Genomic DNA, 63250 nt, shown 5'->3' with positions numbered 1-63250 from the left:
ATGACATTTTAAAGTCATTGATGTTAAGAAAGATCCAACTGAAATACGGAAAAATGCAGTAGAATAGCCACACCTTCAGCAACATGCCCGAAAGATGCTTCCTTGCTTTTCAACCATTTATTGCTGTGAATCTACATTCTCCCACCTAAACCAAATCAAGACGCTCTTAAGGTCACAAATGACTGACACCCATCTAGAGGATCAGCTGAAACTGTGAACCTCCATGTTGCAACCAAATATTCAAATGCTTTCCAACAAAAAGCAGACACAACAAAGTCATTAAAATGTCAGTTAACTTGAAAATTAACAAATAGTTCTCATTCTTTGAAATGATTAAGTACATAGTCGTTAGATTTTTACAAAATAATGTATATTTTGAAGTATATCTAATTGAAGTTTCTCGAATAGTTATTTGATTACAGCTAAATTAATGCAGACTTCCAATATGAAAAGGTTCCCCACCACTGGCCTACCATGTCTCCATCCCATGATTTTAGTCTGTTTGACTTCAGCACCTAGGACAGCTCCCGGGCCTGTAGGCGCTCAGCAAATACCTGCTGAATAGGCCAATGCGTATGCTGTGGATACCTCATCTTCTAACAATTCTGCAAAGAAGTGATCATCTTCCTCATTGTACAGGTGAAGAGTTCGAGGCTCAAAGGAGTTAATCTAATAATAATATTAAGAACAATAACAATAGCTAAATTTTTTATTGAAGCCTAACATGCATATGCAGAATTGGGCGTGTCCTAGGTATATAGCTCTCTGACTTTTCATGAGCACCCCTGGGTAACTAACACCCAGATCAAGAAACAAAACGTGTGGAGGGAGGGAAAGGCTGGGATCAGGACCGGCTTCTGGGGTAGCCTTGCAATAACCCACTCAGCTGCTGCATGCTTGTTTTATGTAATTTTCCTTTTTTTAAGTTTTATTTAATTTTTAATTGGCAATAATAATTGCATATATTTATGCAGTACAGTGGGAGGTTTCGAGTCATATATTCACTGTGGAATGATCATATAAGGGTAATTGACATATCCATCACCTCAAATATTTACCATTTCTTCGTCATAGGAACACTTAAAGTCCTGTCTTTTAGAGACTTCAAAATAAACAATAATTATTATTAACTATAGTCACCTTGCTGTGAAGAGATCATATTTATTCTTCCTGTCAAAAAGAAACTCTGTATCCACTGACCGGTATCTCCCCTGTCCCCATTCACTCCCTCACATCCCTATGGGATTTTTCTGTATCTATTTTATTTTACAACAAAAATGGCAAGAGACCCCCTTGAGTCACTAGCACCCCATAATCAATAGCCTGACCTCTAGTGTCACTGATCAGTTTTGCCTGATTTTGTGATACCCATAAACGAAACCAAACACTATGTGTCCTTCTGCATCTGTCTTCTTTCTCTCACATAACGTGGTTGACGTTCACCTGTGTTGTTGCACGTACTCGACTATCACTCACTGCTCTTTTCATAGCAGCTATTTTTCATGAGCATTGATTAATATTATGTGCCCTGTAAGATCATTTAATCCTCCCAGTACTCTAAGATGAAGGCGTTATTGTAAGTGATTTGCCTGGAGACCCGCAGTGAGCAGAGACTCGAACCCAGAACTTTATGGTCCCAAAGTTCCTGCTGCTGTCCGGAATCACCTTCTTGGATGACTCCAGGTGTAAGAATGGCCAACAGCTATGCTGGGCCAGGGGCAAGTAGGGAGCTCTGTGCTCTGACCCTGCATGACCCAGGCCCAGTCTTTGATAACTGCTTTGCTATTTCTCCGTTTCCTGAACCCTCCGTCAGGCCTGCAGCTGCCCCTTCCTGGGGGTGCCAATGTGCCTGCCAACAGCCATGCCAACCACTTTTCATTTACTTTTAACTTCAGAATATTGGGGTTATTAGAATTGTGTGCAAAACAAGAGAAGGTGGCTATGAGCAAGGGCTCGACGGTGCACGCAATTGTAGACAATGAGATTTGGGGAAATCTACTTCTTAAGTCCAGGTAGAAGTTTCTAGATAAGCTCCACTCTAGTGAGGTTTTTCCCTTTTTGACTGGTTTGGGGTCTGAGGGCCTCACTTTTAGAGTATTTCTGTAACTCGTGCTGACGGTCAGTACCTAACAAGCTAGCTGAGGTCTTATTGGCCCTAAAACCCATCAGACAAAGAAGCCAAGAGAAACACACAAGCCCTTTGCTGCTCTCGGTCCTGGGGCAGAAATGCGTGGCGATGTGACACCTGAGAACGCCTGGTGTCGCAGCCCACGGCAGAGCTGGTGTCCGTAACCCTGGGCTTTGGTGGTTGGTTCCAACTCTGCCCTCCTGGGAGGTTCCCTCCCATTCCCTCATGCCCCGAGGTCTGCAGTACGTACCCTATTTGGGACCTATTCAGGGAGCTGGGGACACTCAGTACGTGCAGGACAAGATCTATCCAACTGCACCCCCCTGGCAGCCTCCTGCCCCTCTGCCGAGCAGCCCCCCAGCACAGCCCCGGCCTGGAGACCACGGCCTCACTTGAGCCCCTCCAGCCTGTCCACCCCTCCAACAGGGCACCCACTCACTCCACGGAGCCCTTGTTGGCTCTCAGCATTTTTTAAATAAAAGACTGAATCTTCTCCCCACCCTCCTCGCCCCTGTTGGAAGAAGCCGATTTTGTATCTATTAACCAACTCGTTTCCACATTCCTGCCCCTATATTAACGTCTGCTCTCCGGACTCTGCCCTGAGCCAGTTTTTAACACCTTACTGGTTGCTTCACTAATGAATGAGTTCAACTAATCTTCAGCACATGATTTTAAAAAATGAATGAGCCCGTCCCTTTGCAGCTTTCACCAGGAGCGTGAGCCCTCGGCTTTCCCGGATTTCACACTCCCCTAAACCCAGGGCCTGACGCCAGAGAGAGTGCCTGTCTTTGTGGACAGGGACAGCTATTTGCTTGTTTTCTGACATTTTTCGCAGCAGCCCTGATGGCTGTGTTGTAAAAAGCCACTTCACCCTGGGCCCACAGCTTACATTTGGCAACTGTGTCCCTTTAATGGATGCCCACGTGTCTTTTGTGAGTACAAACATAATGGTCTCCATGGAGACATGGCCACAATGACTAATTAGACAAAAGAGAGTGTTTCTCAGGCCCTGAAAGACATCATGGATGTAATAAACGAACATCATCATATTCAGTTGATGTGTCCCTTCTTATCTCTCCCTAGAAACATCAATAAATGGTCCCTGGCAACATGACTTCATTATGGAGTCAGAATCTTTAGCCACCTGGTCAGAACCTTCCAGATCCTCAACTGCAGGATTCTAGTCCTGGCACGCATTCCCAAGGCAGCCACAGGGGCACTTGTCTGCTGCCGGTGATTCCAGACCGGGCTGCCCCTGTCCAGCCCGCCTGCTCGTTCTCAGGGCACTGCAGAGGAGATGAGAGATGCCCCAGGCCAGGGGTCCTCACCTACTGCCCCATCGCACCTGCCCAGCCATCGGCTGCCCCACGGGACTCACAGCGACACCGCCATGATTCGTTTCAGCATGTTGGGAGGGGGTTTTCCACTTGCAACCCTCCCCAACAAGGCTGGGGCAACACATGAATGTATTGACTACCCCACATTCAATTGTTTTGTTTTTTGTTTTGAAACAGAGTCTCGGTCTGTTGCCCGGGCTAGAGAGCCATGGCATCAGCCTAGCTCACAGCAACCTCAAACTCCTGGGCTCAAGCAATCCTCCTGCCTCATCTCCCTGAATAGCTGGGACTACAGGCATGCACCACCATGCCCGGCTAATTTTTTCTATATATTTTTAGTTGGCCAATTAATTTGTTTCTATTTTTAGTAGAGACGGGGTCTCGCTCTTGCTCAGGCTGGTTTTGAACTCCTGACCTTGAGCGATCTGTCCGCCTCGGCCTCCCAGAGTGCTAGGATTATAGGCGTGAGCCACCGCACCCAGCCTATCCCACAATCTAAAGAGAAGCTGTCCATCTCCACAAGGAAGTGCAACCCTAGCAAAATGTACTGACAAAATCTCAGCAGTGAGAACATCTCTCTTCCAAAGACTGTGCACTGCCCCAGTGAGTTTCCCACTCTCCTACCCCTCATCTCACTACAACCCCAGACTGAAGGGAAAATGTTCACAACACAAAATACTCAGACCTTAAACTACAGTTAAACCTGTCTCAGATACATTGAGAATGAGTCCAAAAGTCACACTATGGAACAGCAAAATGAATAGATGCAAGTGCCAAAGCAAAAGTAAGAAACAGATGGCAACTCTGCAAACACACTCCCACCAAAACCCCAAGAAAAAAATGAACCCCTAAAGACAAAGAATCCAGGCTACAAGAGAATATGACCCCCAAACTGGAAGACAATCTCACACAAGTGCTCTCGGCTGTAAAACAACAGAATAAGAACATGAATTTGGTAAAACGAAGTTTCAAATATGAGATGATTTAACAACAGAACGACACAAAGAGAGAGACCTAAGGAAACAAACTGAGATTAAACAACATTACAGAACTGGCAAATTAAACTAGAAATCTCAAAAACAGAATAGACCCTGCTGAAAATGGAATTGTGGATAGGCAGCTAATGGATATTAAGAAAGACAAAGACGTGAAAGCAAACAGAAACAAGTGAATATACATCGAAGAGTTGAAGATGATCCTACACCAGAAAACTTGGTACAGCACCAAAAAATGATACAGGAAAAGTACTCAAAATTGCAGTATAAGAAAATTCCCTGTATATAAAGGAAAACTGATTCTGCAGACTAGGAAACTTTATATAGCATGCATACCATCAACACATATCCTGATTAAGTCACTGGATTTCATAGATAAAGAGTACATTTTTTAGACATTTGGCCAACTATGATAGATCAACCACAGTATATATCGTCATTCCTCCTGAAATCCCTTAAAAATGGCACTAAAGGAATATTTGGAAAGGATAAACTTTCAAGAACAAATATAACAGAAGAGATGACAGCAAAGAGATGTCATCAAAATTTGGGAGACATAAAGTGAATGGATGAGTGGTCACTGACCCAGAAAAACAGAGCTGAGCCCTACCTGCGCCTGCAGGGTCAAAAGCCTGAAAAGAGAAAACTGATTCAAGCCGCAGAACCCTGCGGTACCCAGGATACCTCCGAAGGCTGGGGTAGGAGAGATGCTGAACACAGACATGGCTGAGCCTCAGTGTGATGAGCGTTTAGAATCCGGGACCCTTTCCTGACCCTGCACAGCCAGCAATGGTGCTGCCCACTCCAAGGACATTTCCTCCCTGGAGATGTGGAAGCCAGAGGCTCAAGGATGAGCATCAGTCCCCACAATGGGACATATAAGACACTGGGATGAAAACATTAGACTTAAGGACAAGTCTTTACACTAAACAGTGGGAGACAGAGGCCCTTTCCCCATTCACCCCCAGAACACTGGCAAATGGGCTGGTGCTCTGAGGCAGGAGAGCAGAGGGTTCCTCTCTGGGGAAACTCACCCAACAGAAGAGACTTGTAGACATGGACCTTTGGGATCTCCCAGTGGCAAACCCTGATCCCTGCCCCATTACCCCAAGTGGGGCCCACCAGCCAACATGCGCTCACCCAAAAGTACTCGGAACATCCAATGAGCCTTGTGGTGCCTCATTCCCCAGAAGAAGCCAGGGATCACCAGACATCTGGAGAAAACTTCAACTATGAGAGATAAAGAACAAAGAAACTAACACAACAGAAGGAGGGAAAGAAAAGGAAAAGTGTGCACGAGGTGCAGTGGCTCACACCTGTAATCCCAGCTATTCATGAGGCTGAGGTGGGAGGCTCACTTGAGCCCAGGAGTTTGAGGCTGCAGTGAGCTGTGATCGCAACACTGCACTCCAGCCTGGGCAACAGAGCAAGACTCCATCTCAAAAAGATAATAATTTAAAAAATTATGATGGAGACGAGGAATGCAACATAAGAGGAAGTGGGAAGAGGCTAATGTTTTCATGACAAGGACTGCTTCCATGAACATTACATGTTCATCTAACATGTAAGCATGTCATTTAAAAACATACAATACTCAGAGAAATGCAAATTAAACCCACAATGAATCACACCTCCGTATTTATTAGAATGACTAAATTTTTTAAAATGACAATGGCAAGTGCCGGCAAGGACACAGAGCAACTGGAGCTCTCCTACACTGCCAGCAGGGAAGCAAAATGTGTTAGAGTGACTTGCAAAAACAGTTTGGCAGTTTCTTATAAAGGTCAAACTACTTACCATACAACCCAGCCATCTCAATCCTAGGTATTTACCCAAGAGAAATAAAAGCCTATGTCCACACCAAACCCCGTATGCAATTGTTAGAGCAGCTTTATTCACTATCGCCCAAAACTGAGCAACAACCCCAAACATCCTTCGACCGGCGAGTGGATAAGCCAACCGTGGCACATCTACACCAGGAACTCAGCAATAAAAAGGCGTGGACTACTGATACCCACAGCATGGATGAATCTCCAGTGCATTATCACACTAAGGGAAAAAAGCCAAACTTAAAGTACTATCTTCTGTATGAATGATACGATTTTCTGGAAAAGGCAGAGTTACAGGTACAGAGAGCAGATCGGTGGTTGCCAAGGCCAAGTTGCAGAAGGAGGGGCCTAAGGGGGTACGGAGAATATGCGGGGATGGTGGAACCCCCCCCCCCACATCTCGATTGACACAGGACTGTGCATTTGTGAAAACTCACGGCACTGACTCCGCAGGGTGTAGATTTGGAGAGGACATGAGTGGAAAAGTTGGCCACAGACGTCACAGACCACGCCTGTCTTCTGACGCAATGACAGACACATTTATGTTCGATTAATTTCAGTATTTTATCCGAGAAGAATGCCATTGTCGATGGTGCTTATAGTAAAACACATAGATTTGGAAAAAATACATGACTCCAATCACAATGTTTTTCCTGCTCTCTTGTTAAATTTGGAGTGATCTTTTCTGATCTAATTCCACTGGTGATGACATAATAATTAAGGTTCAGATTCCTTTGGTTTTACTTGTTTCCTTTTCTTTTGTTTGTATCAAGTAAAATTACCTTTAATAACTTTTACTTTCAAAAGCATCCCGTTTTACAAAAGCATTCCTATCCACCTCCCCTTCTAGAAGCTCCACATGGAAACAAAAGCTTGAACGAAGGGTTTGAAGGAAGGAGGCTTGGGAAGTCCTTGGTTTTATTTATTGTATTTTTCTGCATCTTTTTTTTTTTTTGTATTTTAATGCATCTGTGCTATTTTATGAAAACACTAAGTCTTTCCCTGACCGCACCCTGTAGGAGGCGTAGCTGTCCCTCCTCCGTCTCTGATACCCACGTCACCCTTCTTCCCCCAGGTGGTGCCACGCCCGTCTGTCCTGCTCATCCCTGTAGCCTAAGGAGTGCCACCACGCATGTGTAGGTCCGCAGCACATATAGCTCCGTGACCATGCACCAAGGCGGCCTAGGAGTCTGAAAAGCAAAAGGCATCTTAGAGTTTTCGACCCTGAACTGGGGTGGTGGTTTCCCACCGTCTACTTTCCCACAGCGCGAGAGAGAAATCAAGGGACAGACGGACACCAGACACGGCTAGCTCACTACCAACGCCTGGCGGCGCGTCTGTCCTCCTAGCAAGAGACGAGGCCTTTGATGGAAACCCAGCGGTTGGGAGTCTAGAGCCATGAGCACACAGGAGGAGGACGTCAGCATGTGACAGAGCCACTGAAGCCGGGGACATCAAGGGTGAGCGGGGATTGAACAGATAACCCCAGCAGACTCCTCGGCGGTCATGAAGGCTACCTCGGTCATTCGTAGGCCGTCCTCAAAGACAGTGACACGAGACCACTTGTTACTTTCTTGAGCAGTGAGTTCAAACCGTGCGTTGCCGTGGGCGTAGGTGTTGAAGGCGAGTGCCTTGGGCAACGAGTGAGGAAAACCGCCACCCCGGGTGCCCTCACAGGGTCTGCTGTTCTCTCTGGGCCCTACGTGTCCCCGGCTACTCCCAAGATGTGACAAAACTTTGCTTTGAGTGAGACATGGCCCTGACATAAATCCAACTGCTGGCCGGGCGCGGTGGCTCACGCCTGTAATCCTGGCACTCTTGGAGGCCGAGGCGGGCGGATTGCTCGAGGTCAGGAGTTCGAAACCAACCTGAGCAACAGCGAGATCCCGTCTCTACTATAAATAGAAAGAAATTAATTGGACAACTAATATATAAAGAAAAAATTAGCCGGGCATGGTGGCACATGCCTGTAGTCCCAGCTACTCGGGAGGCCGAGGCGGGAGGATCACTTGAGCCCAGGAGTCTGAGGTTGCTGTGAGCTAGGCTGACGCCACGGCACTCACTCTAGCCTGGACAACAAAGTGAGGTTCTGTCTCAAAAAAAAAATAAAAAAAAACATAAATCCAACCGCTTGTGCCGGTGATTCAACAGAAGAGGAAGTGAAGAAACGTAGACGGCATCCAAGAAGCTGAGGACGAGGAGCTCCGTGCTGCAAAGGACTGTCACAGTGTAGTGGGGCTCAGTGTGGACACCAGGAAATGGGACTCACGAAACTCTCAGTGCCCCCTCCTGCCGTGGGCAAAAATGGTTATCAGTGAAACTCGGTTCGTTTCCGGCGTGTTTGACCCTTCGCGCCACTCAACCAATATCACGGTGCCGGCTGCGGCCCGGGCGCGACCCTCGGCTCTGAGGATGTAGCAGGGACAGAGCAAAGTTGCCGCGGTCATGGAGCTCATATTCTAGTGGGGGAAGAAAACCAAACAACTATATCCTATGTCAGGTGGGGACAGAAAATGAAGAAAAATTAAGCAGGCAGAGGAATAGAGTGAAGGACGCTGATATTTTATTTTAGGAAGCTGATGTTTTAAGAGAGGGTAGTCACAAAGCCTCTCTGAGAAGATAGCACTTGAGCAGAAACCTGAAATGGTGGAGGGAGGGAGCCATGTGGATATCTGGGGGGAAGAACTTTCCAGGCAGAGGGAATAGCAAGTGCAAAGGCCCTGAGGCAGGAATTCGCTTGGAAGAATGGCAAGGAGGCCACAGAAGCTGGAACCAAGTGCGCAAACCAGCACAAGATGAGCCCAGAGAAGGACAAGGAAAGACTCAGGGAGGTGGTGGAGGCTACGGTAAGGCCTTCAGGTTTGTCTACAAGTGGCAGGGAAATCATCGGAGGGTTGTGAGCAGATACCGCGTGATCTGGCTCCAGCTTTACCAGGATCCTTTTGCACAGAGAATGACCTGGAGGAGGAGCAAGTTCAGAGGAAGGAGAGCAGCGAGGAGGCCCTTGGAATAATACAAGCTGGTGGCTTGGACTTATATGGATTTATATGTGTCCAGACGGGACCACAGTGGCCAGATTAAACCACCTGGCCCACAGGGAAAGGGACAAAGGTGATTTAGTGTCAGTGGAGTCTGGTGTGGGGGGCTGAGAGTCGCTGGACTCCAAGGTGGGGGAGTGACATGAACCAACCCTCTTAGGGAACTCTAAAATGCTCAAAAGCAAACTAAAGCCCAAAGAGCAGAAGGTGACATCCAAAATCACACCACCAGGGAACAGGATGGAACAACAAAACTAGAAAAGCCCTTGGAGACCATGTGGTCTTGCCCCTTTAGATGCCAGATGGGGAAACTGAGGCCCAAAGGAGGGAGTTAGAGGAGGCTGTGTGGTCCGCACGTGGCAAAGCCATGCCTTGGACTCAGATCCCGGATGTGGGGTCTGGTGCCCCTTCCCAACACCGGGTCCACGTGGCTCGCCCTTTACAGCCAGGCAGAGCTCTCCCCAGGGCTGCCTTGAGCTGCCCCAAGCTGCTCTAAGGAGCTGATGCAAAACGTTTTGTTTTGTACCATGCCTGTGGTGACAGCTGAGTTAAACTGAACGTTCACAGTCATTGTGCTCAGAAACCACACGCGAGTTCCATCTATCGGGGGTTTCAGAATGAGTCAGGTTTCCAAGCTCTCCTCTCTCCATCTAAGCGCATGTCTGTATATGGTAACCTTTCAAAAATGAGTCTGATAATTAGTCATCTTGGCCTGATTCAAGACAACAGTATGTTCTCCAATTTCACTTTGTTTTCAACAGGAGAGTGATGCCAACGGTAATGTTCGCTGTGGTTGGGACACGCCTCCCAGCTGGGCCCTGCAGTCGACCCAGACAGCTCCGGTCCCCGCACAGATCGTGTCCCCACTCACTCACATCCAGGGTCAGCCCACATGTTGACCCCAGTTGTGTCCTGGGCACTAGACGCCAGACGCTTTGGGCCTGACATTGCACTTAATCCTCTTTGCAAGACAGATCACTGCCTGATTGCCCCGTTTTAAAGATAGGAAACCAGGGGGCACTGGGGCTTCCCTGCTCCCCAAACCCCAGGTCTGGGCACTCTCTCCTTGTCTCCCTGCCCCAGCCATGCTGCCTTCTTGCAGCTCACCGTGGCAGGGGGCTGGTTCCACCTCAGGGCCTTTGCACGTGGGACTCCTCTGCCTCAAACACAGTTCCCTGGACCCTTTGCCTAGTTAACTCCTACTTGACCTTCAGATCTGAATTCAAGAATAATTTCCTGAGGGAAGAACCCCTCACGCCCTCACTCCAGTTCCTACAGCTCTTGCTCACTGACATAGCACCCTGTGTTCCTCCTCCTTAAAAAGCAGCTAGGTAAAATTGTGATTTCATGTTTAAGAGATGATCTGCCACTAGCTGGCTCCTCCACAAAAGCATGTACTCCCAGAGGGCAGAGATGGTGTCTGCCTTGTCCACCACAGTGTCCCCAACCCTAGAAAGGAGGGTTTAGTTACTCACATGTTTATGGATGATGATGGATGGATGGATAGATGGATAGACAGATGGATGAGAAATGCTTAACGAAAGGCTTGCCACCCATCCAAGTAAGAGGTGGACCAAGATGCAAGCCCAGGCCCTCCTACTGGCAACCCCACCTGCCATGTGTGCCAACATTCTGCAAACACACACACACCCCAAACTCTGACCCTGGCAGGCAGGGCCCACCTCCCTCCAGCAGTGCTCTCGGAACTCCCCGGCCCCAACCTTGCTCCACCATACCCTTGGGGTCCAAACCCCCACACCTCCCATCCCCCACACCTGGGGCTTCAGGGATGCTCATTCAGCGGGGGCAGGAGGGCCCCAAAGTCTACACTGTTAACAAGCACCCAGGTACTTTTGAACAGAGGGTGGCCCAAACCTCCGTGCGAGGATCCCTAGACGAGGGGGAGCCCAGGCGACCCCCAAAGCGAGCGTGAGCCGCGCCACGCAGCACCCCTGCGCGCCCGGGCCAGGAGCCGCCCGGGCGTCGGAAGCTGGGGCCGCGCTGCCCTCTGGTGGTGGGTGGCGGCGCTGCAGGTGCCGGGCTCCCCGAAGGACTGGGGCCGGTGAGCCCCTGGTGGCTGGTGTCAGAGCACCTGCATTCGAGTCCCTGACCCTCCAGGGACTTGCCCAACACTGTTTCTCTTCGTGAATGGACCATTATCAGGGTCTCCCAATCTTCAGTTCTTTGGGCAACACCTTCGTCATTTTGCTCATCTCATTCATATGCTATTACTAATTTTTTCTCAATGTATTTAAGTAAAATAATTCATTTTAAAAGAGAAACTTGAATACCTACCTACAGTAAATGGCAGGGGGGACAAGGAGGGGGTGGTGAAATCTCACTCGCCATAAATGGTGGGTGGACAGGGTAGAAGAGGGGACGTGGAGGAGCGACAAAGAAATGAAAACAAAACCACGATTGCCAAGATTTTTATAAATAAAGATTCCCAGCCAGCCTGGTGACTCACGCCTGTAATCCCAGCAGTTTGGGAGGCTGAGATGTGGGAGGATCGCTTGAGGCAGGAATTTAAGACCAGCCTGGGCAACATAGCGAAACCCTTCTCTGCAAAAAATTTAAAAATTAGCTGGGTGTGGCTAATTTTAAATTAAATAAGAAGAGACAATACAGTTGTGCATTAAGGAAACAAAGCAGACAGTTTTGAGCAAGGAGCCCTATAAAGTCAGGGGCTGAGTCTTCACTCTGCCCTTCAATTGCTAAGTAACCTTAGGCAAGTCCTTCCCCTATCTGGGCCTCAGTTTCCCCATCTATTCTGCATCCCCAATCCCCACTCTGCCCATTTTTCTGCCCTGCCTTGGGCCTTGGAATGTTGGTCCCTGTGGACTGCATCACCCACCCATCCTTGCTGGCTGGCTTCACAGTTTTGGAGGGTGGAAGGAAAGAGAGAAGTAGAGGTATTTCTTCCCTGCTGCCTGTCTTCTCTGGGTGTCATTTCTGGTGGTGGCTAAGCCCCTCCACAACCACAGATCCTGCTGGGTGGCCCCACTCTGTCACCAGCTCTCAGTGGACTCCAACAGGACACCCCTCTGTGCTTCCCCGCTCCCTCCCCCGGCTTCCCATTGTGCTAGATTTGCTAGAGCCTGGGAGCCCGGGTGGGGGCCCTTCGCCCTGCCCACTTCCCTAACCGTCCGTGAAATCCAACTGGGTTGGATTTGTTCTTTGCTGGAAGCTCAAGTAATACAGGGAGTTAATCTATGTCGCAAGTATAATATTCCTGAGCACCCACAGTTCACCAGGTGCTGTGCCGGGCCGGGGTACAGTAGTGAGCTGCAAAGGTCAAGGTGCAGGCTTTTGGGGAGCTGATAGTCTACTGGGGAGGCAGGTGCTCACTGGGAGATAGAAAGAAAGAAATGCAAAACGACAGCGTCATAAAGTGCTAGAAGAAAAAGCACCTGAGGCTATGAGGGCAAAGAATAGAGACATGTAAATGAGTCTGAGAGTTCAGGGGGTCGAGCTCTAAGGCCAAGCAGGAGCTTAAGCACACAAAGGAAGAGGAAAAGAGCAAAGCAGGGGTGGCAGAGAGCCAAGACCCGCCAGGGTGGCTGGAGAGCAGAGAGGGGAGGAACACGTGCCAGGCGGGCAGCCCTGTGGGGGCGCAGGGCCTCGTGGGCACCCGAAGTCCCTTGACTATACCTTAACAGAGTAGGAAGCAGAGGGGGACAGTGAGTCTGCATTTCTAGACATTCCCTGGGGTCTAGCTGAGAAAGAGAGGCCAGAGGGCAGTTGGGGACACTGCTTAGTGGGCTAGTCCAGGCAAAGGTAGAGGTCACTAGGACCAGCGCTGTGGGGAGGAGGATAAAGAGAACTGGGTAGAGCCTGAAGTTGCTCAGAAGTCTAGAGTGGCCGGGTTGGTGATGGACTGATCCACAGTTTCCCACGAAGGCCCCAGATGCCCGCCGGGGCAGCCGGCTTAATCACACCCACTTGGACCTTTTGAAGGGCTGTGCTGGTTTCCATCCACGTTTTCCTAAATATAATTTTGGCTTGATTGTTCTTGTTTTGTGAAAATACATCCGTGGGCCGGGCGCAGTGGCTCACACCTGTAATCCTAGCACTCTGGGAGGCCGAGGCGGTCTGATTGCTCGAGGTCAGGAGTTTGAAACCAGCCTGAGCAAGAGCGAGACCCCATCTCTACTACAAATAGAAAGAAATAAATTGGCCAACTAATATATATAGAGAAAAAAAACATTAGCCGGGCATGGTGGCGCATGCCTGCAGTCCCAGCTACTTGGGAGGCTGAGGCAGGAGGACTGCTTGAGCCCAGGAGATTGAGGTTGCTGTGAGCTAGGCTGACGCCACGGCACTCACTCTAGCCTGGACAACAGAGTGAGACTCTGTCTCAAAAAAAAAAAAAAAAAGAAAAGAAAATACATCCATGAAAATTCTAGAAAATAGAATTCCGCAGCGTGGAAGGACAGCAAATCCAACCTGAACCGAGACAGGCACAGCGTCATGCGGAGACCACACGGACAACCCCCACCCCCGAAGAGCAGCAGCTCGGAGCTGGATAGGAAGAGGTCAGACCTGAGGAATGAACGCTGGCAACCCTTAATACATAGTTGTTCCTCAGGAAATAACACAGGGGTGGCTCACGCCTGTAATCCTAGCACTCTGGGAGGCTGAGGCGGGCAGACCGCCTAAGGTCAGGAGTTCGAAACCAGCCTGAGCAAGAGCGAGACACCGTCTCTACTATAAATAGAAAGAAATTAGCCAAACCACTAAAAATAGAAAAAAAATTAGCCCGGCATGGTGGCGCATGCCTGTAGTCCCAGCTACTCGGGAGGCTGAGGCAGGAGGATCGCTTGAGCCCAGGAGTTTGAGGTTGCTGTGAGCTAGGCTGACGCCATGGCACTCTAGCCCAGGCAACAGAGTGAGACTCTGTCTCAGAAAAAAAAAAAAAAGGAAAAAAGAAAAAAAGAAAAGAAATAAGATCGCGCGGGTCCGTACTGATGGGCACTGATGATTCCGCAGGAGAGCGAAGAGTGGCCATTTCCCAGAGCAACGTGTAGGACTCGTGTTCCAAGGAATGCTGGCTTGGAAAAGTAAGCTTCATTTAATACATAGGCACAAACAGGAAAGACGTTTAATTCAAACGTCTGTAAGGAAGTGACTGAAACTAATGACATTCTAGGTCACCACGAGCACCTCGGAGGTGCTAACAAACAGTCGTTTTGCAGGCCACATTATCTACCCACCATGCAATAAAAACAGAAATTAAGAACAAAGGAATAAACGATTAAAAAAAAAAAAAAAGAAAATTCACTTGGAAATTTATTCCTAAATAATAACTCGAATCAAAGGAGGGAACGAAACTGCAATTATGGGCCATTCGGAACATAGCGACGACAGTGGGAACTCCAGAGAGTGAAACTTGGGGAATGTAACCAAAGCACTCCCCATAGCTCTAAATGTTTGTTATTAAACAAGACAGAGTGAGAGTAAATGAAGCATCCCACTCAAGGAGCTAGAAAATAAGCAACAAGATAAGTAGAGATAAAACCTAATGACATAGAAAACATGAAAACCTGTAGAAGTGATAAATCTAGGACTGGGTTTCTCGTTAATAACCGTAAGACACCCACACTTGCAGAAGGCCGATAAAGGGAGGGGCAGGAAGCAAGTGAGGGAGAGAGAACAGCAAAGCACAGCGTCAGCAACGTCAAGGTTTAACCAAAGACGTGGAGGAGAGATTTCAAATCAGAAGAGAACACAAAATGCATGGGGTCTGCCGGTCGGTTTGGAGAGTTCAGTGGAGAATGCATGTGTCTTAGTCAGCTCGGGTTGCATAACAAAACACCCCCCAGACTGGGCGGCTTCAACAGCAGGAATTTATTTCTCACAGTTCTGTTGGCTGGAAGTCCAAGATCAAAGTGCCAGCAGGCTTGGTTTTTGGTGACGTCTGTCCTGCTGGCCTGCAGATGTCAGTCTTCTCACTGTGTGCGTGAAAGGCTTTTCCTCTGTGCACAAGGAGAGAAAGTTCTCTGGTGTCTCTTCCTATTCTTAGAAGGACACTTATCCTATGGGAATAGGGCCCCACGCTTATGACCTCATTTAACCTCCTTCAAGGTCCTAGCTCCAAAAACCGTCACCTTGAGGGCTAGGACTGAAACATGTGAATTTGGGAGGGACACAATTCAGTCGACAACAGCATACTTTATAGAAAAATAGGCATTTCTAAGAGAAGTAGAAACCCATGGAATCTACTTTAAAACTGACATAGGCTGGGCATGGTAGCTCATGCCATACAGTCCCAGCACTTTGGGAGGCTGAGATGGCAGGTTTCAAAATAAAATTCTCAGATCGAAGAGGCTAGAAGTTCAAGACCAGCCTGGGCGACATAGACCCTGTCTCTACAAAGAATAAAAAAATTATCCAAGTGCGGTGGCACATGCCTGGAGTCCCAGCTACTCAGGAGGCTTAAGTCAGGGGGATCTCTAGAACCCAGAAATTTGAGACTGCAGTGAGCTGTGATCATGTCACTGTGCTCCAGCCTGGGCAACAGAGCAAGATCTTATCTGAAAAAATAAATAAATAAATAGAAATGAAACTGACAGAACCAATTCCTAAAAGGGTGTGTGTCAGAGAGTTTAATAGACAAGTTCTTTCAGACTTCAAAAGATTGTTTCTAGGCTGTTTAAATTGTCCAGAAAACAAAAAAAGAGAATATGTATTCTGATTCACTTTACAAATGTACCAAAGTTGTGACATGTCACTGGAAAAGATAACCAGTCTCCACCCAATCTGGCATTTTAACCAGAACCCAAGTGATCTGTGTGCGCTCGATAGTGTGAAAAGTATTACATGACACTACACTGAATGTCCTAACATGGACAAAGGCTTCAATATAAAGTCCTCAAATCATAGAGGACAGCAGGAGCCTGGGTGGCTGAGACCAGGGAGTCCTGAGCAAAGAGTGGCCCAGGAGATGGGCAGTGTCAGGAAGTCCTGGACCCCAACCCAAGGCTCATGGGGGCTACCTATGCTGTCCACACCCATCTCCTGGACATGGCAAGGAGACTCAAGGAGGCAGAAATGAAGTGTTCACCCCACCCTACCCCCTTGTACACACAGCATGAGCTTGGCGTGTGTAGGCTGGCCTTACATCCTGGAGGACACTCTTGGGGCACAGGGCACAGTGTTGACACTAACCGCTACAGGGTATAAAGACAGTCAGCTCAGTGCAAAACCTAACAGTTGAGCTGTCTGGGGAGGTAGTGAGCTCCCCATCACTGTATAACCATCCTCCAGGGATGCTCTGGAGGGGGGGGGGCGCTGGCCCTGGGAAAGAAGCTGGCCTTGATGGCATCACTCTTTTTTGTTTGTTTGTTTTTGTTTTTTTAAGACAGAGTCTTACTCTGTTGCCTGGGCTAGAGTGCTGTGGCATCAGCCTAGCTCACAGCAACCTCAAATTCCCGGGCTCAAGCAATCCTCCTGCCTCAGCTTCCTGAATAGCTGGGACTACAGGCATGCGCCACCATACCTGGCTAATTTTTTCTATATATTTTTAGTTGGCCAATTAATTTCTTTCTACTTTTAGCAGAGACAGGGTCTCGCTTTTGCTCGGGCTGGTCTCGAACTCCTGACCTTGAGCAATCCTCCCACCTCGGCCTCCCAGAGTGCTAGGATTATAGGCATGAGCCACCGCGCCTGGCCAGCATCACTCTTTTGAAGCCTAAAGAATTCAGATTTGTAATGACTCTAACCCTCCAATGGCTCCATCCCACCCCGTAATGATAACTGCTGACTTGGCTAACCAGGACATGCGATTTTTCATTTTCAGAAAACACCGTTTCTGCACGCTCTGTGCCCTTCTCTCCACACCTGCATTACCATCTGTCGGCAGCGTCTCTCAGGATGGAGATGAGCACGGGAGAGGAGCGGGAGGAAAGCGGCTCTGACCTTACTCGCATTATTGGCCACATACATGCAGACAGGCCTCAAAAGTACTAGCACAGACAGGTGCGTGCGCCTCCCTCTCTCCCCGCGGGTTGCCATGGTGAGCAGCATCGCAGGTCCCAGGCTCGGAGCAGATGCCAGGAGAAGGCTGCCGGCTTGAGGACCATTCAAGACGTTATTAGAAGCACAAACAACCCCGGCCACCCCTCCCTCCATAATGGACTGAATCTCCGCCTGCCGCACTCATAGGTGCTTGGCCACAAAGAAACCTGCAACGGCTAATGCCTTCTCCTTATTGTGTGGATTTCAATGACGGATGAAGTGCTTTCACTGTGATCCCCACATGCAGACTTGCAGAGGCCTGAGGACTCCAGCCTGGGCCATCCCTGGTCATGAGCACAAAAAAGGCTGTGGCACTGGGGGCTAAAAAGGCACCGTCAGCACCATCAGCAGACGCGGCGCCAGGTTGCGGGGGCTGAAGCGCTGCTGCTGAGCTCCCTGTGAACTCGAGTGGAGCCAGTGCCACCGTGCCTCTGGTACTGGGCTGAGGGCTTGGAGAAAATGGGCACGCCGCCACCTGCATGGTATGGAAGTTACGATTTACCAAGGACACAGAGCAGAGCAGGAGCCTTCCCTGGGGTGAGTGGGGTGGGGTATGGGAGTGTGACCTCAGTTTCCCATTCCTCACAGGAGACAGCTTGGTTGGAGGTGCTGGGGTTCCACCAGTCCAAATCTCAAGATCCCGAGAAGGCCTGAGCCAGCACACTAACCAAGCCACTGATCCCCTGCTGTGAAGCTGGGACTTTGGTTCCCCCCCCCCAGGAGGAGGGAGTACGTTCCGTATGTGTGGAGGAAAGGGAAAGGACACTGGCAACAGGAAGGGCAGATTGCAGACGCCCTTAGGACTCGACAAATTCCTGGAAACGTGGGAGGACTGTGCCTCCTTGACCCTTGGAGTTAGGTGTGGCCAAAGGCGTAGCTCTGGACGATGGATTGGCAGCGGAAGTAATGTTCATCATTACCAGCTGGAAGCTTTAGGAGCCAGTGCATGATTCGCCACCTCCCCTTCCTCCCTCCGGCAAGTATTGCTATGGAGGCTCCATCAGCCTGGGTCCCACTTGCCATGTGGGCCGATCCCCATCCTCCCCTCCCCACCCCACCCCGGCAACCTGCTTTGGACATGACATGGGAGTGACGCATAAACCTTTGTTGTTTTAAGCCCTGAAGTATTGGTGCTGTATGTTACTGCAGCCTAACCTTGCCTATCCTGACTGGCACACCCAGAATAATTCAATGGCATGGTCATGGAAGCTGCCTTTTCTAGAATGCTCTGTCTAATCTTTCGTCTAAACCTTAGCCCCCCCTACAATCTCTTACTATGACGCCAGTGAGTGTCATGCTGCTATGTTGTCCACATGTCATTTGATAGGAACAACTCACATGCATGATCACATTGCAACTATGTGACAATGTAGACAAAGCTAATCACTTCAAGGCTCAAGAGGAGCCGAACACCATGGCCAGGATGTAGAGAGATGGAAAACATGCCATTTACTATGGCAAAAAAGAAAGAAAAACTGTAAAGCATAAAAGATTAAATTTAACAAAATGTATAAGACCAGCATGAAGAAAACTACAAAATGTACTTGAAAAGACAGTCAGTAAAGTTTAGTAAATACAAGGCACCACACATACACATAAATGCCCCCTGCACAAGGTCACATGGCTGACAAGTGGCAGGAGGGAGGATTTGAATACAGTCTGCTTTCTTTTCTTTTTTTTTTTTTTTTTTTTTTTTTTGAGACAGAGTCTCACTTTGTTGCCCAGGCTAGAGTGAGTGCCATGGCGTCAGCCTAGCTCACAGCAACCTCAATCTCCTGGGCTCAAGCAATCCTTCTGCCTCAGCCTCCTGGGTAGCTGGGACTACAGGCATGCGCCACCATGCCCGGCTAAGTTTTTCTATATATATTAGTCGGCCAATTAATTTCTTTCTATTTATAGTAGAGACAGGGTCTCGCTCTTGTTCAGGCTGGTTTTGAACTCCAGACCTCGAGCAATCCGCCTGCCTCGGCCTCCCAGAGTGCTAGGATTACAGGCGTGAGCCTCTGGGCCTGGTCAACAGTCTGCTTTCTTAACCACCAACAAAATTCATCAAGAATAGGATCAGCAAACTTTCTGTAATGGGGCAGACAGACATCCGAGGCCTTGTGGGCCCCCTGGACTCTGCTGCAACTACTCAAATCTAGCTTGTAAGCAGGCAATAGACAATATATAAGCAAATGGGTATGGCTCTGTTCCAATAAAACTTTATTTACAAAAGCAGACAGCCACCTGGATTGGATTGGCAACTGCAGAATTGGTCACTGCAGAAGACAGAACTAGTGAACTAGGGTGTAGATCAGAAGAAATCATTCAGAATACACATACACACAAATACAGATGGGGTGTGGGGTGCTGTAAGGGTTCAGTGAGGTCTAGCATTGGGGGTCCCAGGAAGGGGGGGAAGGAGGGAAGGAGGGAGGGAGAGAGGGAGGGGGGAGAGAGACAGATTGAGAATACAGAAGTGATATTTTAAAGAGATAATGGCTGAGTATTTTTTAAAACTAATGAAAGATACTAATTCACAGATTCAAGAGGCCTAACAAATATTAATAAAAAGAATAAACAGGCCGGGTGCGGTGGCGCACGCCTGTAATCCTAGCGCTCTGGGAGGCCGAGGCGGGCGGATTGCTCGAGGTCAGGAGTTTGAAACCAGCCTGAGCAAGAGTGAGACCCCGTCTCTACTATAAATAAAAAAAGAAATTAATTGGCCAACAAATATATATAGAAAAAATTAGCCGGGCATGGTGGCACATGCCTGTATGATTTTTTTTCTTTTTAGTAGAGACAGGGTCTAGCTCTTGCTCAGGCTGGTCTTGAACTCCTGAGCTCAAGTGATCCTCCCACCTCAGCCTCCCAGAGTGCTAAGATTACAGGCATGAGCCACCTCGCCGGGCCACCACTAAATGCTTAGAGAGTGTATAAAATAGTGGGAAAAACTGGAAGATAATTAAACTAAAGAATAGGTTAGAGAGCACAACATAAGGTGGTAGGCTTAAACCCAAATATATTAGGAGTTATATTAAACAAATATGGGCAGTTAAAAGACTTAAATGACAACATACATCCACGAGCAACTTTCAGTGGTAGCTTTCCCCAAAGCCACCCGTACCTCTCCCAAGTGGTAGACAAGGTGGCCTTTTCCTGATGACTCAAGCTGCCCATTGTGACCACCGTGGCTGCTCCTTGACATCACACAGTGTACCCGTCAAGGCCAGGGGCCAATGCACACCTTCCTCACCTCCTTGCATGGCTGCTGTGTTTTTTGGCTCTTGTATCTGCTTTACGTGGCTCTTCTGACTCAGGTGCCATTTGCTAACCCTGTGCTCTATGTAGCTGCTTCTGACAGATCTTCTTTCCTCTTCTAATCTTCCACTCAGTGGTCCCAGCAAACGAGGACAAGATAAGATCTTCACCTACAGAGAGTCCCAGGGGCCAACGCTGGGCAGAGACTAGCTCAACCCTTCTTACAAAAGGGCTTTTCCACAAGCGGCGCCTCGTTTAGCCTCTGCGCAGTGAGACACTCTGCCTCGAGAACAACTTCTCATGGAGCCAGAAGCCTTAGAAATCTGCCCGTACAACCCTCACCACCGAGTCCCACTCAGCAGGTTCCAGTACCACCTGGCCTCGTGCAGGAGAAAGAACCCCAAGAAAGCCAAAAAGATGGCCAGCTGCAAATACAATGCCTGCCACGTGGTCCCCATCAAAGAACTGGAGGAGCACGAGGCTGCTTGTGTCAACAGAAGCTCCGTGGAAGAAGAGGACAACCTGAGCCCTCTGAAAGTCGGTCTTCCAAGTTCGGAGCAGAAGGACGACGCCCTGCAGACCTCCCCCTGGCTTCCCAACCCTGATATCTGGAACGTCGATGACGCTAACTGCCACCCTATGTTTGTCCTTAAGACTTTTGTTCCCCAAAAGCTTGTTTGTGAGAGCGACACAAGGGAGTCGGAGAGGGAGGAGACCAGCCCCCAGAAGATCCTCAGACCAGGACAGTAAAGTGCCAGCCGGGGAAGTATCACTCACCTCTTAGGCATGAAAGGATATGCATCGCAATAAAGGGCATGCACAGTAAACTACACTGGGGTGCCTTTTTATTCTCAATTTTAGAAATTTTTTTTCTAAATTTACCAATTTTAGCAGATTGGTAAATATCAAAAGGCTTAAAATATTCTGCTGGCAAAGGTGGGGCGAAACAGGCACTTTCATAACATTGGTGAGAATATAAGCTGGTATAACCTCCACGGAAGGCAATTCGAAAATAGCTACAAAAATTATCAATGTGTGTAGGCTTTATGAAGAATCCTAATTCTGGGACTTCATTCCATGAAAATACTTAAATGTGTGGAAATATATTTAAATATGTGGAAAATGAGGTAAGTACAGGTTATTCATTGAGGTGTTATTTGTAGCAGCAAAAGGTCAGAAATGATCTGGGCGCGGCAGCACGCACCTGTAGTCCCAGGTATTCCGGAGGCTGAGGCAGGAGGATCACTTGAGTTTGAGTTCAGCCTGGGCAGCACAGTGAGATTGCATTCTTTTAAAAAATGGGGGGGCAGAAATGAACTAAATATCTGTTAAGAGGACCTAATTATAGCGTAACCATACAATGGAATAGTATTCTGGCCAGGCATGGTGGCTCACACCTGTAATCCTAGCACTCTGGGAGGCAGAGGCGGGCGGATTGCTTGAGGTCAGGAGTTCGAAACCAGCCTGAGCAAGAGCGAGACCCCCGTCTCTAAATAGAAATTGGCCAACTAATACATATAGAAAAAATTAGCCAGGCATGGTGGCGCATGCCTGTAGTCCCAGCTACTTGGGAAGCTGAGGCAGTAGGATTGCTTGAGCCCAGGAGTTTGAGGTTGCTGTGAGCTAGGCTGATGCCACGGCACTCACTCTAGCCTGGGCAACAAAGCGAGACTCTGTCTCAAAAAAAAAAAAGAAAAAAAAAGGAATAGTATTCTGCCTTCAAAAAAAGCGAGGAAGCTGTTTCTGCACTGATATGGAAAGGCTAAAATGTATTGTTTAACTCAAGAGGTCAGCAAACTTCTGTAAAGAGCCAGATAGTAAGTACTTTAGGCTTTGCCAGGCATGGGGTCTCTGTCACAACCACTCAGTTCTGCCACTGTAACCTGAGAGCAGCCACAGGTAATATGTAAACAAATGGAAGGTGTTCCCTGGACAGCCTGGTGTGAGCCCTGGGAGACAGAGGCAGCCCTGTCCCCATCCTCATAGTGGGGCAGGGGCCCTCGACACTGACAGCCCCCTGGGCAGGTGGCCGTGGCACGCTGGCAGCAGCCAGTTGACAGAGCCTGGGGAAGTCGCGGAGGGGAGGGGTTCTAGGCTGAGAAATTGCAAAGAGCGAGAGGCTGATGTGTTCACCAATGGAACCTACCCAAGCATCCAGCTCCTCCACGTGGGCTGCGGGAAGCAGGGCAGGAAAAGCAGAACCCCGTCCCCTCCTCAGCTCCAGAGCAGGAACTGGAGCACAGCCAGGCCAAAGAGGGCATGACTGGGTGTAGCGCTGGGGGACCCCATGCGTGAGCTCAGCAGGGAGGGGGTGCAAGGCCAGACAGACGTGAACTGCAGCATCCTCACCCACAGTCCTTGCCGCGTTACGGATGTCTGCACCTCCTGTCCCGGGAGAGAGGACCTGCCGGGCCTCCGTTGGGTGTGAGGCTCTGAAGCTAGGTCTGCCCTGCCCTGGGCCCACTCAAACTCAGCCCCCCGGGATGGCCACGTATCCTGTCCCATGAATCCCACTGCGGAAAACACTTCCTGACCTCGACCTTCTCAGGCTTGGCATCACCCCCTCTTCAAGCCCTAGTGACTCCTCCCAACTACAGCCAAGTACCAGGGCAGGCAGCAGCCCAGGCTGCAACTGCTGCCACAACTAAGGGATTTAGGGCCACTTGGGAAGAAGGTCTGGCCTTCCCCAGCCCTGGCCACTGAGGCTCGAAGGTTTTGCCCAGTGCCTGTCACTCCTCCTCCTCCTCATTTACTGTCTGACCCGGGGGCTGGGTTCAGCTTAAGGCAGAGGCTCTTTGGAGACCAGGTGAGCCACCAAGGCAAGGGCCAAGCATGGGCCTACTGCCCCGTCCCACTGACCACCTCTGCCTGCCCGTCTCTGCCCACCTACCTCCACCCATGGTCGAGTCCTCAGAGCTCTGCAGGTGCCCACTGGGCAGAGACAAAAACTGCTCCCAGCTCACTAGGGGAGCAGGGTCCACCGCCCCTAGGGTGTGCACATAAGACTGCACTCAGGATGAGAGCCCAGGTCCCCACATCCCTGAGGACAGTCACCAGTGCCCAAAAGGAAGGTAGAGCCCAGAGCAGCACAAGGAGGGAGGCGATTTTATTCTTTCAAGAAAATGCACCAACAGGGGATGAGGAAAGGAGCAACCCTGCCTCGCCCCCTATCCTGAGCAGGGTCTGAGATGAGGCCAGGCCTGACCCAGGCTTGGGAGTCACTAACTGGGCTCCCTGTGGCACTGGGGAGGGAACCAGGCAGGCCCAGGAGTGGGGCCCTGTTCTGTTAGCACCAGGAACCGCCTGCAGCTGGACTGGGCGGCGGGACAGCCCTCCTGCCCCGACCTGAGCAGACTGGGAGGGGCAGGCAGAGAAGGCTCCCTGCAGGCGGGTGGTCACCTGAGTGAGAATCTCAAATTCAGACCCCTCTGCCCCCTAGCCCCTGTAAACATGAGAACGGGCTCGTGACCGCCCAGCCCCTCAGGACAAGATGAGGGTCCGAGACGTGTGGCTGGGCTTCAAGCGGCCCAGGAGCTGCCGGGCTTTCTCCTGCATGAAGAGTTGGTCCCTGGTCCCCCCGCAGGCCACTGTCTTCCAGGCGCTGGTCATCTGGCAGGAGACAAGAGGGTTACCACCCAGGCAATCCTGGCCAGGGAGGGTCAAGGGCACCTCTAGGAGCCAGCAGCTTCTTGTGCTCTCTCTACCTCCCTGGCTGCCCTGGGGATGTCACTCCCTGGCCGCGGGCTTCCTCACGGTAAAGCAGTAGGCCGGACAAGGAGACACGGCCGTGCCCCCAGTGCAGCACCCGCCACAGGAGAAAGCCACAGAGACGCGAGCAGCCCAGGCCAGCCCCACCCTCGAGCGCAGACACGTGGGAGCAAACCAAACACGGACGTACTGACTTGGTTACAAGTGAGACCCAGGCCATGAAAGTGGGAATGAGCGGAGTCTCTCCAGTACGTGGGGTCAGGGAAGGCTTCCCCGTGGAAGTGGCGTTTGGACTGAGATCAGAAGAGTAAGTCCAGCAAACACGGCCACAGGAGGGCCGCAGGAGGAGCTTCCAGGCAGAGGGAACGGCCCGTGCAAAGGCCCTGAGGTGAGAAGGGCAGTATGGCGGCACTCACCGGGGCAGGTGTCGGGAAGTGGCTTCGGGGCTTCTGGGCCACCACTGCCTTGTCGGGCTTGGCCTGCAGGAAGCCCTGGTTGAGCAGGCTGTTGTCCCCTCTGATCCCTGACAGGGTGAGGCTGGAGGAGCTGGATGAGGCAGTTGTCGGCTGAAATGGAAACCAAGTTAAAGAGTTGCCACTTTGTCACAAGCTCTCAGTGGGAAGAAAAAGTGCCCTGTGGCACACCCCAGTGCCACCCCTCCTGGCTGCTGAGATCTGGAGCGGGAGGCACTCTATGCCTCAGTTTCCTCTTCCAGATGGGGGTTTACACAAACCTTATTTTCTTACTTAGAAGATTAAGCAAGGAACTTAAATCTTTTTCTAAACAACTTTTTAAGTCACAAGACCAAGAAAACGTGTGTGCAGTGCCCATTTCGGAGCCTGACACCCAGCACGTGCTCAATACTGCTGCACCTTTCAAGGCAGCCTCAGGCAGAGCCAAGGCTGTTCCTGCTTCTCCCAGTGCTAGAAACATCCATGAGCACCAGAAAGAGGCAGCAGCACCCTGCAAACACAGCGGAGTTGCACCAGGCCCCTCCTGTGCCTTCCAGCCGCTGTTCTGCTGCTCACTTTGCCCTCTGGACTGCTTTTTTCTTCCTAGAAACAGGGTCTCACGCTTGCCCAAGCTGGAGTGCAGTGGCCCGATCTCTGCTCACTGCAACCTCCAATTCCCAGGCACGAGCAATCCTCCCACCTCAGCTTCCTGAGTAGCTGGGACTACAGTAGCTGCAAGATCTGGTCAGGCAATTCGCAACCTCCGGTCATGACCCCCCCCCAATGCCTCTCACTGGCTCCCGGGCTCCACCCTGGCACCAGGGCAAGCTGGGCTCACCCCACCGTCAGCTGAGAGGGAGCGGCATGGCGTGGTCTCTGGGGACCCACACTCCGTACACGCAACGACCCCCTTCCTGAGGTCAGCCTGCCTGTGGCGCCTGGCACAGCAAGTGCAGTGGCCTGGGAGCTGGACAGCACCTGGCCCAGGCCCGGCATGCCCCCAGCCGCCTGCCTGTGACTTGAGGAGCGCCACTGACCCTCTCTGTGGTTACCCCCGTGAACATAGGCATGGCGCTGGACACCCATGGTTTCCAAGCGTGTTCTAACAACACAGCTCCTATCAAATGGAACCTTCTGTGAAAGACACAAAGACACAAACAGAGCTGCTGACGAAGCCAAGGGTGGGTGCCCAGCCCTGCCTTCCTTGACAGCCCCGCCGTGCGGCCCGTGTTCCGGAAGGCCAGTCCGAGAATCACTAGACCACTCCAAAGGCAGGAGGCGTTCAGGGAGGCTCCATCCTCTGCAGTCCTGGGGTGGCTGACGCCTTACCAAGGACACATTCTTGGGCAGTGTAGACATAATCAGCTTCACGTCCTCATCCACAATGTCGAGAGCCAGAGACTTCCGGACCTTCTTGATGGGGCTGCGCCGCAGCTGGGGGTTGGGCAGGGGAGGAAGGAGGTGGTCAGGGTGGGTGTCAGGGACTCCCGTGGTCAGTACCTGATGGCCACGGTCACAGACAGTAGCAAAACCAGGTCCTGCTGCAGTGGAGTGTTCAAGTGAGGCCTGGCTGGCAGAGCTCTGCTGTCGGGAGGTGGGGGGCTGGGAGACCCTGCACCAGGGCAGACCCTGTCCTGCCAGATGCCGCGACAGTGAGCAAGGACACAGCCCGAGCCTCCACCTACAAAGAAACCCACTCTGCACCCCCGAACGGACCAGACACATCTCCCGAGGCCCAGCGGAGAATCGTCTAAGCAACACCTAAAACACCCACCGCAGACGGGTAACATAGAAGTGTAAAAGCCCTTGGGACAAACCCCTCCAGAAACACCTGTTACAAGGAATGCCCCAACCCTAACCCCGCACCCCTCTATAAGCAGGTCTGGGGTCTGCTTCAACACCAGGGAGGGGCTCTGAGACTAACACCCCCAACCCAGCAGTGGCGCCAGCAGGAGCTGCCATGGTGCAGAACCACCGTCCCCTACCCCGTCCCACACCGAGGAGAGGCCAGGGAGGGCCCTGGAGGTGGAGGCTGGCTCCGGGACCAGCTTCTGTGCCAGCCTTGGGACCATCCCTTCTACGCCCTCCACACCCAGGGGTCCCTCGCTGCCCACTCCCATCCCCGCAACCTCCCTGCCACACACGCAGCCCAGACACCCAGCCGGGCGCTGCCTTGCCTGGCGGCCCTTCCTGACCGCCCCACACTCCGGATTCCCACGGATTCCTCCCTGCCTTCTGGCCACTGCCCCGACACCCCGAGAACTCAGTCATCATGTCTGCCTAGCGTCCGTCTTGCCCACCGAGCCTGAAGGGGAGGCAATGTCTGGGCCTTGATCGCTGCTCCGTGCACTGCACCCAGCCCAGGCCCACCGCGGAAGGGTCTGGACAGAACGCCAGGTGCGTGAGTGAACAGGTCAAAGGGGAGCAAGGGAGGGTCCCAGAGACACCAGACCTTATGATGTCAGTCCCTCGATAACCACCGTGGGGCAGGGGACACGTGCTGACCACCCTCTCCCCAGCCCTCCACCACCTGTCCCCAGAGCACCCCCATGGCTCCAGCTCCCCCGCGCCCACGCACTCACCCCTGGCTTCCTCTTCTGCTTCTCGGGCCTCACGTCGTCCTCGATAGCGAGCTCGATGCCGGCCTCGGAGCGCAGCACCTCCTTCAAGTCCTCCTCCAGGTGTGGGGTCTGCGGCTGCAGGCACGGCGGGGTGGCCCACGTGAGGCACCGCACTCAGGTGCATGGGTTAGGGACGGTGGCGCACACCCGGTCACACCCGGGCTGTCTTGGCAGCAGGCGGGAGGCCTGGTGCCAGGACGCGGGCTTCGTACACAACATTCACAACCACGAGCCGTCCCGCCCCGGGCAGGCCGACCACGACCTCAGCTCCCCCTGCGTGGCAGTGAGCAGCCCAGGCCCACAGCAACCCTCACATGGCCCCATGAGACCAAGCCTGGCCACGTCACGCAGCTGCTGAGTTGGAACCGGCCTGGCTCGGAGCCCAGGCCCCCCCGCCTCTGCTCCACACTAGCGAGGGTGCTCACACCCAGCCCGTTCGCAGGCCTGGGGCTACAAGCGACCTCTCTGGCCTCAGGCAGCACAGAACAGGGCAGCGAGCCACTGAATGGAAGATGCAGGGCACCGCACACCTCAGCGGTCACATGAGAAGCCCCTGCATACTTGAATTACGGCTGCCAAAGTCATGAGGTTTGCCCTCTCAGACCTGTCTGGGGAGGACGGAGATATTGATATTTTAGCACGGAGGAACGGAATCTCCACTCCCACAGGACAGGGCAGGGCCAACTAATACCGTGCCCACGAGACACGCCCCTAGAAACCCTGCTTGACTCGGAATCACCCATCATGGGACTTGGGGAGCCCCAGCCCCAGCCACTTCAGGCTTCCCAAGAAGCTCCCATCAAAGCCTGCTCACGGTCCAACGCTCCGTCACAAGCACGCCTCTCTCTTGCCTGCCCCTGATTTCTAAACGCCTGTTTCCAAAAGCCCCCAGTGCCAGCTCTTTCCTTCTTGCTGGGGAAAACATGAGCCCATCAACCTGCACCCTGCTGGGAGACACCGACCAGGGCTCCCCTGTGTTCTGCAGAGACCTGGGAGGCCCGAGCGCCCGCTCGCCACTTCTCCAAACCAGGCGCAGCACCTGGGAAGGCCTTCTCCATCCCTCAACTACCCGTTTTCTTCCCGGCACTCGCTGTCAGCCGAAGGCATTTTAGTTGTCAAGTGTTTCCCGTCCATCTCCACCACCCTGAAGGCCGAGTTTCACAGGACACTGCTGTGCCGCCAGCACCACCAGCCAGCGCCTGCCTGGCACACCAGAGACGCTCGGGAAATGTCAGGTGAGCTGACAGGCAGCACCTCGGTTTCCCCATGTATATAATTAGGAGCTCTGTGTCTTCTCAGGAGGACAGAATCCAGTAGGTTTCTGGAAAGGGCCCTGTGAACTGTGCGTGGTTGGACGAACCCACGAGACCCCACCACGCAGAGACCGCGGCAACGACCACGCCACGTACCAGGGGCTTCAGGGGTCCGTACTTCTCCAGGGCGTTCTTGAACGGGGTTGGTGTGTGGGGAGTGTTGTCCATGGAGTACTTCTGATCTGGGGTCACGAACCTGCCAGGGGCCAAAAGAGATGCTCAGTGACAGGGTATAGGGGGGAGACATGAGACACTCTGCTGTCCTGACCCCGCCGCCTTCCCTCCAGCTGACCTTTGGCCCCGGCACAAGTTCTCCCCCCACAGCACCCGCCCGCCCACCCCGCAGGCCTAAGTCGGAAGCCCAGAGGAAGGGCCTCCCCGGAAACTGAAGGAACAAACCTCAGTGAACATCGAGCACAAGAAACAAAGAAAAACACACCAGGGTGCATTAGAATCAGACTGTTTGAATGCAATGATAAGCTGCCAGCCAAAAGACAGGACCATCCTTAAAGCATTGCAAAGTTTAAATAAAAAACACCACCTGTCAACCTAGAACTCCATACCCAGCAAAAATATCTTTCAAAAATTAAGGCAACTTCAGACATACAAAAGCTGACAGGACTCATCCACCACCAGCAGGCACACGGTACGAAGTTAAAGGGGAACGTTCAGACAGAAGGAACTAGAAGGTAATGTGGGTCTACAGGCGAATGAAGAGCACTGGAAATGCTTCCTGCTGCAGCAGGGCAGAGTTGGAGAGAGGCGGCAGATGAGGGACGTGGGTGAGAAGGGACAAAGGGGAGGAATCCTGCCTTGTGTGGTGCCAGCATCTCTGTTTAAGGGCTTAGATGCAAAGTCCAGGATTCCGGTTTGAATGGAGAATCATTTCTCATAAAACCTATCTATGTTATGCTTCCGATAAACTGTTTAGAAACTGATTTCTCACCAAGGGACTCATTGTTTATGAAATTATGTATCCTTACAAGGATGAAAATTTCTGAACTGATTCTTTTCTTTTTTTATATAAGGAGGAGAAGTAGAAAGAGGAACTCAATATTTTTGAGATAGTCTCACTCTGCTATCCTGGCTAGAGTGCACTGGTATCATCATGGCTCACTACAGCCTCTAACTCCTGGGCTCAAGTGAGTCTCCCGCCTCAGCCTCCCAAGTGGCCAGGATGAGAGGTGCACGCCACGACACTCAGCTAATTTTTCTATTTTTAGCAGAGATGGGGTCTCACTCTTGCTCAGGCTGGTCTGGAACTCCTGAGCTCAAGCAATCCTCCCACCTCGGCCTCTCAGAGTGCTAGGATTACGGGCATGAGCCACCATGTATGGCCTCCTGTTTTTAAAGAGACAGTGTCTTGCTATGTCTCCCAGGCTGGAGTACGGTGGTGCCATCACAGCTCACTGTAACCTTAAACTCCTGGGCCCAAGTGATCCTCCCACTTCAACCTCTCAAGTAGCTGGAACTATAGGTGTGTGCCACCATGTCCAGCTAATTTTTCTTATCTTTTTGTAGAGATGGGACTTCGCTATGTTGCCCACGCTGGTCTTGGATCCTCCTGCCTCAGCCTCCCAAAGCGCTGGGATTACAGGCATGAGCCACCGTGCCTGGCCCTGAACTGATTCCTGAATCACATAACTTACTCATGAAATAACAGCAATGCTTCTCCTGCAGCAAATATAGTAAGCAGGGAACGGTTAAGCAACTCTGGAATTCGGAGTCATGGTGACCCAAGGAGGTGAACTTGTTGTGAAAGTACTTCCACACTAGCAGGCCGGTGAGCAAGCTGCACAGGCTTTGGGATGGGAAACACTACGCTCTGTGAGCTCGGAGGGTGGGGAGGCAGAGACGGAGAGAGCAGGGCACCTTCTTCCTGTACATACGGCTACTCGAACACAATGGATTTGGGGAACACATCTTCATTTTATACCAAAGGCTATGTGTCCCCAGTAAGTAAGTAAGTAAGTAAGTAAGTAAGTAAATAAATAAATATATATATATATATACATATATATATATATTTTTTTTTTTTAAAGCCACCAATGGATTTGCACTTGAAACTCAAAACGAGGGGAAAGAGATTATGATTTAGGGGGCAATTTTGACTCTCTTCCTGAGATTAAAAAAAATTATCAAGCTTAAAAATAAATATGAGTAAAAGTAAAAGGTGTGGCCTGAGACTATATTGATAAAAATGACAAACAGCATGAGGCCAGAAGGGAGGATGCCTTCTTGAAACACAGGCTGCAGTGCTTTCCCAAGGGTACTGTCCCCACCCCACCCCAGTGGTCCTGGGGGCCCGGGCTGGCCACAGCTGGGGAGGCCGCAGGTGGCGGCGCAGCACTCACGCCGCGTGTTTCTGGTGCAGGGGCGTCTTGTCCCGGTGCAGGGGCGTGGTGACCACCACCTTCTGGCTGCACACTGGGGTAGACGTCAGCGAGGGGCTCTCCAGCTCCAACGTGTCCTGCTTGTTCCAGAAGTTCAGAAACTGCCAGGGAAGAGAGAAGACACAAGACCAAATGACCTGCATGTGGATTCCTGAGGGGGCAGCGGAGAGACCCCTGAGCCCCTCCCTGCAACACGTCTGCTCTCGGACACCGAGGTCCCCCCTAACCTGGCCGGCACCAGAGAACGAGGACCAGGACAGAGCGACAGGAGCCCGACAAGCAGGTTCGTGGAGACCTCGGGCTCACCACTGCCCCTAATCCCGGCTCTCGCCATCTCTGCCCTGGCCTGCTGCCGACGGGACACTGGCGGCAAAGAAAGCCGACTGCAGGAGAGCGGCTCCTTTCCAGAAGAAATAAAACTAGTCCTTAACACGCTGACTGCCACGTGGCGTGGTCAAAACTCAGGCTAGTCTTGACCCCAGGGCCTCATGAAGCAAAGCCCTGCAGCTGGTTTGCGAAAATCTTACTTGCTGATGTTCTTACTGTTACAATTAATATTGACGATTTGATTCTTAAAATGGGCATTGCGTTGCATATAACTCGCACAAGGAAAATAAACAATAACAAATTAAAAGGATCATTTTGTTTTAATAAAACACCATGGCTCCAGGGAAAGACCTTTTCTTTCTAGCGTGGCAGTCAACGTGTTAACCGATCTGCGAAGGCACAGGGCGTGATGACAGCGGTGAGGTCACCATTTAGAGAGCCCCTTCTCGTGCCAGTGCTAAGCACCTCACACAGACAATTTCATCTAGTTCCACAAATCCTGAGACACAGGCACTATTTCTATTCCCATTTTACAGATAAGAAAACTGAGGCTTAGAGAGGTTTAGATTCTTGCACTGAGAGTACTAGAGGTGCGACTCAAATCCAGACCTGAGCCAACAGCCATTGCTCTAAAGCACCGTCTCCCCCTCCCTCTCTGCCCTGAAGGTGCTCTGCAGCCCTCAGGGCCACCGGTCTGTATGGGGTCTCTGGAGCAGGGCGGCCACCACACCCCACCATCCTAGGATGCCATCTGGGCAGTTCAGAGCTCCGCTGTCTTCCTTCCAGCCAGTGGACCTCACATGATGTGGTATGGGCTGAACTGTGCCCCCCACCCCCAAATTTACGTGTTGAAGTCCTAACCCTCGGGGCACTTCAGATCGGGGCTGTATTTGGAGCTAGGGCCCTTAAGGAGGTAATTAACCCGAAACAAAGTCATTAGGCCGGGCCCTAATCCAAAACCGGTGTCCCGGTAAGAAGATACAAAATAAGAGGTTTTAAAAGAGAAGATGAGAGATTAAGATACAGACACACAAGGGAGGATCGTATGAAGACAGGGAGGAGACGACCATCTATAAACCAAGGAGAGAAGCTTCAGGAGACACCAAGGCTGCCCGATTTCTGTTGTCTATGCCGCCCAGCCCGTGGTACTGCGACAGCAGCCCACACAAACCGACACAGGGCCTCTCTCAGAAACACCACTAGCCACCCAGCCCGGACCCCTCCCCAGCAGGTGACGGGGTGGTCTCCTGCAACATGCCACCTCAGCCTCGCTGTCTCCCACAGCCTCGCAGGAGCAGACCCAGGAAGACTCAAAGCCCTCCCAGGGCCCTGCCCCACCACCCCTGGCTCTCGCCTCCACCTCCACCCTGCCCTTCCCTGTGTCTGGGCCTTTGCAGGAGGTGATCGAGGGGACCCAGCTTGGCCCCCACTCTCCAGGAAGCCTGAGCACCTCCCCGACCTCTAGGACAGACCTTGGTGCCCCTCCCAGCTCTGGGATGTCCTAAGTATGTTACAAACAGGGCCCTGGGGGCAGTACCCAGGACATGGTAGATAGCTTCGAAACTGCCGTCACCATAGCCCCTCCCCAACTCCGCTCCGGTCAACTCATTACAAGCCTGTCCCTAGCGCTGGCTAGCCTGAGCCGTCTTCACCTCTGCTCCCCATGCTGGCAAATCTGCTATGAACAGATTTAGGTTCAACAAATGGATTCCTTTGACAAACATGACCGATTCTCTTTCTCCTCTTCATTGCCCCGTTAGCACCTACTATTTCCTCAGCTCGAGCAATTCCTCCTCCTCCTGGAAGTCCTTCCTTGACCTCTCCAGACTAGACACAGTGGTAGCACCATGAGCCTTCTGCTTCATGCCACTTGTCACATTTGGGTTAGTTTCTTTTTAAATTTACTAACTGGTGCGCCTACCACAGAGTAAGCTTTGTGAGGGCAGAGCCAGGTCTCTTTTTGCCCATCTTTGTGTTCCCAATGCCGAGCACAAGGCCAGACACAAAGCAGGTGCTCAGTGAACACTGGCTGGCTGGCGTGTGCCAGGCCCTGTGCTGGGCACTGGGTGTCTGTAAACTGAACCTGATAAGCAGCTGGAGTGGGGTCCACGCACCTGGGAGGGTGAGAAGGGAAGTGTCTTGACAGGTGTGCTCTTAGGGGTGAGGCTGTTGCAGGAGTCCAGGAAGGACAGGCTGGCGCTATTCTCCGTGACGGGGGACAGAGCCACACGCCTCTTCTTCTGCCTCTTAAGCACGGAGGGTGGTGTGCCCACGCCTGAGCCGCCGACTTCAGTGCTGGGAGAGATGGGGATCAGCTCGCCGCGGCTGCTCCGGCTCAGGTCCGAGATGGTGTGGCCGTCCAGGCGGTACTCGGTCACGTTGGGCACCGGGGCGGCAGGCTGGCGGGGCAGCAGGGCCTGCTGCTGCAATGCCTGGGGCTGCACCAGGCTGTCGTTGATACTGCCTTCTGCAGACGGCTCTTCGGGGAGGTCAAACTTGCTCAGGTCACACCAAGCATCGGGGTCCTGCCCAGAGAGGGAGGTTCAGTAGAACTGCAGTTACTCTGCCTTTTTAATACAAGAGGATTCCGTCACTAAAGGAAATCTGCAGTGTCCAGTAAGATTCTACAGCCCAGGACTGATCAGTAACATTGCGTGCATTTCCTCAAAGAGGTTCCTATGTCTCAGTATTTCTATAGATCAAAACACTGAGCAGTAAACGAGATGCCCACCCATCACCGGTGCCTCCTTGGGGCACTTCAACAACCCTGCTAGGGAAGCATCACTTTCTCCACTTCCACACCAAGGAACATGGGCCCAAGGGCGTGTGATCTGCCCCAAGTCACTGAGCTTCTAAGAACAACCCTGAGAATCACCCCAGCCAGCGAGGAGACCATAGCATGGCTTCCGGGGCTGCTCCACCCTGAGAAAACAGAACCCACCGACTGCTACAGACGCAGCACAGCCCTGGCGATTCCTGGGCCCCTCTCTAGGGAGACCCAACCATGTGTGCTGCCACAAACACCACGCTATTCTCTGCCAGTCACCCTTGAAGACTCAGTGCAGTGCCACCTCCTCTGGGCAGCCTTCCTGCCCCACCCCGTGCTGGACATCTGGGTCAGGTGCCACCACACACCTTGCACCCTGCTGCTCACTGGGCTGTCCCCAGAGCAGGGAGCACATGGTGACTGCCTTGGTGCCCCCAGGCCCCGGCTCAGGGTGGTGCACTCGGCATCAAGTCAGTAATCGTTAGTGGGACTGTGGAGTGAGCAGGTAGATGCAGACCCCTAAGACTTCCATCTGGGGGGTGTTCTGTGCCCACCGTGAAGTGCTGTGACCAACGTACCGACTCAATCAAGTCCAGGGCTTCCGAGAGGCTGGACCCCACTGCAGGGATGAGGAGGTTTGCTGCCTCCACCACCCACTTGTAGGGCAGGCTCGTTTCTGGCGAGGAGCCCTCCTGGTCCTCGTGCTTGGGGAAGTCCTCCAAGGGCTCTGGCGTTTGCACTCTGTCCAGCTCTGTAGGGACAGGCTCCTGCTCCTGCAAAGTGGCAGCTGCCGCGGCCTCCTCCTCACTGCTTTCCTCCTCCTTCATGGCAGGGGGTGCTGGGGGCCAGTTGGCTGCAAGTCTTCCCTGTTGGATACAAGGGCCCCCATTTGGATTTTTTTTTGTTATGAGATATAGATTATGCGGTGATTTCCAGCTAGAAGCACACAAATTGAATCTAATAAGGAAACTCAGTTGAGCCCACACTGAGAAACATTCTACAAAACAACTAGCCAGACCATACACTTCAAATACATCATGAGACTAAGAAAGGCTGATGAAAGAGACAGTATAATTAAATGCAATGTCTGGTCCTGGACTGGATCATAGGAAGGAAAAAGAGGAACATGGACTGTAGATTAAATTCCCAAACCAAGATTAAATGCTCTGAATTGGCTGTAACTATACTGTGGTTATGTAAGTAAATGGCCTTATGCTAAGGGAATCCGTGCAGAAGCATCGAGGGGTAAAGAGACGTAACATACATCATCAACTCTTAGATGGCTCAGATGACAAAAGTGATTTCTAAAGAAAGATAAAGCAACTCTGGCAAAATGTTAAAAACTAACAAGTCCAGAACAAGGTATATGGGAGGTTCTTTGTACAACTCTTGTAACTTTTCCCAATGCTTAATATTCTAAAATGAAAGTTTGAAAAATACAAGTATACTAAACTTATGATGGGGAAAAAAGGAAATAAGAGGAAAATCTTTTACAACAATAGCTCTCCTGGCAGAACCCCGGAAACAAGCTTGGCAGGCTTGTTAACCTGACAGGCCCCAGTGTAGCCTTAAAAACAGCATGTCAGGAGCTTGAGACCAGCCTGGGCAACATAGGTGGGACGCTGAGGCAGGAGGATTGCTTGAGCCCAGGAGTTTGAGGTTGCAATGAGTAACTGCACTCCAGCCTGAGCAACAGAATGAGACTCAGTCTCTAAACAAATAAATAAAAATTTTAAGGAAAAAAAAAAAGAAAACAGCACATGTGACTAACAGAGGCCACATGGAAAGCAAGGAGCAAAATCCTCGTTAACGGGGGTACAATGGGGCTGGGGAGATGGCACAGGTTCCGGATTCAGATAGAGCTTTGCCATTTACTAGCTGACCATGGGCCAGCTGTGTGACCTGAGCTTCAGTTTCCTTGCCTGTCAAATGAGGACACTGCAGTTTACCATGCAGGGATGTTATGCAGATCAGGAAAGATATATAAATGGTAGCTATTACTGTCAAGTGAGCAGAATGAAAATGGTTTGTGATAGGACAAAGGAAGGTAAGGAGACAAGATGAACAGGTTTGATTAAAAACTTATAACAGCTCTAAGGTGGGATGGGAATGCCATAAACACTAACAGTTACCAACGTGAGAATGCCACTTAGAAAAACAGCTACTATAGAAAACCAGTTTGGCAGTTTCTTGTAAGTTAGGTATATACTTTTCATATGACCCAACAATCGATCCCATGCCTAGATTATCTACCCAAGAGAAATAAAAAAAAACATTTAGGCAAAAACCTACACACAGATGTTTATAGTGGCTTTATTTGTACACACTAGCTGGAAACAATGTCCCTTGGGTGGTAAATGGATACACAACTGATACATCCACACACAACAGAGTGTTACTCAGCAACAAACAGGAACTAACTAGGACACATGCAACAACACAAGTCAAGTGTGTTATGCTGAAAGAAACAAGACATGAGGTACATACTATATCATTCCCTTTTCATGACACTCTTGCAAAGACAAAACTATACAGAGACAGAAAACAGGCAAAATGGAGGTGGAGGAGTGTCTGGCTGCACAGGAACTTTGGAGGGTGACGGAAACCGTCTGTATCTTGACTGTGGTGATGGTTACACGACTATACGCATTTGTCAAGATACACAGAACTCTCACTAAAAAGGGTGAATTTTACTGTATTTGTAAATTTCACCTTTATAAAAGAAATAAGGAAGCTACCAAGAAATTAGGAAAAAAATAGTTACTATGTGATAAAGGGGTGGTATCCTTAATATACAAATAAGACTTACAAATCAATAAGAAAAAAGACAAAAAAAAAAGGGCAAAGGCAAATAACAAATTAAGGAAAAAGTCCCCCTCACCAGTTGTCAAAGAAATGAAAATCAAAACAATTAAACAAAATGTCACGTTGTACACCGTAAATATACACAGTTTTTATTTGTCCAATTATATTTTAATAAAGCTGGGGAAAAAATAAAGATCGACTCAAAAATTAAAATAAGAATGTGATAATACATTTGTTGCTTGTAACACTGGCAAAGATGTTTTTCAGGGCTGGGCACGGTGGCTCACGCCTGTAATCCTAGCACTCTGGGAGGCCAAGCTGGGAGGATCACTCAAGGTCAGGAGTTCGAAACCAGCCTGAGCAAGAGCGAGACCCCGTCTCTACTAAAAATAGAAACAAATTAATTGGCCAACTACAAATATATAGAAAAAATTAGCTGGGCATGGTGGCACATGCCTGTAGTCCCAGCTACTCAGGAGGCTGAGGCAGCAGGATTGCTAGAGCCCAGGAGTTTGAGGTTGCTGTGGGCTAGGCTGATACCATGATACTCTAGCCCCAGCAACAAAGTGAGACTGTCTCAAAAAAAAAAAAGATGTTTTTCAAATAACCATAGCCCGTATTGACAATGACACAGCAAACAAGTAATCCCAGGTATGTTGTCGATAGCAGGATAAAACAGTGCAAGTCTCTGGACAGCAATGTAGCAATGTCTATAAAAATTTCCAATGTCTACACTATTTGACCCAATCATTCGGCATTTATAAAATTAACCACATAATTAGCAAATGTACAAAGAAATTGAACAATGATGTTCAATGCAGCATTGATGGAAATGGTAACGGATATTACCGTTAGATAAGACACGACATACCCAGGAATAGTGCAGAGATCTGTATACACATAACAATGTGGATAAGCAGAAAAAGCTTAAGATGGTAAGATACGACATAATCTCATTTTGAACTTAGTAACCTTAGTGTTAGGCGTTGGCAAATATATTACACAATATATTGGTTCTCTCTGGAAGTTGAGATGAGTGGGCTTAGCCTTCTGCATCGTACCATTCCATAAGGTTTGTTACTTTTTACAGTGATCCTGCATGTCTTCTGAAGCCCAGGAAACAATTTTATGATGGTAAGCATTGACCAGTGAGTGGGAACAATTGGGGATGGTCCAATACACATTAACAGGCAAGCTTTTTCTAGCAGACAATCTAGCAAAATGTATTAAGAGTTTTTTTCTTTTTTCCTGCAAATGTCTGTCCATCTCTATGAAGTTCTCAAGAAATAACTGAGTAAAGGGGCAGTGACTGGCCACAAGGATGATCATTAAATTTTGTTTCTAACAATAAAAAAATTGGGAGTCACCTTTATGTTCATCAGGAAGGAACTAGTTTAATAAGTAGCACAAGAAAACCATTAAAATGGCCGGGGCGCGGTGGCTCACGCCTGTAATCCTAGCACTCTGGGAGGCCGAGGCGGGCGGATTTCGCTCAAGGTTAGGAGTTCGAAACCAGCCTGAGCAAGAGCGAGACACCGTCTCTCCTAAAAATAGAAGGAAATTAGCTGGACAACTGAAAATATGTAGAAAAAACTAGCCGGGCATGGTGGCGCCCACCTGTAGTCCCAGCTATTACGGAGGTTGAGGCAGAAGGATCGCTTGAGCCTAGGAGTTAGAGGCTGCAGTGAACTACGATCAAGCTACTACACTCCAGCCTGGGCAACATGGCAAGACCCTGTCTCTGAAGGGGAGGAGGAGGGAAAAGGGAGCATTAAATGGGGATATCATAAGTTCTGACTTATGTGTTATAAAAGATATCCATGTAACAAAAATACTTATACCCCCTCAATTAATATTTTGAAATTAAAAATAAAGAAAACATTAACAGAAGTATTCAATTGTTAAATAGTTCATGATTACAGACAAGATTAGAAAACAGCATAGAGCTGTAGTCCCCAAGCCCTGGGCCATGGCCTGGTACCAGTCCATGGCCTATTAGGAAACAGGCTGTGCATCCACCTGAGCTCCACACCAGGCCCCCTGCCACGCCACACCCCCCCCCCCCTCCACCCCTGGTCCGTGGAAAAATCGTCTTCCATCAAACTGATCCCTGGTGCCAAAAATGTTGGGGACCACTGGCACCATGAACTACCATGTACCCAGCATCATCAAATCTTAATACTTCGTCATATTTGCTTCAAATCTGTTTTTAACAATCTTCAGAGATATAGTTAAAAAATATAAAGTTAGCTCTGGGATATGGGATGAGAATGTTAACATGTGCACATATTGGTTTTGTTTTTAAAACTGCAAATGTAATACTGTATGATTTCATTTATGAATTTCTGGAAAAGACAAAATTATAGACAGAGAACAGATCAGGGTGCCAGGAGCTGAGGGCAGGAAAAAGGCTGATGAAAAGGAACACACTTGACTGTGGTGGTGGCTACATCACTGCATGCTTTGGTCACAACTCAGAACCGTACATTAAACACAGTATGTAAACTGTACCTCAACGTATCTGATTTTTTTAAAATTGCAAACATGCTTTCAGCTTAAAAGATTGGAAAGAGCAATAGACAAGAAGCTGCTGGCCGGGTACAATGGCTCACACCTGTAATCCTAGCACTCTTGGAGGCCGAGGCAGGAGGATTGCTTGAGCTCAGGAGTTTGAGACCAGCCTGAGCAAGAGCAAGACCCCATCTCTAATAAAAATGGAAACATGAACCAGGCATCATGGTGTGCACCTGTAGTCCCAGCTACTCAGGAGGCTGAGGCAGAAGGATTGCTTGAGCCCAGGAGTTTGAGGTTGCTGTGAGCTAGGCTGACGCCACAGCACTCTCTAGCCTGGGCAACAGGTGAGACTCTGTCTCAAAAAAAAAAAAAAAAAGAAGAAGAAGAAAGCTGCTGATGAGGACAGGAGGAGGCTGAGAACCTCCTAAACTAATTCTCAATTTTATGTATCAGCTTGCTCTGTCACCCTTCACCTGTGGGCAGACAAGTGCCAGTTACATGCAGAAGTATGTCACCAGGAAGGGCCCCGGAAACAGGCAACCTACTTTGAGACTCTGTGGCAGAAACTAACCAACAGCTGTCGATGAGGTGTTCAATGAGATGATGGTGGATCAACGTGAAATCAAACAGACCGAGCTAAGTCGAGCCCAGAGGCTGAGCTGCCCCGGGCAGCCGTCTCACCTGGCCTTCCACAGGCTGGGCACTCTGGTGGCCGTCCTTGTCCTCCACCTCCAGCAGCAAGTACACGGGGGGCTTGTAGTCTTTGGACTCACTCAGGAAGCCTCCCGTGTCCACCTTCCTTTTGATGGTAGAGTTCCAGTGATTCTTCACAGCATTGTCCGTTCTGCAGGCGGGAACAGGGGGGACATTTAAACCCCAGCTCTGTCTCCCTGAACCGAGTTCCTGTTTCTGTAAATAAGGCTCCACCGATTAAGGCCTCTTTCAGCTCTAAGATGAAGTCTCACATGTCTCTAGCCCTTAACGATGGACAGAGCATTTACACAAGCTCTGTGAAACAAGCAAATGTATCATTCAGGCTATGGCAAAAATTATAAAACCGAAGGTACGTGTCTAAAACTCTCCCATAGTAGAAGACCAAAACATGAGATTGTATGTCATTTAAAAAGACAGAGGTGAATACCAGAAGGACTCAAAAATGATGAGTCTGTTTAGTGGAGTGACTTACAGAGTGGAGACAAAGACTGATGTTTTCCATTACAATTCTTTTACTAGGTTACAGCACTACTTGATCTTTTTTCTTCTTAAAGGAAGCCCATCTCTCCATACCCCCAGCCCATTTTATATCAACTAAAGAAGAAACTGAGGCCCAGTAGAGAAAGGGGCTGACCAAGGAAAAGACATGGCAAGCTGGGAGAGGGTGAGAGCCAGGGTCCAGGCCCCCCAATTTCTGGCAGAGGCCTCCCTTCCCACCTCCTGTCCTTTCAAGCTGATGAGGTCAGGGCTTTCCTGGGGGAACCACCCCTCCTCCTGACTACACGCCTCCAGGAGCTCGGGAGCCGAGGCTGGGGGTCAAGGAAAAGAGCACAGTGCCCGCCTGGAGCCCGCCTCCAGCACAAGCACGGGAGCCTCGCCCTGCCCACCCCAGGCCCCCAGCCCCAGAAGGCAGCTCACCTCCCCGGCAGCATCTTGGCGATCTCAGCCCAGCGGTTGCCCAGCACCTTGTGGGCCTCGCAGATGATGCGGTCCTCCTCCTCGGTCCAGCAGGACTTCTTCACCTCAGGGTTGAGGTGGTTGTGCCAGCGTTCGCGGCACTGCTTCCCCAGCCGGCCCTTCAGGTGCTTGGCGATCAGCGTCCACTGCTTCGTGCCGTACTTCTTGACTAGCTCAATGACCTTGGGGAACAGCCTCTGTGAAGCGCGCGGGGCCTCCCCCGCCTCCACCACAGCGCCCTCACATCCACGAGCCTCGCCGTGGCCCTGAGAGGTGCCACCTGCCACACACCGCCTGGCCACGTGGGAGCCACTGAGGTGGTTGTTAAGAGACCACTCGGGAGGACTCTGCGCAGTCCACAGGCACCTGCCTGAGGTCCTTCCCCCCGTCCCCATCACTCACTGCCTCGAATAAATCAAGGCCAAGAGTGCTGGAGACTTCCCCTAGAGCAGAACTCAAGCAAAGAAAAAAGAGCCAGGGTCCTGCGTCCCTCCCCTCAGGGCTCAACCCAGCCAAGTCACTCCAGAGAAAAGGGCAGAAAGAAGGAAGACCTGCCCACGGGAGCATCCAAGGCTCACTCCCCACTCACTGCCAGGCCACGTGAACTAGAGGGGGCGTGGCTCCCACCCCAGCCACGCCCCAGGCTGCCACGAGCCCCTCTAGCACCCCTGTGGAATTCAGGAGGGCACAGCCCCAAGCCTTGGTGCCAGGCTTGGGGGCCTGACCCAGCTGGAATGGAGTCCCTACCTATCCCCTCTGCTGGGCTCAGAACACAAAACACATGTGTGGCCTCCGCAGCCAGGCCAGGCCCCTCCTTCTACAACAGACACACACATTCTCGTGTGCACACAGGCCACAGTCAAATGGGAAGAGTGGACATTTCAGGGCAAGAAGATTTGGGGGCAAGCAGAAATGTTCTACTCCATTTCTTTGTGGTTTAAATTTTTACAGCAACCAAGTATCACTTTGATTTTAAAAAAAACAACAGAATTTTAAAACTAATTTTAAAACACCTAGTTCCCTTCACCTCCCTCTTTCCCCAAGCCATGCCTGCTTGGGTGGGATGGCTTGGGGTGGGATGGCGTCCTCTGGGCCGACATCAGGAAGAAGCACGAGAGGGGAGGGAACTTCTGAGCAGTAGCCCAGGAGAGTCGTGGTGCTGTCTCCTCCTGTCTTGAGGGCACCCTCTGAGCCTCGGCCTCCTCACCTATAAAACAGGACTACTAACGACTCCGCTTCTGCCCTCCTCACAGGATGCTATGGGGACCAAGAGAAACACCCCACACGGTGTGGTCACTGTTATCGATCACAGCAGCTGGGATGCTGGGCTCACCCACCGTGTGCCAGATCGTGCAAACCAAACCCTCACATGCATCGCAACGACTCTGCACTAGTGCCGGCCCCTTGTGCAGGGAGCAAGAGAAGCCAAGTGATGTGCCCAACAGCCCCAGGTCATGGGTTCCGGGAGGCCTGGAGTCACTCTGAGTCTCACGACCTCGGGGCTAGAGCTGGGGCAGTGGGAAGGTCGGGACTGGCCAGTGGAGGACTCACACCGACGCTCAGCCCGACACCCCCGCCGACACCAGGGCAGCCTCGCAGCCCCCGATTCACTGGCGGCGGGCGAATGGCCACTGAGGCACTGTCCTGGCAGTTACCTTCTGGTCTTCCTCTTTGGTCCATGGCCCTTTGACAAGGTCTGGATTCAAAACTCTCAGCCACCGGTACTGGCATTGCTGGTCAGTGCGGTTCTGGGCAGAGAACGGGAAGAACAGACGGGCGTCTGCAGAGTGAGAACTTCTGGCACTGTAGGCCGGGACCCTGGCTGAGTACTGACTGGGCTCAGGAGCCTGGGGCCAGGCACAGCTCAGGTGTGTCCTGTTCCACACACCCACCACGCACTCACGTGCCAGAACACGGGCGGTTTCCCTTTGCTATAAAAGAGGGCCAAACCCAGGCCCCGTGGGGAGCCACTTCCCACCCCCCAAACACAGGGGGGCCACTATCACAAGCGTTTAACCCCTGTAAAACCTTGAGGGGTACGTCAGGGACCCCTGCTTTCTTCTGGGAGAGCATGTTCATTCCCTGAAGAGTTCAGATTACACGGAACAGGGGGGAGATGAGGAAATCAGGTAGGAAGGAGTCTGATGACTCGGTCCCCGAGCAGCCTGAGGGACCCTGGCAGGAAGCCATATGGCAGCTCCTGCCACACCCCCAACACCTGTGGTGCTGAGGGGGTGGGGGCCTGCAGGGATCCCTCCTCATCAGGAGGCTGTCAGTGCCCGGCTGTAGTGGCACCCGCCAGCCCTGCAGGGCCTCACCATGTAGCCCGATGACAGTACCGTTCCCCCCATGCCAGCCTCGCTGCTGAGAAACCGAGCCCCTGCTCACTCCTCCCAACTCGCAGGAAGAAATGCAAATGTGTGCGACTGGCTGCAAGTCACCAGGTGTGCTGAGGCAGCTGTGTGGAGATGCTTACATCCTGGCCTCGAATGCCCGTTTGGGAAGAAAGGTCCTGTGAAGGCCATTTTATCTTGTTTTATCTGGTTTTGTTTTGGCGGGCTTGGTGAAGACCTCACTTTTCTTCTTTTTTTTTTGAGACAGAGTCTCACTTTGTTGCCCAGGCTAGAGTGAGTGCCATGGCTTCAGCCTGGCTCACAGCAACCTCAATCTCCGGGGCTCAGCAATCCTACTGCCTCAGCCTCCCGAGTAGCTGGGACTACAGGCATGCGCCACCATGCCAGGCTAATTTTTTGTATATATATTTTTAGTTGGTCAATTAATTTATTTCTATTTTTGGTAAAGACGGGGTCTCGCTCAGGCTGGTTTCGAACTCCTGACCTTGAGCAATCCGCCCGCCTCGGCCTCCCAAAGTGCTAGGATTACAGGCGTGAGCCACCATGCCCGGCCTCTCACTTTTCTTCTGCTTGGCAGAAAGTCTGTCGCAGGAAAACTGGTCACCCAGAACCCTTGTCCAGGGGGAGGGGACGTACTCACAGGAAAGTGGCTGGCCAGGAACTTCCAGTCCTGCTGTCCGAACTGCCTCACCAGGGCCCTCAGCTGCTCGTCCTGCCAGCACCAGAGAGACAGAGGGCTCAGCCCGCACGCGCGCAGACAGCCTCGCTGCTGCTGGTGGCTGCGCCCTCTCCAAACGGATCGGCCTCCTGCACGCATTCAGTCGTGAAGTGAGCACCCACTATGCGCTGGGCAGAGTGCCAGGCGCTGCAGTCACAGCAGTGGGCAGCAAGGGAGCTGCCCCTGGCCTCAAGGGGCTTGTGGTCTAGAGCAAAGCAGATGCTAATCAAAGGCTCACATGAAGAAAAGCAAAGCAACCCGGGCTGGGGGACATGGGGTGACTGCCTATAGAGGGAGACCAAGGGACAGGCTCCAATTAAATGCAGCATAGCTAGAATGCAGGAGGGAGGGAATGGCAGGGGCCAGACCACATGTACAGCCCAGGCCTCCACATCACGCAGAGTCACTGGTGTGTTTCAGTAGTGGGCGGTCACGGCCCACTTGTCACCAAGTTCCCTACAGGCTGGGAAAGGGCTTGAAAGACAGCAGAGTGAGCGTCAGGAAGCCACGGCTGCACCCTGGCCAGAGCTGGCAGTGATTCACTTGTGCAGACGGGCAGACCTGGGCAGAATCAAGAGTAGTTGGAAGGCAAAATAGTATCTGTCAAATCGGCCTCCTAAAAATGAACCAATTCATGCAACAAAAATCTCAGTATCATTACGATGAGTGAAAAGAAGCCAGACCGAAAAGGGTACACACTGCATGATTCCATGCAAATGAAATTCTAGAAAAATAAGCTAAGCCACAGGGACAAAAAGGTGGTCAGCAGTTGTCTGAGAAGGATGGACAGCAAAGGGGGACAAGGAATGTTTTGGGGTGATGGAAACGGTTCTACAGCCTCACAGAGCTGGTAGTTTCATGGCTGTATACACACATCTGTTGAAAATCACAGAATTGTATTATAAACAGGTAGTTGACTGTACATAAAGTATTCCTTGAATTGATGTGTTTTAATTCAATATGTAGACAAACAAAATGCGATCTATACATACAATGGAATATTAGAGAAATCCTGACACAGGCCACACGGATGCACCTTGAGGACATTGTGCTCAGCGAAATAAGCCAGTCACAGAAGGATGAATACTGTACGATTCCACTCCTGTGCATACCTAAAGCCAGGTGTCCTCAAACTACGGCCTGTGGGCCACATGTGGGCTGCCTAGCACACTTATCCAGCCCTCCGGGTGTTTTTGCCGCTTCTGCCTGTCCTTAGCAGCCGACTCGGCCCGGGGCCACAGTGCGCACTCTCCAACGGCCTGAGGGACAGTGAACTGGCCGCCTGTTTAAAAAGTTTGAGGACCCCTGCCTAAAGCAGACAACATCACAAAGACAGAAAGGACAAAGGTGGCTGCTGAGGGTTGGGGGAAGGGGGGAGAGGGAATCAGTGTTTAATGTGTACAGTTTCAGTTTTCAAAGATGAAAAAGTTCTAGAGCTCTGTTGCACAACAATGGGAAAATACTTAAACACTATCGAAATGTGCACTTAAAGATGGGCAAAAGGGTAGATTTAAAGTCATGTGGTTTTTGTCACACACAAAAAAATTTGTGCACATACATATACATGCTCCGGGACAGAAAAATTGGCCACCACATGGCTGCCACAGGAATCCAGGCCCTCAACTACAGCTTGGCCAGAGTGCAGCCCAAGCTGGGCAAAGTCCCCATAAATCCTTCAGGTGAGACAGCCCACAGCCACATGGCCACCCTTGGCCAGCCCAGGACACCCCTCACCCCGCCCAGGCCAGGCCCATACTGCTTTCCTCCACTCCCCACCCCCGCCCACATCCACTCCAACGCCATCGCCCTGACAGCTGGCAGGGGCACTGCTGTTCACAATCTCCAACCCTTCCCACTGTCCCCAACCTCCTCTGCCTCTCACCTCCACTTTTTGCACTGCCCAACTCTCTCTCTACTGCCACCTCCTCTCCCTGATACCGGTCTCCAAGCCCCAGCCTGCCCCAAATCTGTCATCTATGCCCCACTTAGATTAGCTCCCCTGAGGCCTGAAAACCTTCCCTGGCTCTGCATTGACAGCAGCACAATCCTATAGCTTCTGAGTCCCACATTCATGGCTCTCCAGGAATTGGCCCCAATCTGTCTTTTGCCTACATCAACCACTTTTCCCCTTCGAGGACCTGTCCCTCCACCTGTCCCTCCACCCTTGTCCTGGCTCTTCTCCACCTACAACCTATTGCCTACTCTGACTCACCCGCCTTTCTGCAGTTTGTCTTTCCTCACTGCTGAATTTCCAAATCCTCATCCTCAGCTCAAAGACCACTTTCTCCAAGAAACTGTCCCTAACCTCTTCAGGCAACAGTAATCTCTCCTTCTACAGGTATTCACCATCCACTCATCCAACGAACAATTACTGGGTGCTTCCTATGTGCTAGGTGCCTTACTGCAGACGGGAGGGACACACCGGTGAACATAAACAGACACCGATCCAGCCTGTACAGGCGACAACCATAGCGCATTCCAAGGACCCGTGCACCGTCTCCTTATCTCTCTCCACCCCAGGCGGAGAGCTGCTATGGGGTAGGAACCAGGTCTTGTTTATTCTTCTAAGCTACAACAGCCACACACAGAGCCTGGTTCACAGTGGGAGGAGCAGAAAATGTTTGCTTAGCACTTGTCTGAAGAAACATCTTTAATGATTTCAGAGGGTTTCACCACTTGATTACCAAGTTAAAAAAAAAACAGATCTAAAATTAAACACATCAAGGAAAATTGAGGTAGAATAAAAAGGCCAGGAGGAGTCTAAAATGGTACAGCCGAATGGTATAACCAATTAAGAGAAGGGTTTCAGTTTCTTCTTTTATTTATTTATTTTCTTGAGACTGAGTCTCACTCTGTTGCCCCAGCTAGAGTGCCATGGCGCCAGCCTAGCTCACTGCAACCTCTAACTCCTGGGCTCAAGCGATCCTCCTGCCTCAGCCTCTAGGGTAGCTGGAACTACAGGCACGCACCACCATGCCCAGCTAATTTTTCTGTTTTTGACCAAGAGCGTAGTCTCCCTCTTGCTCAGGCTGGTCTTGAACTCCTGAGCTCAAACGATCCTCCCCCGCCTCGGCCTCTCAGAGTGCTAGGATTACAAGTGTGAGCCACCGCACCCGGCCGGGTTTCAGTTTCTATAAAATTAAACATACACCTTTCCCATGACCATACCTAATTATTTTCCCAAAAGAAATGAAAATATTCATCTGCAAAAAGACATAGGAGGAACGATAGCTAAAAACTAGAAACAGTCTGAATGTCTATCAACAGTTAAAATATATTGGTAATCCCCCCAATGGAGTACTACCCAGCAATGAAAATGGACCAATTACTGAATCACCCGACAGTATGGTGAGCAAAAGCAGCCAGATACAAAAGAACAGAACCATATGATTTCATCTGCAGGACATTCAAGCATGGGCAAACAAATTGAACCGAGGGGCGTTACATCAGCACTTGCCTGGCGCTGGGGCAGCCCGACCACAGAGGGCCACAGTGGACTTGTTGGGATAACCAGGGTGGTGCTAAGTGGGTATATGCACCTGCCAAAACTGATCCATCTGCTCACCTTAAAAGGGGGCACTTGACTGCATATGAATTATACGTCAATAAAGTTGATTAAAGAATAAAAAGATGTGGCTAGCACAAAATTCAATTCAGAGCTTGATGTCACCAAATTAAATATAATTAAATTTCTTAAAAAAGAAAAGGAGGGGTTTGCAGGTCTGGCTGAACCCCTTGGCAGTCAAAAGGCAAGAAACATAATTGGCGTCGATGTTGCAGAACACACCAGCTTCTTGGGAGACAAGTGCTGGCCCTGAGGTCTGAGACACACATTCTCCCCTGAGCCCTCAGAACTGAGTCCCCAAGAAAGCTCTGAGAAGCAGCATCGGGAAGAACCAGAGGACCCATCCACCTCTTTCACTGGCTCCTCCCCTTCACCTCATCTGTCAGAGCATCAGGCAGACACCCCAGGCTCAGGTCGCGAGTCACCATGCCACTCACCTCCTCGTGGGTCCATTTGACCTTGCACTTGCTGTCCCTCTGCTCTGGCACATCTGAATCTGTGTCCTGGTAGTGCAGCTCATCCAGCTCCTCACTACAGGGAAAGCAAGGTAAAGGTCAAGGACAGTGTGTCCTCCTGCTTTTATGTTATGGATAGAGAGTACGTGGGCAGTGGCCAGCCAACTCTATGGGATGGTTTGGGAGAGGCGGGCTTTTACTTTTTCTGCCTTTTTTTTTTTTTTTTTTTGAGACAGAGTCTCACTTTGTTGCCCAGGCTAGAGTGAGTGCCGTGGCATCAGCCTAGCTCACAGCAACCTCAAACTCCTGGGCTCAAGCAATCCTCCTGCCTCAGCCTCCCGAGTAGCTGGGACTACAGGCATGCACCACCATGCCCGGCCTCGGCCTCCCAGAGTTCTAGGATTACAGGCGTGAGCCACCGTGCTTTTTCTGCTTTTGAAAGCATAGGTAACTTCCACCCTTCCAATGTTTTAATGAAATGGGTTATGAGCTATTTTTAGTTTCTTCTTTATTCTTAAGTTTTCAGGAACATTGTAATGACTTCAAAAGCTACAAGAAAAGATTGTTAAAATTTCAACGAGAATATGATATTCAAAACCATTCAACATGAATTCTGAGAAAAAAGATAAGAAAAATATTTTAACAATATTAAAAAAAAAGAATATTATATTCAAAACCAGATTGCCAATTTAGTATTTTCTTTTCAATAACAAACTTAAATTTGCATGGATATGTTAAGGATTAAAGCTGATGACGTTAAATAATCATCAAATCATCAAGCACCAGAATTTTAAGAAATTTTAGTTATTTGGGAAAAAACATTTTAAATACATTCTCTCAGTAACTACATCCATTTCTGCAAATCTTTTTTTTTTTTTTGAGATAGGTTCTTAATCTCACACCCAGGCTAGAATGTAGTGGCATGATCGCAACTCACTGCAACCTCAAATTCCTGGACTCAAGCTATCCTCCTGGCTCAGCTGGGACTATAAGGCACATGCCACTACACCCAGCTAACTTTTTTTTTTTTTTTTTAGAGTCAGGGTCTCAATGTTCTAGTCTCAAGCAATCCTCTCACCTCAGCCTCCCAAAGTGCTGGGATTAAGGTGTAAGTCACCACACCAGATTCCTGCAAATCCTTGCCTACACAGGCATAGTTAATGGAGAGAAAAATCAGCATACAAGAACTGCTCTGAATTCTGGATTTTTCTTTTTTTGAGGCAGGATCTTGCTGTTACCCAGGCTAGAGTATAGTGGTACGATCACAGCTCACTGCAACCTTGAACTTCTGAGCTCAAGTGAAGTGATCCTCCTACCTCAGCCTTCTAAGTAGCTACCGTGTTTCCCTGAAAATAAGACAGGGTCTTATATTTATTTTTTCCTCAAGAAGACACCCTAGGGCTTATTTTTAGGGGATGTGTTATTTTTCTTAAGTGCAGTACAACAACCTACATTTATTCAAATATAGTTAAGTCGTCTTCTTCTGGAACATCATAACTCTCTTTTTTTAATATTATTTTTCTTTTTCTTATAATATCTATTCTTTTTCTTCTCTTTTCCGAGTCTTGGAAAGTCTTCCAGAGACATCATAACTCTCCAAATCCCGCATTCCATCCTGAATTTCTTGCGACTCTATTTCTTTTAGAACCATTGGCCTGGGCGTGGTGGCTCACGCCTGTAATCCTAGCACTCTGGGAGGCCGAGGCAGGCGGATTGCTCGAGGTCAGGAGTTCAAAACCAGCCTGAGGCCGGGCGCTGTGGCTCACGCCTGTAATCCTAGCTCTTGGGAGGCCAAGGCGGGCGGATTGCTCAAGGTCAGGAGTTCAAAACCAGCCTGAGCGAGACCCGTCTCTACTATAAATAGAAAGAAATTAATTGGCCAACTGATATATATATATAAAAAAAAAATTAGCCGGGCATGGTGGCGCATGCCTGTAGTCCCAGCTACCCGGGAGGCTGAGGCAGAAGGATCACTCAAGCCCAGGAGTTTGAGGTTGCTGTGAGCTAGGCTGACGCCACGGCACTCACTCTAGCCCGGGCAACAAAGCGAGACTCTGTCTCAAAAAAAAAAAAAAAAACCAGCCTGAGCAAGAGTGAGACCCAGTCTCTACTATAAATAGAAAGAAATTAATTGGCCAACTAATGTATATAGATAAAATTAGCCGGGCATGGTGGCGCATGCCTGTAGTCCCAGCTACTCGGGAGGCTTAGGCAGGAGGATCACTTGAGCCCAGGAGTTTGAGGTTGCTGTGAGCTAGGCTGACACCATGGCACTCACTCTAATAACAAAGCGAGACTCTGTCTCAAAAAAAATAGAACCATTGGCCCCAATCTCTCATGTCAAGCGATAGAGCTCTCATTGGGCAGATGAGAAGGGCTGCTCCCCTTCTTTACTGCTCCTCGCGGAAATGCATGGGTTGTGCAGATATGCTGCGTAGCCACGCCCATCACTAGGTCTTATTTTTCGGGATAGAGCTTATATTGTGCAAATGCTTAGAAATCCTGCTAAGGCTTATTTTATAGGTAGGTCTTATTTTTAGGGAAACATGGTAGTACTACAGGCATGTACTACCACACCCAGTTATTTATTTATTTATTTTTTTTAGAGAGAGGGTCTTACTATGTTGCCCATGCTGGTCTCAAACTCCTGGCCTCCCAAAGTGCAGGGATTACAAGTGTGAGCCACTAAACTTTTTCCCAAAAGTCTTCATATTTATCCAGTTTAAGGGTTAGAAAAATGGAGATCACACTATCTACCTCGAGAGACATCAGGTGCTAGAGCAAGGTCAGTAACCTTCCCCCAACTCCACGTGCTAGGATCTTAATCAGGTCACCTCAGTCAGGTAAGGTGCTAGGGTCAGGCACTTATAAACTGGGAAAAGCCTACAGATGTCCAAACAAGCAAGGGAAGCAGAAGCCTTGTGCCCAAAAGAAAGAGGGCTTCCTTCCACATACCCTCCCTTGTTCTCCAGTACTCACCACTGCTTCTTTGAGTCACTCCCACTGCACCCTGGAAACCCTCCCGTCTCAGGCCCTCACGCAGCAACTGCCTGTCTCCGACCTCATCTTTTTTTTTTTTTTTTTTTTTGAGAGAGTCTCACTCTGTTGCCCGGGCTAGAGTGCCATGGTGTCAACCTAGCTCACAGCAACCTCAAACTCCTGGGCTCAAGCAACCCTATTGCCTCAGCCTCCTGAGTAGCTGAGACTACAGGAACACACCACAGTGCCCAGCTAATTTCTTTCTATTTTTAGTAGAGACAGGGTCTTGCTGTTGCTCAAGCTGGTCTTGAACTCCTGAGCTCAAGCAATCCTCCCGCCTTGGCCTCCCAGAGTGCTAGGATTGCAGGCGTGAGCCACCGCGCCTGGCCCTGACCTCATCTTCTGAAGGTCAGCTCCACCTCCATATACCTGGGCCTTTCAAGACCCATCTCCTTTTTTTTTTTTTGAGACAGAGTCTCACTTTGTTGCCCAGGCTAGAGTGAGTGCCGTGGCATCAGCCTGGCTCACAGCAACCTCAAACTCCTGGGCTCAAGCAATCCTTCTGCCTCAGCCTCCCAAGTAGCTGGGACTACAGGCATGCACCACTATGCCCGGCTAATTTTTTGTATATATACTTTTAGTTGGTCAATTAATTTCTATTTTTAGTAGAGACAGGGTCTCGCTCAGGCTGGTTTTGAACTCCCGACCTCGAGCAATCTGCCCACCTCGGCCTCCCAGAGTGCTAGGATTACAGGCGTGAGCCACTGCCCCCCGCCAAGACCCATTTCTTTTTAAGAAAAAAAAAGTGAATAAATCTACAAAGCTGCTGTCTATTAGTCAATAAGAAATACTAATTAAATTTTTTAGAAGTAGGAAGAGATGGTGTCTAACCCCAGCAATACCTCCGTTCCAGAAGGATCTGGAATTCAGCCTTGTTCTGTCATTCCTGACCTAATTCATGGGTCCCTCACCATTGCAAAGTAGGAGGCAAAAATCTATAAGATACTAATAATAGAAATGCAGCTGGCTTTGAAATTACCCCCCGACTCCACCCTGACAAAAACCATCTTTGCTTCTCCAGCACCCCGTACAAGGCCTGGCTTGATAAAAGCTTAGCAAATGTTCCTTCAAGGATGAAAGGGTGTCTGGGTAGACAATCTCTGGTGCTCCAATGCTCTGTTTAGTGGGGACAGCATCTCACACAGCTAGAACAATGTGGGATAACACACTTCTATCACTCACATGTGCTAGCCATCCACTTCACCCCCACTGACAGTCAGTATTCCCATGTAACAGATGTGTAAACTGAGGCTCACAGAGGTTATACCATTTACCAAGTCCACAAAGCCAAGCTCTGCACCTCCTTAACTCCACACCTGCAAGTCCTCACCTCATAATCCCAGCTGCAAAAGCAGAGGCCAGCTGGTGTTGGCGAACACATTCTGGTCCAACATCCCCTATCTTTTGCCCTTCAATGTGCTGGGCTCTGCTCCAGGGCCGGGGTGAGTCAGAGCTAAGCCGGAAGTGGGGCACTGGAGCAGAGGGGAGTTACAGTAAGGGGCCAAGAAATGAGCTGAGGGCTGTGGGGGTGCCAGGCTACAGAACCTGTCCCTCACATAGGAGGGGGCTCCCTCATTTGGCACCAGGAGAAGTGACAGAGGACCCGGGAGAGTTCTACGGGTGAGTGGTCACTCCTGGATCAAAAATCAACATAGTCTAACAGCTGCTGGAGCAGAAAACTCCTCCTGGGCATTGGAGCTGCCCTGGGGAACACAGTCCCTGTGCCAGGAGCCCTGACCGCTGCCCAAGGATCAGACACTTCCTGGCTGGGAGGAACTCTGGGGAAAGCCTGCAAGGAAAGGTGCCCAGAGCTACATCCTCAGCCTTAGAAGGCAAACACCACCATCTGAAGGGCGCTGTTACCTGGGGGGCTGCACGAATGCAGTGAGGGAACAGGGCAGGGACTCACTGTCCTGTCTCCAGACAGGCTGAAAAGCCCAGAGCTCAGGCCCCAGGCGCACAGGTGTAAGAAAGGATCTGGGGCCCACAGACCGGGCTCCAGGCTAGACGCTGCCGCTTATCCCCTGGGGGACAAGTAAGCTAGAGACCACAGTTCCTGCCTTTGCCCCAGGGGCTGCTGGCAGGGCGGTCCCGAAGCACATCAGTCTCTCTTCCCCTCGCCTTCAACCCCAGCTGCCCAGAACTCCTCGTGTGGAACAGAAAGGTGGTCTCACCCAAACCCAGGTGGGCGCGGGACCGAGACGATAGAGACAAAAGAGCGCCGCCTCCGCCCCCTTCCCAGTCCCGGGGAGAGGGCCTGGGGGAATGTTGGGAAGAAATGCCCACCCGCAAAGCTAGGCTCGAACGACAAGTGTCTCCCGGGCTTTGGGCCTCATTACCGGTAGCTGTGACCTGGCAGAATCGCTCTCCCTCTCCAGGGTCGCCGCCCTCCCCAGTAAAGGCCCTACCAGCTGACACCGGCCGTCCCACCCCCACCCCGCAATTAGGCGGGAGACAAAATGACATCATGCAGGGCTTGGCCCGGGTCCCAGGAGAGCCGACCGTCCCGGCTCCGGGGCCCGGCAGGCCCGGGGAGCCCCGTGAGGGGTCCCCAAGAGCCCCGCGGCTTTGCGAGCGCGCTCCGGCCCCAGCGGCCCGGGGCGCAGCATTTCCCGCGGGAGCCCCCCCCCGCGAGCCCGGGGGCGGGAGAGGGGCTGAGGGGGAGGGGAGGGGCCCTCAGCGCGCCCGGCCCGGCTCACCCGCGCGCCCGCCGAGACATCCCCCCGGCCCGGGCCGCGCCGCGCTCGCCCGCCCGCCGGCCGAGCCCGGAGCGGGAGCCGGGCCGGGGTCAGGACGCGGGCTGCTCCGGCTGCTCCCGCCGCTCCGGGCCCGGGGCCGCGCTCCGAGGCGGCAGCGTGTCCGCAGCTTCCGCGCCGCCCGCTCGCAGGAACCGCAGCCGCCGCCGGCGCGCGCAGAAGCACTTTTCTATCTCCCGCCAAGCGCGTAGGCGCCGCCCGGGCTGGCGCGCGACGCGGGGGCGGGGCCGGGGGCGGGGCCTGCGGGCGGACGGGCGCGGCACGGGCCGGGACCCGCGGAGCGACGGGCGGCGGCGGCGGCGCCCGGGGAGGTGCGGCCCCGAGCGGGCTGCCGTGAGGCTGGGGTCTGGCTCTGCCCCTCTGGGGCCGCGCAGAGGGAGCCCACATGGCGAAGACGGAGGAGAGCGAGCGAGGCGCGAGCAGGGGACAGCCAGGCCCGGGGAATCGCCAGGGAGTGTCCCCGCGCTAGTCCAAGCCACTGTGCGGTCCCTGCAGTCCCCATGCTGAAGCGGCCCCCACCCCTAGCAACCCGGGCCGCGCCTTCGAACCGCCTCCCTGCTGCTTCTCCAGCCTCAGAGCGACCCTCCTTAAATGCAGACCGGACTTTGCCTCTCTAGAACTTGAAAGCCCACCCCTCTGCCTCAGGGTAAATTCCTGACTCCACAGTCAGACTTACAGGATTTGGCCAGGTCACCACCCACCCACCCGCTGGCCTGGGCCAGAAACACCTCCCGCCCCTCCCACACGGCTAATTCCTATTTATCTTTGGGGTTCGCTGCCCCCAATCTGCTCATTGACTCTTGCGCTTTCCCCTTTGACCACCCTGAGGTCCAAGGGGCCTCTCGATTCACCCCAATATCCCTAGGGCCCACCCCAAGACCTGACTTAGGAAGCCCCGGATAAAGATTTGATGAGTTAAATGCAGTTTGCCACGTGATTAAACTCCTAGAGATTTAGCAAATATTTTAGGTTGACACTTCCTGAGTGTAGTGCCACGCAGGGCCTCCTGGGAGGAGTGCCGAGAGAGGGTCAGTGAGCTCTGACACAGGAGCCTGAGGAGACCAGGCCAAACCCTGCCCTCTTAGCCCCTGCTCAAGCCTCAGATCCCTCCTCCAGAAACTGCTGGCCGCCTGGGGACGGTCCCGCCAGCTGCTGCAAACTTCATTTATCACAGCAGAAAGAAGATTGCCTGACATCTTAAGTGCTAGAAGCTTCCACATAGCTTAATTCTGGCTTCTCCCACCCACATCACTGCTCTATGACCAAACTTCCTGGGGTTTGATTCCCAGCTCCACAATTTAGTTGCATTATCTTAGGCAAATTACTTAACTCCTCAGTTTCCTCATCTGTACAAATGGAATTTATAAAAAATTTAGATAGGTTTTTACTATGTACCAGCCACTGTTCTGCATATAAATTTTAACTTATTTAATCCTCATAACAACCCTATGAGGTAGATACTACTATTATCCTTTTAGTAGATGGGGAAACTGAGGCATAGACTTCCCCAAGGTCATACTGCTAGTAAATGGCAAAGCAGGGATTCAGACCTGGGCTGTCTAGTTATAGAGTCTATGCTCTTAGTCACTACTCTGGTACCTACTTTGTAGGGTGGTTATAGGATTAAATGAATTAATATGAGTAAAACACAGTCCCTGGCAAATAAGTACTATAGTACCATTAGCTATTACCACTGTGACTCTTCAGCCACCCTTACACTTGTCTTTGAGGTCCAGGAAACTGCTTTGCACACAGCACACACTCTCATATGGATTATTAGTCCCATTTCGGGGAGAGGCAGGCTCTGGCAGCTTGGGCAGGTATTTGCCGAAGGCAAGAGGCAGGGAGCAGCTGCAGAGTCCACCTGGAACCTGGAACTGGAGCCAGTTGGCCAATACCCTAGAGCAGAGGTCCTCAAACTTTTTAAACAGGGGGCCAGTTCACTGTCCCTCAGACCATTGGAGGGCCGGACTATAGTTTTAAAAAGACTATGAACAAATTCCTGTGCACACTGCACATATCTTATTGAAATAAAAAAACAAACAGGCAAAAACACCCACATGTGGCCCACGGGCCGTACTTTGGGGACGCCAGCATTGAGCCAGAGGAACTCAATGCCGTGAGTCAGGCAGCAGGGAAATCACCATGGTGCCTCTAGTGATGGAATCTGGTGATCTCCATACATGGGTCCTTTCATTATCATCATGCCAACAAACACTCCCTGGAGAAAGGACTCCCTGCGGCCTGGGGCAACCACACCTGGGAGTGGTCTTTAGGCCCTGGATTGATAAAATACAGACTTAACTCTGCTGGAACACTTTTCCTGGATATGCCCCCCACCTTGGACAGGAAGGCTCCAGGTATTTGGTCATTCTACAATCTGCCCCACCCCAGGCTCCAGACTCTGGGCCTGACCCAATTCTACTTATTAAATGCTCAGGGCCAAGCCGGGTGTGGTGGCTCACGCCTGTAAATCCTAACACGCTGGGAGGCTGACGTGGGAAAATTGCTTGAGCTCAGGAGTTTTGAGACCAGCCAGAGCAAGAGCAAGACCTCATGTCTACTAAAAGTAGAAAAATTAGCTGGGCGTTGTGGTGCGCACCTGTAGTCTCAGCTACTCAGGAGGCTGAGGCAGGGGGATCCCTTTTTTTTTATTTTTTTATTTTTAAAGCCAGTCAAATTTAGCAGTGGGGGATTGAATACCAACTTTAGTGATACTAATGTTAATAAGTTCTGATAACCCACTACCATCGGACCAGCCAGGGGGATCCCTTGAGCCCAAGAGTTTGAGGTTGTAGTGAGCTACAATGACACCACTGCACTCTAGCGGGGGCGACAGAGCAAGACTCTGTCTAAAAAAAAATTGTTTTAATGAAATTAAATAAATGTTCAGGGTCCAGCACTAGGGTCCAGCACCCAATCACAAAACACTGATTGATAAGTAGGATCACATGGCCCTTTCAATTAGTATGCTCCCCCCTCCACCTACTGACCACCCTCCTATCATTCCTGTGCTGTCACCACACTTCCTCCACCTACAATTTAACTGCTCTCTCAAGAGCAGGGACAGCCCCACATGCACATTTTTAGCTTCAGACCTTTACCATAATGTCTGGCTTTTGGTAGGTCTCATGGAAGGGGTTTTTACATGTTTTGATTAAATGAATTAAATGTTATAAAGCATACATTTGGGCTAGAGAGTTAGAAAGGCGTGAATCCCAACTGAGAAGCCTTGGAAAACTAGAGTTTGAACTGTATCTTGTAAGATATAGAACATCAAAAGAGATTTTAAAACAAAGGAATGTTTTTCAGATCCTTCTGCACCGCCCGCCCCCGGGGACATCAGTGTAGAAGGCAGAGTCAAAGCAGCAAACAAGGCCATATAGGCTTGAGAGGCCAAGGACCAAGACTGAATATGGGACACTTTCTACAACAGGGTGGATCTCAATGGCGGGAAAGCAATTCCATTACTTGATTCAAAAAATTGGACTACTCTAAGGAGAAAATGCCTTCTACTTCTCAAAAGATTGAGATTACATGAATAACTATTGGCAAAGCACCTCGCTTTCAGTTCCAGAAATGGACCAGCAAAATATTCAGATTACAAAATAACTGACCTTACTAGGGAAGACACCATGTCCAGGCACCATATTAAGAGCTTTACATTCATTTTGCCTGTAATACTCATCACTATGTGAGGCAGGTAACATTTTAAAGTTAAGGAAATGGAGGCACAAAGACATTAAGTAAATTGCCTGGATCACACAGCTAATGGTAGCTTGAAGCAAAGCCTATTGTGTGTGAAATATGACAAAGAGAAGGAGGCTGGACTGCAATCAGTAGTTAGTTATAATGGGAAAATGTAACCATCCGTGTGCTCCAGAAGCGCACCAGCTAGTAGAGGAGACAATGAATAAATAGAAAATTAGCTCTATAAGGGTGAAGAGAAACTACCAGGGCTGTGAGTGCCCACCCAACTGGGTCATTGAAGGCTCTTCAGAGCTGGGAGATTTAGCAATTTGCAATGCAGGCAATGGCACAGGGAACAGCCCGTTCATAGCAGGGAGAAGGAAGATTAGGAAGTATTCAGGGATTAGCAAATGTTCAAAGTCGTTCCTGATTCTTCTCTGACATCACCCATCTGATCCGTCAGTAAATCCTATTGGCTCTATCCTCAAACTCTACCTTCAAAATGTATCCTGACAAAAGCCCATGAAAGGATGATCAATACCATGTCATTAGGGAAATGTAAATTAAAACCACAAAGAGATTTACATACCTATTAGAATGGCTAAAATTAAGACTAATTACACCAAATGTCGGTGAAGATGGGGAGCAATTAGAAGTCTCAAATACTGATGGTGGATATGTAAAATTGTGTGACCACTTTGAAAAGTTTCGTAAAAGCTTAAATATACATCTATCATATAACCCAGCCATTCCAAGAAAAATGAAGGCATATATCCATACAAAGCTTTTACATAACTGTATTTGTAAGTGCTCCAAACTGGAAATAACCCAAATATCCATCAACAGATGACTGGATAAACAAATCATAGCTATAAAACAAATATGTCTATACAGTAGAATACTACTGAGCAATAAAAAGCAATTAAGTTATTGACACAATATAAATGAATTTCAATATAATTATGCTGAAGGAAGCCAAAGAGGACATGCCGTATGATTCCATTCATAGAAAACGCTAGAAATCACAAACCAATCTAAAGTGACAATGGTTGTGGAGAGGAAGGAACTATAAGGGGACACAAGGAAGTTTCGGGGGTTGACGGATATGTTCCATTTGCATGACTCTAAGGTTCCCTTCTGAATTACTGGGAGAAATGTGCGGCCACGGACCAAAGGACAGGCCATCAAACCTGCCTGGGTTTGTCCAGGCTCATGCCACCCAGCAGTATGCAATTGCAAAGTGGGAGAACTTGGGTCTCTTAGAAACCATCTAATCTAAATCCCTTGTGTTGCTGATGAGGGAAATGAGACCCGGACAGTGCTGGGACCCTGGGCTACACCCACACCACGGCCAGGTCCACGTTCCACGTCTATCCTGGACCTTCTGGAGCATGAGCTTTTGCCAATGCTTAGTTCTTTTATAACACAGTCACTTGCAGTTCGTCAGTCGAACAGTGTCGGACCTGCGGGGTAGGAGCCTGGGTGCAACGTCAGGGAGGAATTGCCAGTGAACGCCAAACCCTCGTCCAGAAGCCGGTGGGAACCAACTGCACAGCTCCGCCAGCCTTGCGGCCGGCCTTGGCGACATCCTCACTTTCCTCCGTCAAAACGGAGGCGTTGGAGTCTACTCGACGGTCTCGCCGCCCGCGGGTGACTCTGGGCTAGTGACGTGGCCTGTTTCGAGGGAGGCCAAAGGCCCCGGGCTGTCCGGCCGCAGCACGCGCCCCCTGGGCCACCTGTCCGCCGGGTCCGCACGGCGCGTGGGAACACAGCTCCCAGCTGGAGCCGGCGCTCAGACTCGAGAGGCGCGCGAGGCATCGCGAGAGTCGCGCCGCCTGACGTCACTAGGGGGCGCCTGCGCGAGGGTCCTCTTGGAGCCCGGCTGCTGGGCTGTTGACCTCTGTGCTGCCCGCGCCCTCAGAGTCATCGCCTCTGCGAGGCTTCTCCCGACGCCTGCTATTTCGTTCGTGCGGAGGACAGGTGAAAGAAAGATCCCGGGGATAAAGAGCAAGAGTGGGGACGTCGCCGGCCTCAGACATTATGTCGGTCACGGGAGTTAGCGTTCACTAGTCGCCCCCAGCTCTGAGCCGTCCCGGCCTCCCCAGTGTGGGTCAGAGGTCCTGGACAAGCTAACATCGCAAGTTTCCTTCACGCTGTTTGTCACCGTTTGCGACTCTTCTTAGTTTGATTTCTCTCCGTGATTAGATTGCAAGCTGCGGACGGGCAGTAGCCCTAGGATGGTACATTAGTAGGCTTCATGTTAAAATGTATGTATCACATAGGCAAGGAGATTATTATTCCTTTTCGTTTAAAGTATGATTTCTTCCTATTTCTTGAAGGCATTGGAAGAAATTGATAACATTGATTGCAGAGGGGAACTGGATGAAGAGGATGTTCTTTCTCCTCAACATACTTTGGTTCCTTGCACAAATATTACCAAATTTTTTTTTTTTTTTTGAGACAGAGTCTCACTTTGTTGCCCAGGCTAGAGTGAGTGCCGTGGCATCAGCCTGGCTCACAGCAACCTCAATCTCCGGGGCTCAGCGATCCTACTGCCTCAGCCTCCCGAGTAGCTGGGACTACAGGCATGTGCCACCATGCCCGGCTAATTTTTTGTATATATATTTTTAGTTGGTCAATTAATTTATTTCTATTTTTGATAGAGACGGGGTCTCGCTCAGGCTGGTTTCGAACTCCTGACCTTGAGCAATCCGCCCGCCTCAGCCTCCCAAAGTGCTAGGATTACAGGCGTGAGCCACCACGCCCGGCCCGAAATTTTTAAAATTAAAAACAAAATTAAATTTCAGTAGGGCATATATAGAACTCTAAGACTTTTTAGGGGACAGAGTTTAAAAGTTGCACTCTAATATTTGCTTTTATCAATGAAAAGTAACTTAGCAAAGCCACACCGATCATGAATCATAAGATGCCACAAATTTCCCTTCTAGTTCCTGGGTGGAAGAGAGCAGTTCTGTCACCTCCATTTATCTCCCCTGTCATTATCTGTCATTTCCTCTTCATTTTGACATTAACATTTCTCTTATCAGAGACATATTTGGGTTCAACAAATAAAATCTCCAGTTATTTTTATGCTGGAACGTGTGAGGACTGGTACTATCACTTTTTGTTGCTTTTTTTTATTTTTAAGAATGAAGTTGAAACACTTGTTCAAGTCAGTTATTTTTCATCTCCACTGACTTACATACCAGGAAAAGTCTGTGTACATAGTTAACAACAGCTGGGATAAAGGGGTATTCTTGCAGCTCATGTTTGTTAAAAACACCCCGCTCCCCACTTTAGTTGATTAAACTTAATTTTACTAATAGAGGACCAATCTGACATTTACACATCACCACCAGTGAAATATTTTTGCCGAAAATGGTTAATTCAAAGCCAGTCAAGCCTTTGGATCTAACTTCCAGTTTACAGGAAATAAAGGAGATAAAGGAACAAGTTAATAGACACCATGATGAAACAATCAGATAAATGCACAATGTGAAATATATTCTGCGTGACGTCTAATTATCTCTTTAAAAAGTCAATGTCATTTTAAAAGACACATAAAAGAGAGAGACAGGGAGACTGTTCTGGATTTAAAATCAAATAGAGTATATGAAACTTGACTACATCCTGGCTTGAAAAAACATCTATATAACACATTTTGGGGACAATTGGTAGACAATCTGAATACATGTTAAATATTAGGTGATAGTGGAAGTGATAATGGTACATTTATATAATGAAATATTTAGGGGTGAAGTGCTATGATGTCTGCAATTTCATCTCAAATGTTCAGTAAAAAAGATTATACACAAAGCACACGTGGCAGTGTTTATTTTTTATAATATGGTAGGCACATTGATGTTATTTTATTATTCTTTCTGCTTTTCTATGTTCTAACATTTTCATAGAAGTTGGGGTAAAAAAATACCATTCCTGCCACAAACCATTCATGGATGAAGGGCAAAAGCCTGCTGACCCCTGTGGCAGGACAGGCTTTGCCTCTTCCATGGCACCCTCTTGGGTTGGGAAAATGGTGAAGTGGGTTAGCAGGCAGACTCTCAGTCTCTTCCCCACCTAGGCCTGTTATCCCTTTGGAAAGTAAAATTGGATTAGATTCAGTTAGAGCCAAAAAATTCCAAGATTGTAGGTATTTATTCTAGTTATCTATTGCTACATAACAAATTACTCCCAATCAGTGGCTTAAAATTGCCATTTTATTGTATTTATGGATTCATTGAGTCAGAAATTCAGAAAGGACACAGCAGGGATGGCTTGTCTCTGCTCCATGATGTCTGGGCCTCAGTTGGGATGACTGAAAGGCTGGGTTGCCTTTATGGCTGGAGCCAAGAATCATTCGGCGGTATCATGTTTGTAGGTCATGCTGGTATAGGTTGGGACCTCTGGCTGTTGGCCAGAACACCTACATGTGGCCTATCCACGTGGCCTTGGATTTCTTACATGGAGGCTTGTGCTCTAAAGGTGGGTGTCCCTTGGCTGGGCGTGGTGGCTCACCCCTGTAATCCTAGCACTCTGGGAGGCCAAGGTGGGCGGATTGTTCAAGGTCAGGAGTTTGAAACCAGCCTGAGCAAGAGCGAGACCCCGTCTCTACTAAAAATAGAAATTAATCAGCCAACTAATATATATAGAAAAAATTAGCCGGGCATGGTGGCGCATGCCTGTAGTCCCAGCTACTCGGGAGGCTTAGGCAGGAGGATTGCTTGAGCCCAGGAGTTTGAGGTTGCTGTGAGCTAGGCTGATGCCACGGCACTCTAGCCCGGGCAACAAAGCAAGACCCTGTCTCAAAAAAAAAAAAAAAAAAAAAAGTAAAGGTGAGTGTCCCAAGAGAACCAGGCAGAAGCTGTATAGCCTGTTATGACCTAGCCTCAGAAGTCACATGGGCCCAATTCAGTGCCAGATTCAGAGGGCAGAACAGAGACCCCACCTCTCTCCATGGGAGGAACATCAAACCCACAGTGTAAGAGAAGAGCTATGGGTTGGGAGACAATTGCTGAATACGTTGTGGGAATGTATTCCGAATACACTGCCACAGCACTCCCCAGTGCTTTTTTCCAGCTGCTTGTCTCCCAGCTGAGATAGATGAGATACAGCCCCCAGACTATGCCCTCTGAGCAAAGTGGCTCTCCTTTCCATCTTTCTTATAACAGCACTTAGTCCACATCCTCATTACTTCGTCTTGGGTTTATATCATACTTTCCCCTAAATGGCCTTCCTTCCCATCTTTATAGAACCATCCAGCTAAACTACTCCCATTGTGCCACATCTCTTCAGTGCACACCTTCAGTGGCTCTGCAACCTTCTGTTCAGCTTTTAGCGTTCCCCAAAGCTGGTTTCCAGTGCATTCCAGTACACTGTTGTGCATTTCCATCACCTGCCCCATTCAGGTAGGTGCAGTCTCTCCCACTGTCCCATGACAACACTGTCTAGCCTCTTTGGGACTGATGATCACATTTTGCCCTGCATTATAACCCAAAATGTTGGCAGAATTGAGGGCT

At 50.3% G+C, this 63250-nt stretch overlaps 2 protein-coding genes across 2 annotated transcripts; one reads left to right on the top strand and one right to left on the bottom strand.

The window, feature by feature from the left end:
• Positions 1-20534: 20534 nt before the first annotated feature.
• GTSF1L (gametocyte specific factor 1 like) lies at positions 20535-21414 on the top strand. Its single transcript, XM_012781014.2, has one exon. The coding sequence runs from the start codon at positions 20887-20889 to the stop codon at positions 21334-21336; it is 450 nt and encodes a 149-aa protein (XP_012636468.1). The 5' UTR covers positions 20535-20886; the 3' UTR covers positions 21337-21414.
• Positions 21415-23676: 2262 nt separating this feature from the next.
• MYBL2 (MYB proto-oncogene like 2) lies at positions 23677-54216 on the bottom strand. The gene is made up of 14 exons (XM_076011135.1): positions 53988-54216; positions 48232-48325; positions 44152-44223; positions 42813-42905; positions 41119-41339; positions 40168-40330; positions 34746-35033; positions 33515-33925; positions 31035-31174; positions 28777-28876; positions 27329-27442; positions 26076-26180; positions 24711-24860; positions 23677-24195 (listed from the first exon to the last, which is right to left on the bottom strand). The coding sequence occupies exons 1-14, from the start codon at positions 54005-54007 to the stop codon at positions 24067-24069; spliced, it is 2100 nt and encodes a 699-aa protein (XP_075867250.1). The 5' UTR covers positions 54008-54216; the 3' UTR covers positions 23677-24066.
• Positions 54217-63250: the final 9034 nt, after the last annotated feature.

The sequence above is a fragment of the Microcebus murinus genome, chromosome 16 (assembly GCF_040939455.1).
Source record: "Microcebus murinus isolate Inina chromosome 16, M.murinus_Inina_mat1.0, whole genome shotgun sequence".
Lineage (NCBI taxonomy): Eukaryota > Metazoa > Chordata > Mammalia > Primates > Cheirogaleidae > Microcebus > Microcebus murinus.
This window is presented reverse-complemented; position numbering and strand designations above follow the sequence as displayed.

Coding starts and splice junctions, on each gene's coding strand:
- GTSF1L (XM_012781014.2), top strand. CDS start 20,887: ATGGAGCCAGAAGCCTTAGAAATCTGCCCGTACAACCCTCACCACCGA.
- MYBL2 (XM_076011135.1), bottom strand. CDS start 54,007: ATGTCTCGGCGGGCGCGCGG. Junction 40,331..41,118: donor GCCAAGATGCTGCCGGGGAG/GTGAGCTGCCTT, acceptor TCCCGCCTGCAG/AACGGACAATGCTGTGAAGA. Junction 24,196..24,710: donor ACTTCCCGACACCTGCCCCG/GTGAGTGCCGCC, acceptor GTCTCCTGCCAG/ATGACCAGCGCCTGGAAGAC.